This window comes from Schistocerca piceifrons, chromosome 1 (assembly GCF_021461385.2).
Source record: "Schistocerca piceifrons isolate TAMUIC-IGC-003096 chromosome 1, iqSchPice1.1, whole genome shotgun sequence".
Classification (NCBI taxonomy): Eukaryota; Metazoa; Arthropoda; class Insecta; order Orthoptera; family Acrididae; genus Schistocerca; species Schistocerca piceifrons.
In genome coordinates this window covers 1,056,758,373-1,056,830,461 of record NC_060138.1, presented here as the reverse complement: position 1 = coordinate 1,056,830,461, position 72,089 = coordinate 1,056,758,373, and the positions used below count along the sequence as shown (strand labels likewise).

At 44.5% G+C, this 72,089-nt stretch overlaps 1 protein-coding gene across 1 annotated transcript; it reads left to right on the top strand.

The window, feature by feature from the left end:
- Nucleotides 1–44,004: 44,004 nt before the first annotated feature.
- Nucleotides 44,005–56,177, top strand: LOC124777499 (homeobox protein Hox-D9-like). Its single transcript, XM_047252945.1, has 2 exons — nucleotides 44,005–44,222; nucleotides 56,009–56,177. The coding sequence occupies exons 1-2, from the start codon at nucleotides 44,005–44,007 to the stop codon at nucleotides 56,175–56,177; spliced, it is 387 nt and encodes a 128-aa protein (XP_047108901.1).
- Nucleotides 56,178–72,089: the final 15,912 nt, after the last annotated feature.

The window sequence follows — 72,089 nt, the reverse complement described above, 5'->3', positions numbered from 1 at the left end:
CACGATATTTACATTTCCCACTCATGCTGTAGTGTCCGTGGAATGACCCGATGCCGTGCTGCGGTTCTTCCTAAGCTCTTCCAGTCTCTTCATTTCTTCGCACGCACTTTACCCAACAACCATAATATTAGACAGGGTGTTACAAAAAGGTACGGGCAACTCTCAGGAAACATTCCTCACACACAAATAAAGAAAAGATGTTATGTGGACATGTGTCCGGAAACGCTTAATTTCCATGTTAGAGCTCATTTTAGTTTCGTCAGTATGTACTGTACTTCCGCGATTCACCGCCAGTTGGCCCAATTGAAGAAAGGTACATCTACATCTACATTTATACTCCGCAAGCCACCCAACGGTGTGTGGCGGAGGGCACTTTACGTGCCACTGTCATTACCTCCCTTTCCTGTTCCAGTCGCGTATGGTTCGCGGGAAGAACGACTGTCTGAAAGCCTCCGTGCGCGCTCTAATCTCTCTAATTTTACATTCGTGATCTCCTCGAGAGGTATAAGTAGGGGGAAGCAATATATTCGATACCTCATCCAGAAACGCACCTTCTCGAAACCTGGCGAGCAATCTACACCGCGATGCAGAGCGCCTCTCTTGCAGAGTCTGCCACTTGAGTTTATTAAACATCTCCGTAACGCTATCACGGTTACCAAATAACCCTGTGACGAAACGCGCCGCTCTTCTTTGGATCTTCTCTATCTCCTCCGTCAAACCGATCTGGTACGGATCCCACACTGATGAGCAATACTCAAGTATAGGTCGAACGAGTGTTTTGTAAGCCACCTCCTTTGTTGATGGACTACATTTTCTAAGCACTCTCCCAATGAATCGCAACCTGGTACCCGCCTTACCAACAATTAATTTTATATGAACATTCCACTTCAAATCGTTCCGCACGCATACTCCCAGATATTTTACAGAAGTAACTGCTACCAGTGTTTGTTCCGCTATCATATAATCATACAATAAAGGATCCTTCTTTCTATGTATTCGCAATACATTACATTTGTCTATGTTAAGGGACAGTTGCCACTCCCTGCACCAAGTGCCTATCCGCTGCAGATCTTCCTGCATTTCGATGCAATTTTCTAATGCTGCAACTTCTCTGTATACACAGCATCATCCGCGAAAAGCCGCATGGAACTTCCGACACTATCTACTAGGTCATATATATATATATTGTGAAAAGCAATGGCCGGCCGAAGTGGCCGTGCGGTTAAAGGCGCTGCAGTCTGGAACCGCAGGACCGCTACGGTCGCAGGTTCGAATCCTGCCTCGGGCATGGGTGTTTGTGATGTCCTTAGGTTAGTTAGGTTTAACTAGTTCTAAGTTCTAGGGGACTAATGACCTCAGCAATTGAGTCCCATAGTGCTCAGAGCCATTTGAACCATTTTTGAAAAGCAATGGTCCCATAACACTCCCCTGTGGCACGCCAGAGGTTACTTTAACGTCTGTAGACGTCTCTCCATTGATAACAACATGCTGTGTTCTGTTTGCTAAAAACTCTTCAATCCAGCCACACAGCTGGTCTGATATTCCGTAGGCTCTTACTTTGTTTATCAGGCGACAGTGAGGAACTGTATCGAACGCCTTCCGGAAGTCAAGAAAAATAGCATCTACCTGGGAGCCTGTGTCTAATATTTTCTGGGTCTCATGAACAAATAAAGCGAGTTGGGTCTCACACGATCGCTGTTTCCGGAATCCATGTTGAGTCCTACATAGTAGATTCTGGGTTTCCAAAAACGACATGATACTCGAGCAAAAAGCATGTTCTAAAATTCTACAACAGATCGACGTCAGATATATAGGTCTATAGTTTTGCGCATCTGCTCGACGACCCTTCTTGAAGACTGGGACTACCTGTGCTCTTTTCCAATCATTTGAAACCCTCCGTTCCTCTAGAGACTTGCGGTACACGGCTGTTAGAAGGGGAGCAAGTTCTTTCGCGTACTCTGTGTAGAATCGAATTGGTATCCCGTCAGGTCCAGTGGACTATCCTCTATTGATTGATTCCAGTTGCTTTTCTATTCCTTGGACACTTATTTCGATGTCAGCCATTTTTTCGTTTGTGCGAGGATTTAGAGAAGTAACTGCAGTGCGGTCTTCCTCTGTGAAACAGCTTTGGAAAAACGTGTCATCCTCTGTTTCAATGCCATCATCATCCCGGAGTGTCTGGATATGCTGTTTCAAGCCACTTACTGATTTAACGTAAGACCAGAACTTCCTAGGATTTTCTGTCAAGTCGGTACATAGAATTTTACTTTCGAATTCACTGAACGCTTCACGCATAGCCCGCCTTACGCTAACTTTGACATCGTTTAGCTTCTGTTTGTCTGAGAGGTTTTGGCTGCGTTTGAACTTGGAGTGAAGCTCTCTTTGCTTTCGCAGTAGTTTCCTAACTTTGTTGTTGTACCACGGTGGGTTTTTCCCGCCCCTCACAGTTTTACTCGGCACGTACCTGTCTAAAACGCATTTTACGATTGCCTTGAACTTTTTCCATAAACACTCAACATTGTCAGTGCCGGAACAGAAATTTTCGTTTTGATCTGTTAGGTAGTCTGAAATCTGCCTTCTATTACTCTTGCTAAACAGATAAACCTTCCTCCCTTTTTTTATACTCCTATTAACTTCCATATTCAGGGATGCTGCAACGGCCTTATGATCACTGATTCCCTGTTCTGCACTTAAAGAGTCGAAAAGTTCGGGTCTGTTTGTTATCAGTAGGTCTAAGGTGTTATCTCCACGAGTCGGTTCTCTGTTTAATTGCTCGAGGTAATTTTCGGATAGTGCATTCAGTGTAATGTCACTCGATGCTCTGTCCCTACCACCCGTCCTAAACATCTGAGTGTCCCAGTCTATATCTGGTAAATTGAAATCTCCACCTAAGACTATAACATGCTGAGAAAATTTATGTGAAATGTATTCCAAATTTTCTCTCAGTTGTTCTGCCACTAATGCTGCTGAGTCGGGAGGTCGGTAAAAGGAGCCAATTATTAACCTAGCTCGGTTGTTGAGTGTAACTTCCACCCATAATAATTCACAGGAACTATCCACTTCTACTTCACTACAGGATAAACTACTACACTCCACCACCGGTTGCATGCAATCTATCCTTTCTAAACACCGTCTGTACCTTTGAAAAAATTTCCGCAGAATTTATCTCTGGCTTAAGCCAGCTTTCTGTACCAATAACGATTTCAGCTTCGGTGCTTTCTATCAGCGCTTGAAGTTCTGGTACTTTACCAACGCAGCTTCGACAGTTGACAATTACAATACCGATTGCTGCTTGGCAGAGTTGGCGGATGCCCATTTGATGTATGGATTAGCACGGGGCAATAGCCGTGGCGCGATACGTTTGTATCGAGACATATTACCAGAACGAAGGTGTCCCGACAGGAAGATGTTCGAAGCAATTGATCGGCGTCTTAGGGAGCACGGAACATTCCAGCCTATGAGTCGCGACTGGGGAAGACCTAGAACGACGAGGACATCTGCAATGGACGAGGCAATTCTTCGTGCAGTTGACGATAACCCTAATGTCAGCGTCAGAGACGTTGCTGCTGTACAAGGTAACGTTGACCACGTCACTGTATGGAGAGTCCTACGGGAGAACCAGTTGTTTCCGTACCATGTACAGCGTGTGCAGGCACTATCAGCAGCTGATTCGCCTTCACGGGTACACTTCTGCGAATGGTTCATCCAACAATGTGTCAATCCTCATTTCAGTGCAAATGTTCTCTTTACGGATGAGGACTTCATTCCAACGTGATCAAATTGTAAATTTCCACAATCAACATGTGTGGGCTGACGAGAATCCGCACGCAATTGTGCAATCACGTCATCAACACAGATTTTCTGTGAACGTTTGGGCAGGCATTGTTGGTGATGTCTTGATTGGGCCCCATATTCTTCCACCTACGCTCAGTGGAGCACGTTATCATGATTTCATACGGGATACTCTACCTGTGCTGCTAGAACACGTGCCTTTACAAGTACGACACAACATGTGGTTCATGCACGATGGAGCTCCTGCACATTTCAGTCGAAGTGTTCGTACGCTTCTCAACAACAGATTCGGTGACCGATGGATTGGTAGAGGCGGACCAATTCCATGGCCTCCACGCTCTCCTGACCTCAACCCTCTTGACTTTCATTTATGGGGTATTTGAAAGCTCTTGTCTACGCAACCCCGGTACCAAATGTGGAGACTCTTCGTGCTCTTATTGTGGACGACTGTGATACAATACGCCATTCTCCAGGGCTGCATCAGCGCATCAGGGATTCCATCCGACGTAGGGTGGATGCATGTATCCTCGCTAACGGAGGACATTTTGAACATTTTCTGTAACAATGTGTTTGAAGTCACGCTTGTACGTTCTGTTTCTGTGTGTTTCCATTCCATGATTAATGTGATTTGAAGAGAAGTAATAAAATGAGCTCTAACATGGAAAGTAAGCGTTTCCGGACACATGTCCACATAACATCTTTTCTTTCTTTGTGTGTGAGGAATGTTTCCTGAAAGTTTGGCCGTACCTTTTTGTAACACCCTGTATAAATAGTGTCTTATGATGGTTGCAAGAACCCCTCGCTTCTAAACTGATACTGTTATTACTCAGCTTAGCCGCGAGTCCGTAGAGGGTGGTATATGTGACGTACAGTATGACTGGTCAGCATTTCCAGCCGGAATTTGCGAGTGTAAGTCGGACCTTCCTTGATCCGCCTTGGTGGGTCGGATTTCCTCCTACCTGTGCGCGGTGCAGCTCTCGTAAATGTCGTCCCGTGCAGATCCTTCATTGGAGCATTGGATGTCTCTGTCGGTGGAAGCTAATTATCTGAAATCGCTGTCGGTCAACTTTGGTGTATCTATTTACTCGAAATTAACATCCAGAATGCCGTAATATCACTTTCATTCCTATTAGATCAATAATGAAACACTCATGTCACAAACTACTCGCAACCGAGAGCATGGCTATCATCGAACAAGACAGGAAGAGCTCTTAACGCCGACTGCCGACTTCGGCGCGCAGTCCGTATCTCTTACTAGTTTCGTCATAGTTCGTGGATTTCCTATCAAGTTCGTACTTTCTAAGATAAGCATTTGTTAATGAACGGGTGTGAATTTTAAAGAGGTAAAACTATGACAAATAGTTTTAAACATCCAGAGGCTCCTCCTAGTATTCATGTTGTCATAAATGACTTTAATTATTAAATATATGTAGACAAAACCGGTGACTTTGGCGCCAAGATGGCGGTACTTCCCGTCATGTTTATTTCCCAGGCTGACGCTTGTTGCTACGGTCCAGCGCCAAGCCCCACCCCACTACGCGCGACATATGGTCGCTTCGTCACCTAACCAGCCAGCGTGGGAAATGCTCTCCGATTCATGGCCGGCTACGGACTACAGCTCTTCCTAACTATCGTGAATACGTCAATGAGAGACAATAATTTATTAAAACTGGTAAAAATGTCTTCCTCACGTAAGAGGCACCTTACATAGTGAAACTCTGACGATTTCCCATATGCAAAACTTGGTCCATTACCGCTTAATGCATTTACAAGTAAAGGATCTGGTCGATAAAGTCGAAAGAAGCATGAGGCTTTTCGTGAATGATGCTGTCGTATACTAAGAGGTTTCAATGCTAGAAAATTTTACCGAAATTCTGGACGACCTGCAGAGGAATGATGCTTTGCGCAATGATTGGCAGTTGACACTCAGCGTAAACACAACTACCGCACTGCGTGTAAACAGATAAAAATCCCATTGTTGTATAATTACACTTTTGCCGAAGAGACACTTTAAACAGTCAACGCTATTAAATACTAGGGTTATGTGTACGGAGAGAGATAAAGGGGAATGACCACACAAAATTATCACAGGTAAGACGGTTGTCAGACTGAAAATTCTCACTAAGTGTAGGCCATCCATGAAGAAGTAACTCTCCAAACCCTCGTTCTACCAATACTTGAATATTCGTCTTAGTCTCGGATTCGAACCTGATAGGACTGACAGAAGAAATAGAGACGATCCGAAGAAGAGCAGCACTTTTTGGCACATGTTCTCTTAGTAAGGGTGACGGCGTCACGAAGATACTCAACCAACTTTGGTGGCTGACACTGCAAGAGATGTGGTGACGCTTACTGTTAAAGTTTTTAGAGTGCACTTCCTAGGAAAGTCAGCCGATGTATTGTTTCCCCTACGTATATCTTGCAAGAAGGCTATGAACGTAGAATTAGAGAGATTCGATCCCATACGGAAGCTTACCAACAATTTTTCTACCAGCGGACCATTCGTGACTGGAACAGGAAATGAGAGAACGGGGGGAAATGACTGTTATACAAAGCACGCTCCGCCACACACTATAAAGTGGCTGGCAGATGTAGGTGCAAGGTGTCCTGCACAATTAAGGCCAATATCAGTGAGACGATAGAGGAATCCTGACGAAGTATTTTGAGATAATGGGTCAATAGTCGTAAACCAACGTAATCTTCATGCGAGAAAGGTGTTGGTAAGTTATTTCTGATTCGTAACAAACACCTTGGTAGGCCCAACTTGAAAAAACGTCCATTTGTCTGTGATATGCACACTGTGTTTACCGATGTTTCCAGATTTTGACTGACCGTCAAATACGGACCATTAATCACGATGGAAAAGACCAGACTTGCACGTAACGTATGGTATAGAAGGGTTTAGTAAAACGAAAAACTGAAAGACCGAACAGAAAAAAGCTTCACTACAGGCTTTACACTCAGAAAAAGAAATTTGTCGCTGTGGGTAGTCTGACTGTCCCCACCTTCTTGTTGCCCAAAACGATTTATTAATGTTTGGAATAAGCTAGTAACTTGCCACGCTGAGATAGTGACACACTGCAGCGAGTGACATCGACAGACGAATTTAAATAATCAGTTCTGTTAATGATAAAATACTCATCTGTTTTGTTGCTTTTATTTCTTTTATATTGATGGCTCGTTCTGCTCTTTGCTTTCTATTGTTTATCTTTTAATAATCGTCTTGAGGATGATAGGGTTGATGTTTTAATAATAATATAATATGAATTATGGTGGACTTTTTGCAGGATTACGCATATATTTTCAGTCATTTCACTACACAATACATATCAATATAACACTTCAAACTCGTACAACCAACGACACAAAAGAACAAAGACGTATCTCTTATAACACGTAGCAACGAAATTACTATCAAATAGAGATCTATTTATGCAAAACAAACTTCGGAACATACATTTCATAAATAAAATACAATTAAATGTCTATCTTTTTTGAGAATGGCAGAATCGTCATCGTAATAACATTAAGTATTTATAATCGATGACATTTAAACATTTTCGCACAGCTATGTGGTGCTGTGTTTTTGGTTTTTGTCTTCGGTTAGCCAGCCGGAGTGGCCGTGCGGTTCTAGGCGCTACAGCCTGGAACCGAGCGACCTCTACGGTCGCAGGTTCGAATCCTGCCTCGGGCATGGATGTGTGTGATGTCCTTAGGTTAGTTAGGTTTAATTAGTTCTAAGTTCTAGGCGACTCATGACGTCTGCAGTTAAGTCGCATAGTGCCCAGAGCCATTTGAACCATTTGTCTTCGGTGCGGTATCGTTCACTTCATATGATCCAACGTCGGTATTCTCACCATAACTAGTTGTACTACAATAGGAATCTACGAGAATCTGGGTCGTTCAGGACACTGACTGCTGCCCGGGAGAGAGAAATTATGCCCTATCACAGACACGTATCAAATTACTTTAGACGAACACTGTAGACTTGCCAACGATTTATGTTATAAAGCAGAAATTGATACCGGCAGTCGTCACTTTGAACAGTTGCTGCAAGCTAATTTGTGTCCACAAAAATTGGACATTCAGTGCTGACTGTCGGTTACGTAGGTCAATATATACAGTTCAGGATCGTCTACAATCAGTGCAGTTTTGATATAAGGTTTGGACCACCGCGTATAGTGTTTCTTGTAGCGTTCCAACTTCAGTTAGCCGCAGTTTGGAAGAGACTATCTCCCCTGTTTGTGAGAATACTATCCTTGGCTTGGTGAGCTAGTTACCATCCCTTTCGGTTGACGACATTCAGTGTTTTAAACAACCATTTTTTATGTTTTCTGTCACTCCTTAGTTGCTTCTATGTTATTATTTTTGTTGCTGTTAATATTATCATCTTCTAGGAGATGCGTACTGCCTACGCAACTAAATAAGAGGCTATTTTTTATGTTACATATGTTTCGCTTCTTTTATTTACGAGGCATCCTCCTTAGCCTGTAATACATGAAAAAACTGTAATATATTAATATTTCTGGAACAACAGACAACAGATTTATTATACGAATGCAAAAAACATGTATTACAGACCACTGACTATCCTTGGTAAATAAAAGAAAGAGAAATTAATGTATAGCATAAAGAGAAATAGCTTTTCATTTTGTTATATAGAGGGACCACGTCTCCAAGAAGATAATAATAATTGAGTTCGCGTAGTCATGTGACCATATTTCCTGAATAAGACATCACGAGTGTTACAGTCCATGGTAAATGTTATTCAGAAGGTCTTAGCATGTTGTATTAACCACAACTGTTGATCAGAGTACGTACGAAAGAGATATTCACGTTTGAAAATTAAAAGAAAACAAAACAATCGGAAAAGCCTTTTTACAACAACGAAACAGCCGATTGGGCTGTTAATGCTAGATACCACGAAGACTGGGGAGAGACATGGTGTGGTCTATCTCTCTGTGCCATGGTTCAAATACTGTATTGACTGGAAGATCTTACGCATTAGGAAGAGCTGAGCAGAGGATTCAAAACGTTCTAAGTGGCGGCTAGTTGGCGACTGTTTGTCTTTACAAAACATCCCAAACATGATACACAAAATTCAGACCCGCAAGCCTCGCGGAACTACCATCTCGTAGATTCAGTCTCTTCCGAGGAGTCCTTTCATGAGAGCAGAGTTTTGAAGACAGGGATTCCAATTTGTGAAAAAATCTTGGTCAGCTGAAGATATTATTCAACTTCTTTCTTTATAGTTGCCGTTTCCCGTTATTTCCGCTAATATAGTTTGTTCATCAGTGAGGAACCAATAAGTTACTACTTATTTCCAGTTTTCGGCCTGTTTATGTGTTTAAGCACTCCTTCTCGCACACTTCTCATTTTTATCATTTCATTTTGTTTACTAGTATCACTGTATTTTGAGTTATTTAAGCAATTTTTAGGTCAAATGTTTATGTTCATTCGAACTTGGCCGCTAACGAACCATGCTGTCAAGCGTCCTAAATACGAACAACAAAATGCTCCGACGCCAAACAACTGAATACACTAAGGCTATATAACGGGGACAAATCCATGCAATTGAGCAGGAGTGTCCAAGTCACTTAAAATGTGTAACATACTCAAGACAAGATTTAACATGCGCCTTCATGTGGTGGTTCATTTTTTTCCGTCTTGCCGTTTCTGTAACTAATCATCAGTCCAAAAAGTTTCGAGACTAGATTAATTATAAAATAGACAGAATTTAAAATGGTGTTTCACTTCTTCAGGTAATAGTCTTCCCCGCCCCTAACTTGAACACTACGCACAGGATGTTTATATAACGACGTGAAACTGTCAGAAAAGTCCTTATTTGGGAAGCTGTTCAATTCGCGCGTCATGTTTATGGTAATATCCTCATGTGTGAGAACAATTTCAATTTCTGAATTTAATATGTCGGCTTTATGCCCGTTGTCTTCAGTTTCAAAAGCAACCTGAACCACCAGAGACTGGATGGAAAAATTTGGTTTCGTTTATAGCCTTTACATAAATGTACGAGAATTTTCTGGAATTTTCCGATGGATCTGTCAACAGGATCTGTCTGTGAAAATTGTTGTTGGCTTGTTACGGATCCACAAATTTTTTCCACGAGTTTTTTCTACCATTATCCATGTATTCGGTTTTGTAGTGAGAATGTTGTGATCTTTTTTTCTTGCAACATATTCCGAATAATGTCATTACACCAAAGTGAGGCTTGACTGCTTTTAATTATCTTATTGGGTCTGTATTTAAGAAGACCGCGCTATATGACATCTTTCAACTTTAGCCGCAATCCTGAGTTTGTCGGGTTTAAGTTAAATGATCGAAGTTCGTCTTTTAAGTAGGTTGGTAGCGATTGCCTGTTAGTTCAGTACACACATACTCTCCTAGTTCTGTTCATTATCTTTTGGTGTTTGGTGATCATTGTTCCTACAACCTTACCATAGTCGCTAATCCCTCTTTCATCGAAGACACACACGAAAAAATCGCATGTATTTGTGGCTAGGGGGCCTAAAATGTTTCTTTCCCTTGTGTGCTGTCAGACTAGTTGTTCTGACTGTTCTCAGAACTGCTCGTGATTGCCACCAAAGCGTATGCATAGGCAAATTGGTTAACCTGCTATTACCGCTTCCGTATGCTCGGAATATTTGAGCGCGATCGAGTTTGGGTTGTCTTTGTCTAACTCTCCGACCAATATGTTTTAATCTGGTGACTGATCGTACGATATCGATTAGTCTGGTTTATCGACCACGGGATCTCTTGTGCCTGCGAGTTCGTGGTTTAATAATCCATTCTAAACCTCATTAGACGTAATGTTTCTTTTTGCTACTATAGCCGCTTAAGCTCGTAGGTAATCTACCGTCTTTCCGACACACGCTCCACGCTTTGTCGAAAATGGTTCTACTCTTTAGACCGAGTACGAACTCCCTCTTGGTTCCGAATCTGATGTGAAGACGTGAGTTTTCAGTTTCTGAGGCAAAAAAAGTTTTGATGTCATCTGTTATGATGTGTTTCTCGAAACTTCACTCCTTTTCTGTCGTCTTCCGGAAACGGAGAGACATATTTACATATTTGTGCCAAATGACAGGAAACAGTAACTACCGCAAAATACCTAGGAGCAGTCATCCAGAGCGACCTTAACCGGACTGGCCACATAAAACAAACAATACGATAAACAGGGGCCACGCTGATATTCATTGGGAGAATCTCGTGCAAATATAATTCACACACGAAAGAAGTGGCTAACGAAATAGGTGTTCGATCTATTCTTGAGTATCGCTCGTCAATCAGAGATAATTACCAAGCAAGTTTGTAGAGAAGATACTAAGAAGATCTGCATGTTTCTTCGCGAGATCGTTTGGTAAGCCTGAGAGTCTTCGCGGAGGTGCTCAAACGCTGCAAGAGAGGTGTTATGAATCACGGAGAGGTTTTTGTTGGTATTACGAGAGCATATATTTCAAAAAGAATTGGAAAACACACTGCTTCCTCCCACATAGTTTCGCGAAATGACCACGACGAGAAAATTAGAGAGATTAGATCTTACATGGAGTTTTACCGACAGTCATTCTCCTCACGTGCCAAATGGAACAGGGTAGAGGGGGTTTGTTACTGGTACCAGAAGTACACTCCGCCACACACGATTAGATGGCTTGCGTAGTATTGGTGTGTATGTAGATACAAAGTTACGTATGAAAAGAAGGGTTTAGGATTGTTAAGACAGCAGTCCAAGGTACAGTGACTGAGGACCGGAATCCACAGGGAACGCCGTAAAGGATTACGGTTCACTATCGCCGCCACATCTTACCAGACTCCTTCGTGCCTCAGCGAGATCTTCTGTTGCCGTGCCGTGAATCTCCACACGTCGTTTCAGGTTCTCTGACGACATTAACTAAAAACGCCGAATGACTTATTTCGCGGGATCCTTCCCAATAGTGATGGACGAGATTGGGAGAGAAACAAGAGACGCTATAGAAATTAAGTTCCTTACTCGTCCCTTTATTTATAGTCGGCCCAGCAGACAGTTAAACAAAACATTATAGGTCATAAATTACTACTTGGAAATAATTAATATCGTTACAATAGTAGTAAATCAAAGTCTCTGAAATAGCCTCGTCGCAAGTTCGTACACAATTTATTCGACTCGTAAATTCTCAAGATCGTTGGATGCCGGGGAATTTCCATCACTCACGCTTGTGACAGCTATTCCGTGTAGCCTTCGTTATACGACTCTGGATATATTCTTCACTGCTCATCCAGGAAATGCGTTAACCGTGCATCGCAAGTGTCGCGTGCTTAACAACACTGAAAATCATCTCTGAAGATTTATTTCCTGTTGATACAGATGTTTCTGAAGGTCGTTGCGTATCTTTTACCGCTCCCCTGATTGCTTTGCATAATTCTTATTAAATGACACATAATAGTCAGTAATACTTACCCTACATGACGGTGAAATACTGAGTCCTAAAACATCGTCTGAATGAAATAAACACTACTTGTGACTGACTCTCTGTAGAGACTTCCATTACTTTTGTTAGTTTCAGTCATGTTCTTTCATAATCGGAATTTGATATGAGTTTTTTAAATAAATTATTATTATTATTATTTTCGAATGAGCCCATTAGGAATACACAAAGTACTTACAGTTAGGAATTGGCTTCCTTTATGACCATACTTCTTTAAAAATATTAAATGGCTCTGAGCACTATGGGACTCAACATCTGAGGTCATCAGTCCCCTAGAACTTAGAACTACTTAAACCTAACTAACCTAAGGACATCACACACATCCATGCCCGAGGCAGGATTTGAACCTGCGACCGTAGCGGTCGCGCGGTTCCGGACTGTAGCGCCTAGAACCGCTCGGCCACAACGGCCGGCACCATACTTCTTTCATTCTCTTCTTTTTTTTCCCCTCTCGGTCAACTTGACATTTGTAAATTTTGAACCTGAAGATTTCTCTGTCTTGTACATCGTTTCATACGATCCTGCCAATATCATATCAGATTGACCTCGTCAATCAGTTTCATCGTGTCCGTATTGTCTTTACTCCTGTCGTCACACAATTAGACTGTTTGTTTCGGTGCTGTTTCGACTACGGTGTAGAAGTTCCGCTGGGAAGCCCTCCTGCATGCCCCAAACAGTAACGGTCTCTCCCACGCCACTTCCATATTTTTGAAGCCCGTAAGAAAAACATTCGTGGCCGGCGATTAGCCTGGGGCGAAGAGAAGCACCCTTTAATACAATCACGGTTGCACAATCAACCGCAAACATTTTTCCATGGAGACATTGACCGTCTTGTCTCACAGTGGTATAAATGGTTCAAATGGCTCTGAGCACTATGGGACTTAACTTCTGAGGTCATCAGTCCCCTAAAACTTAGAACTACTTAAACCTAAGTAACCTAAGGGCATCACACACATCCATGCCCGAGGCAGGATTCAAACCTGCGACCGTAGCGGTCGCGCGGTTCCAGACTGTAGCGCCTAGAGCCGCTCGGCCACACCGGCCGGCTCACAGTGGTATAAATGTATTAAAATTTATTACGATTAATTTTAAAATTATTAACTGTTTACCTATTTTTTCCACCTGTCTTGGTTTCATTTGACTGTCCTTTATACTTCTGACGAAATCATACCACAACCATTATTACGATAGATATGACCAATATGTTTCGAATTTAGGACGCACTTTGAATGAGGAGCTTTATCGGCCTAATTGTGGCGATGTGAGTTTCTTCCATCACGTGGATTCGTATTGTTTATTTGTGGATCGGAAACCAAGTCATTGTGATCTTGCTCAGAGAGCCAAGTAGGCAAATTACAAAGTTCATTAATGTTAAGCACTTACAAGCAATAACGTGCTCTAAATATAATATTTCTAGTACAGTACACTAACAAAAGTTTTGAAGTATCGTGAAGGTCAGAGAAACAATACTATAGATACACATGTCCTTAGATATTACCTACCTGAAGACATAGTAGACCCCTAATTCAGTAAAGTGTCCGCCTTTAAAAAGAATTTCTGTTTTCGGGATGATATTTCTGTGAATATTTGATGCATCACTCATCTTTGTACCCTCACGAAAGCCACCCCATGTCTTCAGTGATAGATAAGATTTCGTTATCCAGTTCAAAAATTTTTGGAACTACAGCCCCATGTAAAATTTAGAAAACTTTCTGGTTATTTTCATTCGGCACGCTCTGCTTACTTATTGAAACAAGAGTCGGCAACAGGCTCTCTGCGTCACCGTTGTGTGTTAAATTTTGCCCTACAAACACTCAGGCGTGGGGCACATCGCAGCATCACAGACCGCTACAGCAGTGTCCTCAAAGGAGCGACTATTATAACTTACACTCGTCCCTTTTCCCCGGGCCTTAAGCAGCCTCTATATTCGTATGATCTACGCGTCAGATTTCCAGGAAATCTATTTTGCTGTCCCACACCCAACAGAATCTTATCCTGGTCGGAGCATTTTATAACGTTTTTCACATATATATTTCTCTCTCGAGTATACCCTTCAATTAGATGGAGGCAGGCGATAGGAAGAATGGCTCGCTTTTACCGGTAGGTCTCCCGGGGCGACGTCTCAAACTGGCTGCATCTATCTGCACTGTCGATCACCAGCTCGGATTCTAGCCGAAAATTGTTCCAGGCTGCGGGCGGCCGGACACCAGGCAATAAAATCCATCTCCACACTAACATTTTCTGATTGGTCCAGCGTCAAATACAGCGCGAAAGAACGTATGGAAGGGAGCCGGAGCGAAGACGGTCGAATCGTCTGTGGGTTAATTGCTTTATTGTTTTATAATTACGTGGCGTAATATCCTAAATTAGTCTATTCAAATTCAGTGTATATCTATTCAGAGAAATAACAAATGTGACCAATTCTACATCTACATCAAAATTCACAGCTAGAGGGATCATCGAACCACTTTCACGCTATTTCTCCACCGTTCCACTCAAACCGCTGGCGAGAAAAACAAACACTTAAATCTTGCGATGTGAGCTCTGATTTCTGTTATTTTATTACAACGATCATTTCTCTCTTTGTAGGTGGGTGTCAGAAAAATATTCTCACATTCGGAGGAGAATATTGGAGATTGAAATTTCGAGAATATGGTATCCGTGATACTCTTCCCCCCCTCCCCCCCCGTACTTCACGACAATACAAAACGAGCTGTTTCAACGTTTTCGATGTCCTATGCCAACCCTGTCTGGTAAGACTCCAGTACTGCACAGGAATACTCTAGCAGAAGACGAACACGCGTAGTGTAAGCACTCTCTTTAGCAGACAGGTTGCTATGTACAGCATCCATACGTATGTATTAGTGACTACAATGGGTCTGAAGATTTTCAGTTAAGAATGAAACCGGTTATCAACGTCAAACTGACTGGAACAAAAGGAAATGCACTCTCGAGAAAGAAGTCCTCTGACCCGAAGTGCACTCGCGCGTATTTGTGTAGAAATTTTCCTAAGACTAGTACAACGTTCTTTGTTGACACATTGGACATTCCGCGTTGATACACCAACAAATAGGACAACTTCGTTCATGTTGTGGTCATAGGCACGTCAAAACACGATAGCTGCTTTCTGTCATTCTTTCACGCCTTTATGCCGATCGGTGTTACTGCGCTGATTACATACATCAGACTAGCTCATTACACCACCTCACTTGCCATGAACTACGTCAGCAGTGAAGAGTGACCCCTTGGCACCACTTCCAACTTCCACTGAATCTGCACGGCTCATTACCAACACGTGTGTTCGTTGGGGCGCGGGGGGGGGGGGGGGGGGTCTGGGGGAGGGTGTAGGGGGGGAGGGGGTGCGACTACTATTGTAACAAGTGCCTACAACAGTGCACTTAACTAAGACGGAACAGATACATCTACTTTAATGTATACATTTAGTGATTTTCATGTTTAGAAAATTTCATTAGTGCATTTACCTACTTTTTTTGAATACTTAGCTGTCTGACACACAGAGCTCAGTGACAAACACATCACAGTTTAACACTTTCATAATTAGATTTTTACATCATTCCAAACAGTGGGGTCTACAAAATAACCTGCACTGCCAGCAATAAACTGTACATTGGTCAAACAGGCCCGGCCATATCAACAAGGCTGACTGAACATGAACGCAGCTGGAGATTAAATAAATCAGACTCCACCTTTGCTGAACATGTGCTCAAACAACAAATGGTTAACACACACATAAGTGCTACATATAGGCAACAAAGGCAGAAAACTCAGCCCACTAGAATAGGGTGACCAAACGTCCCGGAAAACCGTGATTGTCCCGGTTTTCATCCCTGTGTTCCGGTGTCCCGAAAATTTCTTTCGGGACGCTCAAAAGTCCCGGAATTCAGTTTTTAAATACATTTCGTGAAACTTCCTCAAATTTTTGGGATTTCGCTATATTAAAGGAAATACAAGAAATTAATATATTTTAGCTTATTTGTCTAAAACCTCCATTGTCCCATACTAGTAATCACAGTATCAGTATTGATACACTCAGGCAATAATTTACTTTGAGCGGTACTTTCGCCAGCAAGTAGTAAGTTGTATTATTGTAACAGAGCTATGAAACCATCCGATTGTCGCGCCACGTACTCACACACTCATTGACAGAACAGTGTAGTAGTTGATGTTTTGTCAGGCAAACTGCAATAGTCTTTTCTCATATCAGTGGTATTATTACTGCAGTACTGTGAAACGCAATGCCGAAACGTGCCTGCAAGTTCAGTGACTGTTATTCCAAGGAATGGAATTTCATTAAGAAAGGTCGTTTTTATTACGAAGCAGAGTGTTCCGCATGTAACTGTTTTATTAGTATAAATCATGGTGGACGTTCCGACATAGTTATTCACATCAGGTCAAAGAAACACATTAACAGATACAGTGTACCGAGCTGCAGTAAAACTCTACAAAATTATTTTGTGAAACATCAGTCAAGTGAAGAGTCGAGCAGCCGAGCTTACACTAGCCTACCACACGGTAAAACATCACCAAACTTATAGATCTAGTGATTGTACTAATAAGCTTAACAGCATTATGTTTGATGATTCTTCCATTGCAAAAAAGTTTAGTTCAGCAAGAACTGAAGTGTCAGCCTTAGTGAAAGGAGTTATTGCTCCCCATAGTGTAAAGGAAAGCCATGAATACATGAAAAAGTCTTCTTTCTACGGGATATCCACTGATGCCAGCAATCATAAGGCCACTAAGATATCTCCGTTTGTTGTTCAGTTTTTCGATATTAATCAGGGAATTCAGACCAAACTTTTGAAGGTGAGTTCCCTACCTAATGAACCATCTGACGAAATTTCAAGATTTTGTATGAATACTATCGAATGTTTGATCTTGAGAAAAATAAATGTGTGGCATTTTGTGGAGACAACACCAACACAAACTTTGGTGGGTTAAAAAGACAAGGCAAATGCAACGTATTTACCAAATTAAAGGCAATATTGCAAGAAAACATTGAAGGTACACTCACACTTTTACATATATACTGTTAGAACAGAGAGGCTTAAGGAGTTCTGTGATTATGTGGGAATTGAATATATGAATGTAATGTGTCACTCGAAAACTCGCTGGTTATCACTGTTTCCAGCAGTTGAAAGAGTAATCCGCCTGTTTGAACCGTTAAAAGATTTTTTCCTAAATGAAGACAAAGCCCCCAAAATATTGGTTCAATTTTTCAGTAACCCTTTAAGTGAAGCCTGCTTATGGTTCATTCAGCGTCAGCTTAGCACTTTGCAGCGTGGGATTAGGGAAATTGAGGGAAGCACGAAAAGTGTAATAGAGGTAAATGATGCTTTGAAAAATACTCTGGAAACTGTTACTAAGAGGAGAGAACAGCGGTTCATTTCTTTTGATGTTAAATCTGTCCTTAAAAGAGCAAAAGTATCAGAAGCAGCGGAATGGAGTTTTAGAGAAGAAGTTAACAAGTTTTATGACACTTGTGTAGAATATCTCAGCAAGTGGAGTGCATCATATTTACCCTCATCGCCGGTGTTTGATTGGATGTTACTGAAGAGAGTGCCAAAATGGAAAAGTGCTGAAGAGGCAGCTTCTTATTTGAATAGTAAAGCGATTGAAATCGATGATTCCATTCTCTTTGATCAGTTCGGCATACTGACAAATTTTGTTGAAGAAAGTCTTCACAAGTGGAATGAAGAAAAAAACAACACCATTGGAATGTCATGAGAAGTGGGTGAGTTTTTTTAAAAGCTGTGACTGTCTTCAGCATTACTCTGAGTTGGTAATAATTGCAAGGTATTTATTTGCAATCCCAGCCCATAATTCCAATGTGGAAAGAATATTTTCGTTCACGAATATCCTGTCGACTGATGAAAGAAACAGAATGGAGGAGGACTCTCTTGAAGCAATCATGCAGATCCTGTACAACTACAAAATGGATTGTGCCGAGTTTTATCACTGTGTCCCAAAGAACAAAGACATGATCAAGAAGGCTGGAGGCAGTGAAAAATATCCTTTTCTCCAAGGACAGTCAATTCCATCTACAAGTGCTCAGTAATATTAAAGCTCATATTAATATTAATTGATTAAAAGTCGAATGGCTCTAAAATTTTATAAAATCGTAATACATTTCTTTATTACTGTATACGTTTATTAAATGTCATTAATTATACAGATAATCTAGATTATATCAATCTTTTGTATCCTCCATTTAGTTATAATTATCGGATTAACAAAATGTATCAACAAAACATTAATATATAAAATTAAGAAACCAGGGTACATGTGGAATGAGGTGTCCATTGGCACCCAGGTGAATGTGTCCCGGTTTTCACCGAAAATAATTTGGTCACCCTACACTAGAAGCACTTGAAATGAACGAACACTTAGCCCTAAATCCCCAGCTGATTCTAAATGACCAATTACAGCTGAGCACATGACCACTCTTAAACTTTACTCAATAAAGTAAACCTGCTACTATCCACAAAGTGTCCCAACAGTAAACAAATTCACACCCCAATATAATGTAATATCCCTTATGTGTTTACATTCCTAAATGTAATTCAACTGTAACAATGTAATATTTGGTATATACTAATGTACAATTTTCTAATAACAAAATGTAACCCCAAAGAAAACATCGCTGTTGTACAACCAACAATTAATGTCCAGTACAACTGTTCACAACAAATACCAAAAAATTGTAATTTCGTAATAATGTGTATTCTAAATAATTCTAATTGTTGTCATACATGGTACTCACAAACCATAAAATGTGATTTATTATGTTAAAGAACAGTTTTACAGAACAAAAAGTCAAAAGATCCTTTTGACAATTCTAAAGACAATACCACAACTAAAGATCGAATGTAAGTGCGTTGTATCTCAGTCCAGAATGTTTGGTTCGTAGGAAAGCAAGCTTCTTGTAAACAATAGCCAGTAGTTATCTGAAGATGGCCTAATAAGCCAAAACTAGTTCATACAAATAAAAATCAGTAAAACAAAAAACCGCTTAAGTGTCATTCAACCGTCATTCCGAACAGTCTTAACTGCTAAGATAAACTAGTTTCAATTGTTGAGATAGTAATACACAGTGAAGATGAAAGTTTTCTGTCTAGAAGCATTTATGGCATGGAAAGTATTACATAATATAGTTACATGGTAAAGAGAAATTTTATCGTTAAAGACAGTATTTTCACTGAAACAAGCAATGAGGAAATTTTTGAAGAAATTAATCTGCTACTTTCTGATTTACCCTTTAGTAATATGTTACCATGTACTGCTCCGTGGATGAAAATTTCTAATTCTTCATATGAGTCCATTTGGTGTCCCTTGTCCATTTTATGCAATATTTGAACATCGTTTACGATTTAGAGTAATAGATGGATACTGTCCTTCATGTGGGCGGCTATTGCTGATTAATTACACTTTAACAGAAAAAAGGATGCCCCACGAAGGAGTTACCCGGTCGGGACGGAAATCGGTAAATATCATGTACATATCTATGGAAACAAATGGTTACAATTTCAGAAAGACTGGCTGATTTATTGAAGAGAAAGAGATTCAGCAACTGAGGAAGTCAACAACGCGTTGGTCCACCTCTGGACCGTAAGCATGTAGTTATTCGGGTTGATATTGTTTGAAACAGTTGTTGGATGTTCCCCTAAGGTATATAGTGCCAAATTCTGTCCAACTGGAGAACTGGAGCATTGGATCGTCAAAATTCTGAGCTGGTTGGAGGGCCCCGCCAATAATTTTACAAACGTTTTCAACTGGGAAGAGATGGGGTGACCTTACTCTTCAAGGCAGGGTTCAGCAGGCACGATGACAAACAGTGAAACTCTCGCCATAGGCGGGAGGGCACTATCTTGCTGAAATGCAAGCCCATGACAGCTCACCATGAAGGATAACAAACCGAAACGGAGAGTATCGTCGACGTATCGCGTAAGGGTTCAAATGGCTCTAAGCACTATGGGACTTAACATCTGATGTGATCAGTCCCCTAGAACTTAGAACTACTTAAACCTAACTAACCTAAGGAAACCACACACATCCATGCCCGAAGCAGGATTCGAACCTGCGACCGTAGCAGCAGCGCGGTTCCGGACTGAAACGCCTAGAACCGCTCGGCCACAGCGGCCGGCTGCTGTTAGGGTGCCACGGATGACATCTAAAGGGATTCTGCTATAAAATAAGTGGCACCCCAGACCATCGCATCTTGTTGGGGGGCCATATGGCGGGCGACAGTCTGGTTAGTATCCCACTGCTGTTTGGGGCGTCTCCAGACGTCTTTGCTTGTCATAGGGGCTCAGTTCGAAGCGAGACTCTTCTCTGAAGACATTTCTACGCCACTTAATGAGATTACAGGCCGAAGACGTCTCTGAAGACACCCTGGACAGCGTGGGATGCGAACCTGACTGTCGCCCGCCATACGGCTCGTCAACCACGATGATGAATGATGGTCGTGGCTGCCATTTCATTTCCCAGCAGGCCCCATTGGTTGTCATCTGCGGCACCCTTGTAGCACAGTGGTACATCGACGATATTCCATTACCCATATTGTTATCCTTCATGGCTAGCCATCGTGGGCTTATATAAGCGTCATACTGGTAAAATGTGGAAAATATGTCAGTCGCAATATTACCTAACGATGAAATTATCTTTTCCGTCTTCCACATCTTTCCGAAGTAGTGCAGCCTTGGAGTGTACTTGTAGCTACTTTCTATTCGCTTTATTGTGCGACTGTAATAGCTATTGGTTTCTGCACCTGTAAATCATAGTTTTTAATCAGATTTTTGTCTTCCTCGTTTCTCTTCCATCAAAAGTTTAATGGCATTGTACATAATCGCACTTGTCAGATAATGAAGTTTTCTGCACATACGGTAAGCAAAGACTGCAGTACCATGCCACATATTACCACTGTGTACCAGAATAATATTCTGGGAGACATTAAAAAATTGCTAAAATTGATCCCTGGCAATGCCAGATGCAGAAAAGAATGGGTCGACAGCCAGACACATTGCCAGCGGGGAGAAACGCTGATGAAGTGGCAACAAACACATAAGCTATTGCATCATCTGAATAGGCTGAGCACTGAAGGAAGCAATGTAGCAAAATGGCATCATGTCAGCAGAGGGATATGGTCGTGATAGCGATGCCCAACCTGTCTCAAGAAAGCTCAGATCGAACGCAAGAGTATCTCTTCAGTTACTGACAGGGCGGAAAAAAGCGTCTAAAAAGCGAAGATGCGATATCTTGAAGCAGCCAAAAGCTGTGACAAGCTCAGAAAACTATGGCACATTTGGTCATCCCTGCACAAGGACGGTGTCATCAATGTAGCCTGGCAAATACTTCTGCAGATTAGTTCTCAGTTGTAGCTGAGTGTTCCAGCTAAACGGTACTGAGAAGGAATCTGTGAGACTCTATCCATGGCCTGCTGAGATGATTACAACCGGTGATGCCGCTGCCAACTAGATCTGATGGACTCTGCTACTACCAAGAACTCCTGCTGCCTCATTCTCGCCTTCACTGACGGACCGGCTTCGGCACCTTCCAACATCAGGCTTCTGCATGTTTCACTGATCGTCCTTGGCGAGCAGATCAATCACCATCGTTCTGCCTCCTGATTCGCAGCTACAGTCGTGGACAAAACGAACGAGACCCCTCGCCTTTTCGTTATGCTGATCCGCACAGCTTTAAAGTCTGCTACACAGCATAAGAGGCAAGGCGACGAAGTGCTACCAACATACTACGCAAGTTCGCTCACTGGAGAAACTCGCGCTTCGAAGACGCCACAGCATCGTCTGCCACCACTTCGTGGGAAACGAAATACCTGAAGTGTAAGTCAATGTGTTGTATTCGCATATCTGTGACTATGACTTTCATCTAAAGTGTGGTTATGGATAGCATGTATGCTCAGATTGCGAATCTAACATCATGAATAAAGAGAAGGGGAAATGAATTAGGCGTCCTTCCTCTTCCGTAGTATCAAATATATTTTAGTTATTCTTTCTTAAATGGACTGCACAGAAAATCATTCACCAGAAGTGAATAACTTTTTAGTAACACCAGATGATATAAACAGTTTGCCGGCGCGGGTTAGCCGTGCGCTCAATGGCGTCCTATGGCTGACCGCGCGGCTCCTTGCGCCGTCAGTTCGAATCCTTCCCGGGCATAGATGTGTGTCAGGTTAGGTAGGTTGATGTAGTTCTAGATCTAGGGGACTGATGACCTAAACAGTTTGGTGGCATTGTTCTTAGAGCCATTTTTGACCTTTCGCGTAAATTGTCTTTACATAAACGGCCGTATCTTTAGATTGCATGGACATAGCTCACTTTTTTACACCACCAAGGGACCGTATACCGCAGAAAGTGCGATACATTTCCGCTTATTATGTCCACCCGTACTCGAGGTAAACGGGTTTTAAGGGTTGGGTATACAGATAGACGGTCAAGAAAGTGAGACTAGTAGGGTTCCATTTTTACCGATTTACGTTTCGAAACCCTAACAACGAAAATAGTTACCACAGTTACTCGAGATGAGGGCCGCATGATAATTTCCCCTACTCTTTATTCGAAATGTTCCAGTTGCAGTCGATACATCAGCATATTAATCGATGCTACGCTTTCGATCCAAATCACGTTTTCAGGAATGCAAATAAAATCCATTTGCCTATATACGTGGTAATTCAGATCCCACTATTAATGCCACCGCGTTTTAGATGTGCGAGCATTCCCATTGCTAGCTACCTTAAGGAACCCTTTGGCTAATGAACGTTTTCTGGCTGTGGCACGTCTAATAGCGCCCTTTGGATGTCGATATGAAACTCTTGTAGAATTTCATACTTGTTACTGCCTACTTTTCCGCTTCTGTCAATAATTGAATTGACTTAAGTATGGCACTGAATGATTTTTAACTGAATTTCGTTATGAATCTTCTCGCATTGCTAAATTTGCACACTTTCATGGTAGGTCAGCAACGGTAATCCAGTATGATTGGTCTGAACGTTGACACAGACCATTTCGCGGCCGAATGCGCACAATATTTTGCTAATTCGTAACGATCTGGGGTACTTTGTGTAACTAAAACAGTTATGTAATCTCTATAAGCTGAAATTCATTTTTATTAGTACAGTTCATAGTAATCGGCGTTTCTTCTTTCATTTATATCTTATATTTAGGCGTTGTGGTTAGCACACCAATCAGCCTTAATGAAGTCTTACACACGATTGAAAACAGTCTGACAAATTTCGGATAGTTTTTCAATTTCAAGCCTGTGTATAGTATGTTGGCAGCACTTCGTCGCCTTGCCTGTTATGCTGTGTAGCAGACTTTAAAGCTGTGCGAATCAGCATAACGAAAAGACGAGGTGTCTCGCTCGTTTTGTCTAAGACCGTACAAACAAACCGACGCTATTGGCCAGTACTCTCAGAGAGACTGTGATGTAATCCTCCATGGCTACGAGTCCTACGAGAAAGACAGGCCATGGTGGATATGTCAAAGCACATAACACTGCAGGTCTTACGAGTTCCAGCAGCCATCTCCAGCAGGGAGTGTGTAAGAGTTTCAGACAAATTCAATAACTCTTGACTGCACATTTAAATACATGCAAGCTCTCGATAGCACACGACAAAGAACTTTAGTAGGTACCATTTCAGTTATATATTGATTTCCCGTGGTCCCTGCACGGGGCAGAGCATTTACGAAGTGTGGCAGACAAGGCGACTAGTGTGACGTCACAAGATCGCTGGGGGATCTGCATTTCTAGTGGGCCCCGCTACGACTACAGCCATCTCGTGCAGAACTGTTGGCTGCCTTTGTAAGAGCGTCTTGGTAATCTGGTGGCCATGCTGTTGACTGTCGAGATATTGCAGGTAACAGCGTCTGTGCTGGGGCTAGCTAGCCATGACGTCACGAGCTGGTGAGCGCGCGCCTCCCTCGCCATGACAGCTGAGACTGTGAGATGCGCTGGTGTCAGCCCTTACCAACCTTCTGCCTGCTGCACTGCTGGCAGCCACGAAGGCAGGCGACTGCGCACTTCTGAAAAAAAAAAAAAATGGCTCAAATGGCTCTGAGCACTATGCGACTTAACTTCTGAGGTCATCAGTCGCCTAGAACTTAGAACTAATTAAACCTAACTAACCTAAGGACATCATACACATCCATGCCCGAGGCAGGATTCGAACCTACAACCGTAGCGGTCGCTCGGTTGCAGACTGCAGCGCCTCACGGCCATTCCGGCCGGCGCGGACTTCTGATCAATAATTGTGTGTTCTGATAACAATGTCTATTTAGCGCCTTCGGGAGTTCGACATTTACTTATCGTCACTATTACGACAACTGTGCAGGCCAAGGTCGTGGCTCTATAGCAGGACTCTTTAGGAGATGGCTAAGCGAGTGCAAGAGCTCATGCATGTACTGGGTCTGTTCAAAGTTCAATGACTGTGAATTAGCTTTAAATCATTTATTAACGCCAGTGAAAATTTGATTAGCAGCTAATTCTAAATGTTTACGTGATTTGATACTTATTGCAATGTTTGTACCATCTGCAAACAAAACAGACTTATCATCTGGCAATGTAACAGACAAGAGGTCATTAATGTACAGAAGTCAAAGCAACGGACCTAAGAAGGAACCTTGAGGAACACCACATGTAATTTATTTCAAATGAGATGATGACTGGCTGATTACTGCGTAGGTATTTCGCAACGGTATCTTGTGTTCCCTGTTAGTTAGATAAGACTCAAACCACTTTGCAGCATTACCGGTGACACCATAATATTCTAATTCACTTAAGAGAATGCTGTGATTCGCACAGTCAAAGGCTTTTGACAGGTCACGGCCAGTAGCGTGGTCTACAGTACAGAGACAGCAGCGAGAAAGTTCATAGTCTGTTCAAACCGTCGCCCCTTCGGGAGATCGAGAAGGAATCGACCAGAGCTGAGGACGAATATGCGTTTCCGCGCCGGCGTGACGTTATTTGGCGTGAACCCCGTCTCGGCGACAGTGGGGCCGGCGTTGGCCAGAGAGAGCGGCCGGGCCGGCAAGTGCAGGCGGTGTGCTGTGCCGACAGCCGGCGGTGACGGCCGGTCGGAGGCATGCGGCGCGGGCGCGGGCGCGGGCGCAGCCCGTTTAACACGCTGACACATCTGCTAGATAGCCGCCATCCATCACGGCGCGCCTGCCGATCAGATAGCGCGCGAGTAATTGGGGCCCGCGGCGGACGCCGGACCTTCCCCCGCCGCTGTCCCGGCCGTCCCCCTGGCACCCCCTCTTCCTCCACCAGTTGTGGCTCCAGCGCCGGTCCAGCCAGGGGAGCGTTTAGCGGCGCCACGGCCGGACCGTTGACCACTGACCGCTGACCGCGTACCCCTGCCTCGTCTACAATTTACGTCCTTTGTACGACTCTCGGACCATTATATGTAATCTGGCAGCGGCCGCTGGTCCGGCGCCGCTTTATCCCCCCGCGGCCGTCAGCGGTGCACGCAGCTTTTCACAGAGAGTGCGTCCACCGTGCCGCCGTAAATCGAGCCATGCCGTATTACCTTGAGGCGACAGAATTCATGAAATAGAGATTTGCACATATTCAGATGATGTAGTATCGCGCATACGAAGTATAAAAGCGCAATGCATCGGAGGAGCTGTCGTACTCAGGTGTTTCATGTGAGAAGTTGCCCGAAGTGATTAGGGCCGCAAGACGGGAATTAACAGACATTGAACGCGGAGTGGTATTTCGAGATAGAGACGTAGAACTTCCACATCGAAAATCATTAGTAAGGTCAATATTCCGAAATCCACATTCACGAGGGTGTGCCGAAAGAACTTGCCCCCCTTCTAACAGCCGTGTACCGCAAGTCTCTAGAGGAACGGAAGGTTCCAAATGCTTGGAAAAGAGCACAGGTAGTTTCGCTTTTCAAGAAGGGTCGTCGAGCAGATGCGCAAAACTATAGGCCTACATCTCTGACATCGATCTCTTACACAATTTTAGAACACGTTTTTTGCTCGCGTATCATTTCATTTCTGGAAACCCAGAATCTACTCTGTAGGAATCAACATGGATTCCGGAAACAGCGATCGCGTGAGACCCAACTCACTTTATTTGTTCATGAGACCCAGAAAATGTTAGACACAGGCTCCCAGGAAGATGCCATTTTCCTTGACTTCCGGAAGGCGTTCGATACAGTTCCGCACTGTCGCCTGATAAACAAAGTAAGAACCTACGGAATAACAGACCAGCTGGATTGAAGAGTTTTTAGCAAACAGAACACAGCATGTTGTTCTGAATGGAGAGACGTCTACAGACGTTAAAGTAACCTCTGGCGTCCCACAGGGGAGTGTTATGGGACCAATGCTTTTCACAATATGTACACTCCTGGAAATGGAAAAAAGAGCACATTGACACCGGTGTGTCAGACCCACCATACTTGCTCCGGACACTGCGAGAGGGCTGTACAAGCAATGATCACACGCACGGCACAGCGGACACAACAGGAACCGCGGTGTTGGCCGTCGAATGGCGCTAGCTGCGCAGCATTTGTGCACCGCCGCCGTCAGTGTCAGCCAGTTTGCCGTGGCATACGGAGCTCCATCGCAGTCTTTAACACTGGTAGCATGCCGCGACAGCGTGGACGTGAACCGTATGTGCAGTTGACGGACTTTGAGCGAGGGCGTATAGTGGGCATGCGGGAGGCCGGGTGGACGTACCGCCGAATTGCTCAACACGTGGGGAGTGAGGTCTCCACAGTACATCGATGTTGTCGCCAGTGGTCGGCGGAAGGTGCACGTGCCCGTCGACCTGGGACCGGACCGCAGCGACGCACGGATGCACGCCAAGACCGTAGGATCCTACGCAGTGCCGTAGGGGACCGCACCGCCACTTCCCAGCAAATTAGGGACACTGTTGCTCCTGGGGTATCGGCGAGGACCATTCGCAACCGTCTCCATGAAGCTGGGCTACGGTCCCGCACACCGTTAGGCCGTCTTCCGCTCACGCCCCAACATCGTGCAGCCCGCCTCCAGTGGTGTCGCGACAGTCGTGAATGGAGGGACGAATGGAGACGTGTCGTCTTCAGCGATGAGAGTCGCTTCTGCCTTGGTGCCAATGATGGTCGTATGCGTGTTTGGCGCCGTGCAGGTGAGCGCCACAATCAGGACTGCATACGACCGAGGCACACAGGGCCAACACCCGGCATCATGGTGTGGGGAGCGATCTCCTACACTGGCCGTACACCACTGGTGATCGTCGAGGGGACACTGAATAGTGCACGGTACATCCAAACCGTCATCGAACCCATCGTTCTACCATTCCTAGACCGGCAAGGGAACTTGCTGTTCCAACAGGACAATGCATGTCCGCCTGCATCCCGTGCCACCCAACGTGCTCTAGAAGGTGTAAGTCAACTACCCTGGCCAGCAAGATCTCCGGATCTGTCCCCCATTGAGCATGTTTGGGACTGGATGAAGCGTCATCTCACGCGGTCTGCACGTCCAGCACGAACGCTGGTCCAACTGAGGCGCCAGGTGGAAATGGCATGGCAAGCCGTTCCACAGGACTACATCCAGCATCTCTACGATCGTCTCCATGGGAGAATAGCAGCCTGCATTGCTGCGAAAGGTGGATATACACTGTACTAGTGCCGACATTGTGCATGCTCTGTTGCCTGTGTCTATGTGCCTGTGGTTCTGTCAGTGTGATCATGTGATGTATCTGACCCCAGGAATGTGTCAATAAAGTTTCCCCTTCCTGGGACAATGAATTCACGGTGTTCTTATTTCAATTTCCAGGAGTGTATAAATGACCTAGTTGATGGTGTCGGAAGTTCCATGCGGCTTTTCGCGGATGATGCTGTAGTATACAGAGAAGTTGCAGCATTAGAAAATTACAGCGAAATGCAGGAAGATCTGCAGCGGATCCGCACTTGGTGCAGGGAGTGGCATCTGACCCTCAACATAGACAAATGTATTGTATTGCGAATACATTGAAAGAAGGATCCTTTACTGTATGATTATATGATAGCGGAACAAACACTGGTAGCAGTTACTTCTGCAACTTCTTGGAGTGTGCGTACGGAACGATTTAAAGTGGAATGATCATATAAAATTAAGTGTTGGTAAGGCGGGTGCCAGGTTGAGATTCATTGGGAGAGTCCTTAGAAAGTGTAGTCCATCAACAAGGGAGGTGACTTACAAAATACTCGTTCTACCTATTCTTGAGTATTGCTCATCAGTGTGGGATCCGTACCAGGTCGGACTGACACAGGAAATAGAGAAGATCCAAAGAAGAGCGGCGCGTTTCGTCACAGGGTTATTTGGTAAGCATGACAGCGTTACGGAGATGTTTAGCAAACTCAAGTGGCAGACTCTGCAAGAGCGGCGCTCTGCATCGCGGTGTAGCCTGCTGTCCAGGTTTCGAGAGGGTGCGTTTCTGGATGAGGTATCGAATATATTTCTTCCCCCTACTTATACCTCCCGAGGAGATCACGACTGTAAAATTAGAGAGATTCGAGCGCGCAAGGAGGATTTCGAGCAGTCGTTCTTCCCGCGAACCATACTCGACTGGGACAGGAAAGGGAGGTAATGACATTGGCATGTAAAGTGCCCTCCGCCACACACCGTTGGGTGGCTTACGGAGTATAAATGTAGATGTAGAATACCAAATTTCAAGTAGTACCTCTCAGCACAACGAAGTGACCGACGGTGTTCACTTAACGACCCAGAGCAACGGCATTTGTATAGAGTAGGCAGTGGTGAATCAGTGTGGGACTACGACTAACGTATCTTTTAGGAGAGCGCGGCGAAATTTGGCGTTAATGGACTACGGCAGCAGACGACCGATGCGAGTGGCTTTGCTAACAGCACGACATCACCTGCAGCGCCTCTCTTCGGCTCGTGACCGTATCGGTTGGACCCTAGACGACTGGGAAACGGTGGCCTGGTCAGATGAGTCCCGATTTCAGTTGCTAGTGGTTCAGATGGTAGGGTTCGAAGGTGGTGCATACCGCACGAAGCCATGGACCCAATTTGTCAGCAAGGCACTGTGCAAGCCGGTGGTGGCTCCACAGTGGTGTGGGCTGCATTTACATGGAATAGAATGGGTTCCCTGGTCCAACTGTACTAATCATTGACCGTAAATGCTATGTTCAGTTACTTGGAGACCAGTGGCTGCCATCCGTGGACTTCAGATTCGCAAATAACGATGGATGACAATGCGCCGTGTCACCAGCGCACAACTGTTCGCGATTGGTTTGGACAACATTCTGGTCAGTTCGAGCGAATGATTTGGCCATTGCGATCGCCTGACATGAATCCACATCGAACATTTGAAGTACGTAATTGAGAGGTCATTATGAGAACAGAATCCTGCGCCGACAACGCTTTCACAATTACGGGCGACTGCAGAGGCAGCATGGCTGAGTACTTCTGCAGGGAACTTCTGCGACATGTTCAGACCACGCCACGTCAAGCTGCTGCTCTACGTCTGGCAAAAGGAGATCCAACACGATATTACGAGGTATCCCACGTCTTCTGTCATCTCAGTGTATATTGGATCCACGCCGCGCGGGATTAGCCGAGCGGTCTAGGGCGCTGCAGTCATGGACTGTACGGCTGGTCCCGGCGGACGTTCTAGTCCTCTCTCCAGACGTCGCTTCTTTCCTCCAGAAAGCAGGAACCACTGCCTCTGATTCCGTTACGAGGAATGTTACTCGGCCTGCTTTTACATTTATTTATTTCATTTTGCATCCAACATTCAGATAAATTATATTTTCATGATAAAGCAAGACAATGTCAATGCAACTGTAAATTATAGATGTACCAGAATGATTAAACAACATCCAGAAAGTGTTAAAGAAAGTTGTTAGCAACAATCAGAAAGCCTAAACACACCCCTGATTCTTCAAAGAATCGACCTCCCCGTGTAAAACTTAATGTTTGATTTACGAAATTATGCATTAAATTGCAGAGAACCATCGAAGTTGCAATATTAATTTTACTTATTACTTGGTGACTACTTTCTGGTCTAAGCTCATTAACAAATTGTCTCATAAAACAGGAACCAAGTAGTAAGCACTTTGTATATCACAAAACTGTCACACAGTACAAACATAATAGGTGACAACTGGTACATACCAGTAAGCTAAGCAATAACATACATTACGCCACCCAAATGACTGTTCATTTTTGTTGGACGCTTGTTGTAAACGGGTACAGGGCTGAACTTCACTCACCTGAGACACCGAAGCGAGGAAGGTATTAGGAAGACCAGGACAGGGAGTGCTTATCTGAGCTGCGCCGTCTAGCAGCAACTTTATTTTACATAAATATTTCTCTTTTTTCAATTTTTTACCAAGCGATTGCCCGCAAATGTGGTAACGTGACTAGGGCCTTCCGTCGGGTAAACCGTTCGCCGGGTGCAAGTCTTTCTATTTGACGCCACTTCGGCGGGTTGCTCGTCGATGGGGATGAAATGATGATGATTGGGACAACAAAAACCCACTCCTTGAGCGCAAAAAATCTCCGACCCATCCGGGAATCGAACCCGGGCCCTTAGGACTGACATTCTGTCGCACTGACCACTTTTCTTTATTTTATTTTTTTATTTTTTTTTAAATTTTTTTGTAACTTAAAAGAAAACAAATAAAAACTTCTTGTGTATGAAAATAAAAGACGACGTTCTTCATAAAATTACACAATATCCTTTGAAAACGGAAAACATAAAAGGTAGCTATATTTCCGCAACGGCCTGCTTTTTTTATTCTTTTTTATTTTTATTATTTTTATTTTTTTTTTTGTTAACAGAAATGAGTATACAGTCTCATCGTCAGCAGCAACTTTCTTTTTTTTGTTTTTTTTGTTTGTTTGGGAGCACAGGAGAAAGAAAACAAATAGGCTGCAGATAGAGAGCTATGTGTGAAAAGGATAAACATGTGTAAGGAGAAAAAAGACTTAGAAAAGGTGGAAAAAAGAGAAGTGAAATAAAATAGGAATACTTTCCGCGCCATGCTCCACTTTGGCGCGCCATCAGAACAAAATGCATTCTATCATTGACCATTGAAGGGGAACGTGGGATCGTCCAGTCTTGGCTGGCACGGTTCGTTGGGATTCCAGCTTTGAGGCGGTTTGCTGAAAATACTCTGTAAATAGTTCGCGAAAGTGGCCCGATAGTGTCGATGTCGGCGAAGGGTGTGGTGATGTACTGGGAGGCGTGTCCAAAAGTCCGCCGGATCGACGATGTCGTCCCGGAAAAGGTAGCTGACAGCCATGCCACTGATCCATGTGATGGCGTGTCACTTAGCCGATGGAAAGTAGGTCGTGTCGGGATATATCATCATGGTAGGAGAAACGTGATGTGGTGGTACCCGGTGGTAGAAAGATATAATCTTCTGTACGAGGGTCCAGATAGCTGCTGCTGGCCCACACTCAAAACGATGTAAATCTGTATCTTCGACATTGCACTTGAGGCACAGAGGTGAGTCCACCAGTGCGATGCGATGCAGTTTCTGTCTTGTAGTATACTTGCCATTGACGATAAGATACCACATAGAGGTGCTGTCAGTGGTGTGATATGGTTGGTGGATCGTTTTCCAAACTGTAGGCCATGAAACCTGGGGGTGACGTGTTTCGACGGGGTTGCGGGGTGGAGACTTTCGGAGAAGGTGGTAGATGTCGCGGGTGGTCGTCTTCCTGGTCCTGGGGAGCTCGGTGCATATGTAGCTGTACTCCAAAAAGAAACGGCCGATATGTGACATCGGAGGTGGGATGTGTGCCAAAGACGTCGGTGGGCGTCTCGAAACAGGTGCGAGCTCGGTGGTCAACATTCCAGTAAAACTAGCATTTTGGCTTTTCCATAACCGGAGCATAGTCTTGGTGTAAAGTGCCGTAGTCCTGGCTCTCACATTAACCAGATCGAGGCCACCATCCCGCTTCGGTAAGGTGAGAGCTTCATACTGGACTTTGAAGATGTGTCCAGAACAAATGAAATAGCCGTTGTCGCAGTGATGGGCAGAATCTGCGCTATATGGGGTATCCGGGCTGCCAGATGGGTATTGACGAAGGTGACTCTCTGGCACATAGTCAGCGGGCGTAGTATGTGATTTTGTATGTTGGCCCGGATGCGTTGCAGCAGCGCCCGAAAATTGATCGCCGAGGTGCGGCGAATGTCTAGCGTGTACACCAACCCGAGACAACGAAGGGTGTCCACCAGTTGAAATGGGACTACGCTGTCTGCGGGAAGGCCACGGCCGATCTTCATGGCGCATGATTTTGCCACGTTCATAGCGCTCCCTGCACCTGCACTGTAACGGGTAATCCACTGCATCGCAGCTTGTACGTCGGCCGCTGAACGTACGACGAGGGCCAAGTCGTCCGCGTAAGCTCGGCAGCGGAACATATGATCCCGGAGTGGAGTACCTGTCAAACGTCGCCGTAATCCGCAAATGACTGGCTCCGTCGCAGTGGCATAAAGCACCGTCGACAAAGGGCAACCCTGCCGCACTGAGCGTTCAATCCGTATAGGTTCTGTAAGTCTGCCGTTGACGAGAAGTCTGGACGTTGCTCCACGAAGGAGCCGCATAATCACTTGCGTGAACGTCGGGAGAATTGCCATTCGGTCCATCACTGCTTTGAGGAATGCATTATTGACGCGGTCAAACGCTTGTTTGAAGCCGATGGAGATTAAAGCGCCTGGCAGTCGCGAGTGTTTTGCCACAGCGATCACATCTCGATATTCACTGAGGGCTGTCTGTATATTACGATCGCCGGCTAATGATGTTTGTTCGTGGGAAACAATGTCTCGTAAGACATGTTTGAATCTCACTGCTAGAAGGCGTGTGAAAATCTTGAAGTCGGAATTGGGTATCGTGATCGGCCGATAACTGTCGAGTCGTGTTCCTCCTGCGGGTTTCGGGACTGGTATAAGTAAGCCTTCCATGAAGATTGGTGGCGGGTTCGCCGCGCCGGACAAAAGTTCCCAGTACATGTCCCTCCATCGTGGCATCATCAAATCTTGGAAGGTTCTGTAAAATTCGAGAGGTAAACCATCCGGGCCGGGAGATCGATTCAGAGACCCTTTGGCCACAGCGCCTTGGACGTCGTCGGTGGTCACTTCAGAAGTTAGGAGGGTTGCAGCTGCTGCGTTTAGAGTACCAAGTGTCTCCTGGGCAACCTCAGCAATGGTCTCTGCACCGGCAGGTACTTCTTGATTGGAAAGTCTACAGAGCGTTGTGAATGCATCCGCAATGGTAGCTTGCGAAGTCAGCCGTCGTCCATCAGGTAAGTCTAAAGTTATCATTAAAGCCTGTCGGCGTCGACGAACATTTTGAATAATATGATGCATAGAAGGTTCTTAACCGTTAATCCTATCTTGGCTGCGTGCTCGTACAATAGCTCACTCTAGACGGCTAGAGATGTATATTCTATCAAGTCGGCTGGCGGAGTGGCTCGTGATGTGTGTATACCCCGGGCGGTGGCCGTGTACCACTCGCCAAGTGTCGAGGAGACGAAGGCGGCGGACGAGGAAGCGAAGTTCCGGACATGTGGTGAAATGGTGGTATTGATCTGTGCGCTCGAGAACACAGTTTAAATCTCCACCTACGATGAGATGATCGTATCGGCGGAGGAATAAAGACGTGATATCTTCTGCGTAGAACAGGGAGCGATCCCTCCACGTATCAGTGCCCGATGGGGCGTAGAGATTTATGATTTTGAGTCCTTCAACTGTTATGGCCACCCCTCGCGCTGTTGGGAGGTATGCAACATCGAAAACTGCAATCCCTTCTCGGAGGAGGATGGCTGCGCCTGTGTGTTCCATAGCTGCAGGGGCGGCGTACTTCTCATATCCATAACACCCAGTCCAAGTTGCTGTCCTCAGTTCTTGTAACAGGGCGATGTCGATGTCCGCTGCTCTTAGCGTGTCACGGAGCAGTTGAAGTTTAGCGTGGGAGCCGATATTATTAATATTGATAGTAGCTATTCGGTACGGAGATCCGTGCTGCCGATAGGTTCGTAGCTGGTGAAGATTGTTGTGGTGGATGCTGGAAGTCCATAGAAATGCCAGGAGTCGCCGTAGAAACTTCCCCCATTTTAGTGTTGGTCTAAAGGAGGAACAGATCTCATTTCCGCATCAGATGGAGGTGAGAAATCCGTGTCATCCGCCCATGAAAAGTGTCCGACAGGTTTGACATCGGCGAGAGGTGGCAGCGCTGGCCGAGTCGGCTCAATTGCGTCGGTGACAACAGGCGTGCTATGTTCCATGGCTTCTGGGCGCGGGGCTTGCGCACGATCTCTGTTGGACGGTTCACCGTCTTGTGGAAGACGCGTCTCCGTGGCAGAGGAGAAAGTGTTATCGTGTTCTCCGTCAGAGGGATGTGCCATCTCTTCGTCCTGCGGAGTGGGCTCAATGGTCGATTCTGATGTCTTGCGGCGTTTTTTTTCGTCGTTTGGGCGACTTCTGCTTTCGGCAATGAGTTTCGGTGTCTGAGGAAGGCAGAGATTCACGTCGTTCCGGTACAAAAGCCGCGGGTGCTATGATGCGGTCGTCATTCTCCAGAACACTCTCATTGGTATCCTTGTGATCTTCTAGCGTGGGTGTGTCCGGCTGTTGGACATGTTCACGGGCGGCATCGCCGGTGTCAAGGTGCTGGGACGCCTCCGGGTGTATCGGACCAGAGAGACGGTCATGAACGGCGTCTTGTGTGGGCTGGACGTGCAGTGTCGCCGCATAGGTGACTGGAGGGGTGGTCGTGGTTCTGTCGGTGTTCGTATCGTCGGGCCTTAGTTGTGTGATGCGGCGTTGCAGGCATTCATTACGGACGTGGCCTTCTTTGCCGCAACCGGAACATGTTCGAGGTTGTCCGTCGAAAATGACCACCACACGGCAGCCGTCGATAGAAATGTACGATGAAACGTGCCGTTTGAGATCGATTCGGACTTGTCTCACACCATTAAACACCGGATACGTCGTAAACTGTGCCCATGTCTCGGCTACGTGGCTCTGGACTTTTCCGAACGGGCTTAGCGCCGCGATGACTCCACCTTCATTCACCTCGAAAGGCAGTTCGAATACACGGATCGTCCGAAGGCCAAGTCCTGCATGGTCGACATCCACCGGCCCGACGTTTCCGTCGGAGTACCGAAATTTTAGTCCATGTCGCGTCCTTCGAATAATCTCGTTGCAGGCAGCGTCGGAAGTCATCTTAACATAAACGACGCTGGTAATGATCGATAGGTGTATGCCGATGAGTTCGTCACGGGGGATCTTCACGTCTTCGCGTAGGAAGCGTTCGACGGCCAGTGCTTTGGGTCGTGCGTATTCGTTTGAGAAGGTGAACTTAAGAGTATTCTTCCTGTAAGAGTTGGCCATTACAGCTTGTTCGACTGAGAAGCGCTGTACGAGGAAGTAAACAAAACACTCCGCGCGCGCAGCGGCGTGGACGGCCGAGCGCGGTGCACACTGCTGCCCTGCCGAACGCAGACTGCCACTCAGCTACCGGAGGCGGACAAACGGAAGCAAAAAGGCGTTCTATACTTAATAAAAATCTGGAAAAAGAGAAAAATATATGTAAAATAAGTTGCTGCTAGACGGTGCAGTTCCGATACGCGCTCCCTGTCCTAGTCTTCCTAATATCTTCCTCACTTCAGTGTCTCAGTTAGGTGAGTGAAGTTCAGCCCTGTACTGCTTTACAACAAGCGTCCAACTAGAATGAACAGTCATGTGGCTGTCGTAACGTATGTTATTGCTTAGCTTATTGGTACATACCAGTTGTTATCAGTTATCTTTGTACTATGACACAGATTTGTAAAGTACACAGCCCTTACTATAGGGTTCTGTTTTTCAGAATGATTTGATATTGAGATTAGACTCGAAAGTAGTCATCAAGCAATAAAGGAAATTAATATTGCAACTTCGACGGTTCTCTACAATTTATTGCATATTTGGCAAACGGTACAATTGATGACGTCATGCCTCTCGGAATGCTAGAGTTAGTAAAAATTAATATCCGGTGATGAAGTTTTACCGCAAGAACAACGAACATTCAATAACCGGTAAACGGTTGCTCTTTCATTATTTTGGCCGCGCGCTATTAGCCGAGCCGTCTAGGGCGCTGCAGTCATAGACTGCGGCTGGTCCCGGCGGAGGTTCGAGTTCTCCCTCGGGCATGGGTGTGTGTGTTTGTCCTTCGGATAATTTAGGTTAAGTAGTGTGTAAGCTTAGGGACTGGATGACCTTAGCACTTAAGTCCCATAAGATTTCACACACATTTGAACATTTTTTCATTATTTTTTGGGAATGCAGGCAAGAAAATGTTTAGAGAATGTTTGAAATTATGTTTAAGGTTTTCTGGAAGTCGCTAAGATCTCTAATTTTAAAATACTGGATAAATGCTGTCTGGTGTGAATAATTTGACCACTGTGGGTTACTCTGCCTTAAGACATATACGAAGTTTGTAATTTTTATTAATTGCCTTAATGTGTTAAATATTTTTTGTAAGATTGTGCTTCTTACTGAGTACATTGCGAGAGCATTTTAAATTTTTAAGTTCGGTCAATAATTATATGAAATACTGCAATTGAAATGTTTCTTGCCCCTAGATGCCGGTAGCTAGGCAACCCATAATAGGAGCGGGCGATTGTAGCATTTTAGGAACAGAGACAGTAAATAAACATCTAAGCGTTCGGTATTAATATGCGAAAACCTATTCAATTTTTTCCAGTCGAGAAATTTGTAAGTTCGACAGCATTGTCTGTGGCGAAACTAAGATCTTCCAGTGTACATCTTGTCAGAAACAAAATAGCAAGAGAACAAGTGTTGCATAGTTTGTGGCCCTCTGCCTCTCTAAAGACTCACGGGTCAATTTGGTCTCCAGGGACGTTCCATCTTGCCATACATACTTTTGTTCTTTCTTTCCTTTTACTCCACTCCTTAATCTAGAGGGTTTTCCAATTTTCGAATCCTGATTTTTACCAGATACTACAGTTTCTTTAAGACAGCCCATTTTCTGTAGGTTGTTGAGTCTAGCACGCCATACCCAGAGTCTATAAGCATTATATATTGTATGCAAATTATATTTACATCTCAGGAAGATTTCTCTTAGCTCCAGTCTCTGTGTAGGCGGTTATGTCCGTACAGATGGTGAAGTCTGTTACGCTCTGTCTTATATCTTTATGCCTTTTCCGCCACTTCACTCTATGTGGTGTGGTTTAAGCGAGGATATAAACTTTCAGTGGCTGTACGCTTTAGGCGATTCATCTTCTCTGATATTGTTAGTAGGAACATTTTAAATAAAAACGAATATTTAACGTAAAATAAAACTTAAAGTACACACAAATCTCTTAAGTTTGCTATTTTCATTGACTTAAGTTTGGCTTCATCAATCTGCGTTTGCTCAGTCCCTCGTTGGCATTTTCAAAGCATTGTATGTGCTTTCATGGCTCCCGTAGCGGCCATGGGGCCTTCGAAGTACCCATCGTGCTTCACCTCACACAATAGTCTCCTGCTTCTCAACATGATGTCATAAGATAAGGTTAAGACAGTTCTGCATCCTATTTCCGTTTTGTTACAAGCCATATTCATCATGTTACCAAATGTTTTCTTATGACCCTTAATATATTTAAGTTTGTAATACTCGTGTTCGATGTATAACTTGAAATCGATGAAACTGAACTTTTCATAATGATTAACTATATAAGATGCATACTGCCCGATCAGCCACATTATTGTGATGTTCTTGTCCTTTGTAAAAAAACAATTTGTGAGGCAAAAGTACTTCAGATGACTGTGTCTGGGTTTCAGATATTCGTCTTAGGAGTGCTGTCCTCCTCATTCATATCCAATTTTCCACATGACATCCAGACCTGAATCCGTGAATTGCAGTATCGTTTAATAAACGTCTGTGTCATTTGTCTGTTCCACTGGGTCCAATCCGATCAAGTCTCTCTTCTTTTTTGTTACGTTATTTACAGCCTTGTAACAAGATATTGTACTTTGCTTGAATGTATCTGGAGATTCGTATTTTCCCAAACTTTTTTCCATGCTATATTTGGGAACTTGTTGTCAACCTCACTCTTCATTTCATTCTCCTGCAAAATTTTAATCATCCCCTGCAGCGCAATGTATTTAGTTGTATACGCCAAACATCAACACCATAACGGATGTCTGCCGAGAGACTGAAATATGCTATTGCCAGAACCCTTTACAAGAAAGATAATAAGAGCGATATCTTTATTTGAACAAGTGATGCTTGGCATCTGGAGCATCGTCAACATGACAGAGTGTCATTCTGTTAAATGCTGAGGAGTGAATCTGAGATTGCCATGTTTCTCTCACGTACAGCTTTGTTAACTGATAACGAACAGGTTCATCCAAGAATGTATTCAGTTTGCGCATGAAAAAGGAAACTAAAAATGCTTATAGTCAATTTCTGCGGGTACTATTACAATGAATTTGTCACAAAAATATTGTTTTACATTTCATACTTTGCGCCCATACCTTCATCCATGTAAATGAAATTACTTTGATATTGCACTATAGATGAATTTGATTAGTTTTCCTGTTTAGTAAGAGATTGGAATAAGTTGGAAACAGTACCGAAAAAATATGTTTGTGAAATCTTATAGGACTTAACTGCCAAGGTCATCAGTCCATAAGCTTACACACTACTTAACCTAAATTATCCTAAGGATAAACACACACATCCATGCCAGAGGGAGGACTCGAACCTCCGCCGGGACCAGCCGCTAGAAACAGAACACCTACGGGTAATGTATGACTAACTTGTTTATCTGGATACCGAGTACTGCTCTTGTAACGAGCACTCGAGATGTCTACCTGGTGAAGCCTATCTGATTATTGTTTCCCACGATTCTTCTGAACCGTTACAGCCAAATGATCGAGTAGTTCTTAATGCTGTCAATGGCATTCCCCTTTCACTTTTCCTGGGCGTTATTATTGGTCGGAGTCAATATCGTAAAATATTGTACAACCAAACCACTGTTCTAATTATTTTTTTCAATATTTCTTATCATTATTCATTTATCTACGAGACAATCTCGTTTATCGTTTGTCTAGGTAACAACGGCCCTATGGAATAAAACATAAAACAAATAAAAAAGACTGTATGCCATCTTAATATGTTTTATTACGATAAATTTGCTACAGAAAAAATACCGATACAGAAGTGATTTCATAATGGCACTACAATGCCTTTTAAGTTATTTGGCTTAAGTTAGATACACCTACCTCATGCTGACAGCGCGATATAAATGTTATTCTCTCAGTCCACCATTATAATCCATATTTCGTTTTTCTTTGGACACTTGACACTTAGCGGTTGCAACTATCTTCACGTGGTTATAATTTTTTTCGTCCGAAGGATGTGCTGTGATAGCCAACTTCACATTAAATGACTTCGCTTGGTAAGAATGTGAGGACTATCGAAATGAAACCCATTAGCGTTACGCGCGTGCGTCGTCGGGCACTTTCACTCAATTTCAGCAGACTTAAAGAGCTTCATTAAGCGATCCTAATGCTTTAACGATCGCTATAAAGCCGCGGGACATTTATGTAGCTGTCTTTCCTGACATGGTTGCCGCGGCCAAGCGCCGCTTCATAGCGGGAGCCTTCTAATTTATGACGACATCAACTGTCGTGCACGCGGGCCGACCATACGCACAGTTCCATAGACAACGCTTTCGCAGAACATCTCTGTAGCAGTCCTTCGCCATCTTCCTCCTTGGCCTGACTGGATCTGTTACGTCAGTTTACTTCCATAAACCCATTATTTTGTTCAACAAGAGAACAGCAGTGTACCAGATCCTGATAGAATTGAGTTTTCTTGCCTGCATGAATCTGTAGCGCCTCAGTATAATAGTCTTTAAATACGATGTTTTATGAAAGACAATAAATAGTGTCTCTGGTATGGTAACGTACGTCTGCTACGGCAGAGATGCAGCGCAATTAATTTGAATCTCTTATAGATCCACTTGCTGACTCTAACGGCGTAAAGAAAGAAAAATTAATTATCATTTCTCGTAATTTACATTGATCAATGTTAAATCTTCATTGATAGAAAAGTTCTAAGGTTTTTTTCACGTCAGAGTTGACTACGTATTCAGGCACTGGGAGCTGGTAAAAAAGGATAGAAATATTAGAGGTGGTCTGACCTTAGCTACCTGTCAGGCGGCCTTATCTAAAATTTTGAAATGAGTTTCCATATTAGTCTTTCGACATTTTATCTTTCGCAGTTTGAAACTCGGCACCACTAAAATAAATTTGCGCCATGATTTAGATTCCATGTTTAGCTATCCGTTTAGTGCATGAGGCACGTACCTTTTCAATAATAGATAGGGCATAATGCCCCCGAAAACGAACAAATAGTAGTCCTTAACGTCCCATCTACATTGCAGCCATTAGGTACGCAGCACAAGCTTGATTTTGACAAACATGGCCGAGGAAATCAGCCGTAACCTTCTGGATTGAATAATTGACACAGGCGTTAATTGATTTAAAGAACAATGAAAAACGCGACCACAAAATAACACTACTGCCTTTGAATTTTACTGTTGGCACTACACACGCTGGCAGATGACGTTCCCCAGGCATTCGCCATACCCACACCCTGCAATCGGATCGCCACACTGTGTACCGTGATTAGTCACTCCAAACAACGTTTTTCCACTGTACAATCATCCAATGTTTATACTCCTTGCACCACGCGAGGAGTCGTTTGGCATTTGCCGGTGTGATGTGTGGCTTATGAGCAGCCGCTCGACCATGAAATCCAAGTTTTCTCACCTCCCGCCTAACTGTCATAGTACGTGCAGTGGATCATGATGCAGTTTGGAATTCCTGTGTGACGATCTGGATAGATGTCTGCCTATTAAACATTACGACCCTCTTCAACTGTCGGCGGTCTCTGTCAGTCAACAGACGAGGTCGGTCTGTACGCTTTTGTGCTGTACGTGTCCCTTCACATTTCCACTTCACTATCACATCGGAAACAGTGGACCTAGGGACGTTAGGGGAGTGGATTCCTCCCGTACAGACGTATGAAGCAAGTGACACCAAATCACCTGACCACGTTCGAAGTCAGTGAGTTCCGCAGAGCGCCCCATTCTGCTCTCACACGATGTATAACGCCTACTAAGGTCGTTTATATTGAGCACCTGGCAGCGGGTGGGAGCACAATGCACCTAACATGAAAAACGCATGTTTTTGGGGGTGTCCGGATACTTTTGACCACATAGTGTATGTTTTGGCTTATCAGTATATGTGGATACTATCTGCGAAATATGTTGCGAATAGAATTAGTAACAACGAAGTAATAAACTTAACGTCTTGTATGTGTAGTAGTTTCTCTCGCATTCAATTTTATGACGTCATATCCCCTTACCTAATTGCCACACAGTAATGTAATTTTCCTGGTTCATACTGTCTGCAAAGCGTATCACGAATACAGTTAGTAGTAAAAAAGTAGTAAATTAAAAGGTCATGCTTCATGTGGGAGCTTTAGTGCGTAAACAGCGAAAATATAATAAGCGACAACTTTTCTCCTTTTATCATTTCGAGGTGGACATCAGCGAGAAAAATATTCGTAAAAACTTAAAATTATTTGTAAAGTTTGTTGCAAGTCTCTTACTGCAAGTCTCTGACGACTCTCATTCTCGGATACTGAATAACTAACGTAAGGGTATTCTCAAGTCGTGAGATATACTGCTTTTTCACCCCCACGGCCATTTTCCGTACGGCATTCAGCAGGCTCCTAAGTGTTTGAACGTTGATTTCTCGGAAACGCATGGTACTAGAGCAGCGTTTATTATACTAGGTATGTATCAAATACGTAAGAAATAAGAATAAAATCAAAGATTCGTTACAGTGTACGCTTCCCTCCTGAGGCACAAACTCGGCAACACCACCGTGTGAGTACTCCAGTCTAACTGGCTAATCCGATGGACAGTGCAGGCTGCTAGTTGCAGGTTGCCTATCTAATAGCTTCGAGGGGTAGTAAAATTTTGATTTTCAATATTTCACGTAATCACCGGCCAGTTTAAAAATTTAAAATGATATCTCAATCTACTCATTACGAGGTGTAATTCCGCGTTTAACGTTTAATAATATGAATCAACTACTATAGTTAGAAACTGTGCATATTTCTTGAGCCAGTTCAATTCACAGCGAGAAAATTAACGAGTCTCTATCCATCCAGTATTTGAGAACAAGACACTTAAGGCCTTCTGGTAAACTTTACACATAATTTCAAACATTTATAAAACTTTTTCTTCTTGACGTATAGTAATTAGCTTCTGTGTTATAATGTGTTAAATAGGGAAACTTTAATTATAACCGCCGGCCGAAGTGGCCGAGCGGTTCTAGGCGCTTCAGTCCGGAACCGCGCGACTGCTACGGTCGCAGGTTCGAATCCTGCCTCGGGCATGGATGTGTATGATGTCCTTAGGTTAGTTAGGTTTAAATAGTTCTAAGTTCTAGGGGACTGATGACCTCAGATGTTAAGTCCCATAGTGCTCAGAGCCATTTTTTTAAATTATAACCACACGTTATATAAAGGAAATTGACCGTCAACGTAAATCAATGCAACGTATTGCGAATACATAAACAGAAAAACCCTTTAATGTATTATTGGCGATGTGAAATGGAACTACCTTATAAAATTAATCGCGAGTAAGGGAGATGACAAACTGAAATTCATTGAAGGAATCCTCAGGTAATGCAGTTCGTCAACAAAGGAAGTAGCTTAAAAAAATGGTTCAAATGGCTCTGAGGTCATCAGTCCCCTAGAACTTAGAACTACTTAAACTCAACTAACCTAAGGACATCACACACGTCCATGCCCGAGACAGGATTCGAACTTGCGACTGTAGCGGTCCCGTGGTTCCAGACTGTAGCGCCTAGAACCGCTCGGCCACTCCGGCCGGCGAGTAGCTTACAAAACACTCGTTCGACCAATATGTGAATATTGCTCGTCGGTATGGGACTGGACCAGATAGGTGTGATGGAGACCTAGAGATAAGATCCAAAGAAGAACAGCATGTTTCTTTACAGATTTAAAGTAAGCGCGAGCGCGTCAAAGAAATGCTCAGCCAACTACAGTGGCAGATAATTCAAGAGAGGCGTTCTGCATCATGTTATGGTCTACCATCAAAGTTCCGATAGGGTGCGTTCATAGAAGAGTCAAGCAATACACTGATTGATCCTGCGTATATCTAGCGATAAGAACACCAAGATAAAATTAGAGAGATTCGAGCTACATGCAGGCTTACCAGCAAGCGTTCTTCGTGAGAACTATGAGCGGCTGCAGCAGGAATAAGTCACCTGACGTTGGTACCCTTCGCGACACAGCGTAAGGTGGTTTGTGGTGCGTAGATGTAGGCGTTTGAAGCTATTTATTTTACGTGTAAGTTCGATTTTTCAGAGAATCGGGGGTGAGGGTTAACTGGTAGAAGCGAACAAACACTTAATAGTCTGAACTGAGTGGGACGGGAACCCTTCTACTCGTCGGAGCGCGCGCGCTCGGTGAGTGGGCGATTTGCCTGCGTGCCGCCCCGGGCCTCGGGATGGCCAGGCCCGGCTGCCGTGACCGGCACTGCCTCCCCCTCCTCCTCCACCCCCTTCCCGGCGCCTCGGGAGACGCAGGAGAACAGCGCTCGGACTGTGGCCGGCACGTCGCTGTCTTCACGGGCGGCCGTGATTTATCCCCGAGCTGGAGGTGAACATGAATCAGGACGGCCGCCGCGGCCGCAACTCATCCCCGGCGACGGGCACAAAGGAAAACTTTATTACCGGCGCGGCCGCCGCTATTCACTCCGCAGCCTCAATGGGCACCGCCCCCCCTCCCCTCCCCCGCTACCCACCCACACCTCCACCCCCACTGAAGCCTCCTTCCACGGCCGTCCTCTCACCGCATCTCTCTGATCCTCCGCTGAGCGTCCTGTCAGCTTAACACTTGTGGTCGTGGCGTCAGGGCGCCCGCTCGATAGAGGCCAGTTGTTGACACAGCCTTTTGCGCTTCAGCTGGTACTTGTTCTCTTCTGACGTCTGCTCGGTGTCGACAACACCAAGTGGTGCACATGTCGTTTCGCATCTAGACCACATTCTCGTAGACAGCATTCGATGTAGACGGCTTAACTATTTCGATTCTTGAAATTTTCCCGGCGTAAAGAGTATTCAATGAAGTTTCGGGACTGCAGCCACGATATTTCGGCTGCCAACCATTAACCATCTCCAGGAGGGTGTTTGTCACTGAAGACTGTTAATTAACATCGCTAACTTTATACCAAAAACTGGCGTGGAGACGCTTGCGCAAAGGCAGCCGGTATATGAGCGACCTATGACAAGTTTATGCTATCTTCGAATATTGCTCCATCTACGCTGCGCAGGCGCATCCATAATACTATCTGTCGGAATGCGCACTCGTGGAGTTAAAATTCGCATGTCAATGTTAATAACATTATCTGTCGTTAGCCCGCATCTCGTGGTCGTGCGGTAGCGTTCTCGCTTTCCACGCCCGGGTTCCCGGGTTCGATTCCCGGCGGGGTCAGGGATTTTCTCTGCCTCGTGATCGCTGGGTGTTGTGTGATGTCCTTAGGTTAGTTAGGTTTAAGTAGTTCTAAGTTCTAGGGGACTGATGACCATAGATGTTAAGTCCCATAGTGCTCAGAGCCATTTGAACCATTTGAACCATCTGTCGTTAGACCTGTCATCAGTCATAAGATGTTTGCTTTCTCAATAAATTTAAGAAAATCAACAGGACCCATGCCTTATACAGTTGAATAGCCGCCAACGCGATTAATAAAATCTTCCGCCAATCATATTTCCACTCAATCCAGCAGCATCTCGACGATGCCAAAATTTCCGTGGCTGAATAATTCATGGAATGTCCTGTAGAGAGACATTGCTCGGCTATGGCTAACTTTTCAGCTGCGAAAGGCGAATGTGGCGCTCATGTACGATGCTTAGGTTCCAGTCCTCTGTAATCCCAAATCATCCTTTGCCAAACCGAGAAGAGCGCAAGTCTTTGTAGGTGGACAGAAGATTACTTTGACATAATGCATTTTTTCTCCACAGGACATTCCAGGCATTGTCTCGACAAGATGGAAGCCAAGGTTGCTACAGGTCCGGACGTGGCAGAGGTCGGTATGTCGGTGCTAGACACTGCAGGCTTGCACGCGTCGACGGCTACTGCTGAACAAAGACGAGGAAGCATTACTTATGGACCAAGACGCAAAAACAACCAATAATAATAATAATAATAATAATAATAATGCTAACCACAGACAAAGATGTGTAAAGGTGTACTTATCTTTCCGTTTCTTCCTGATCTGCAGGGCTGTGTTGGATTGCGACTGCTGTTGACGCTTCATGGTTCTTCTTCTCCTGTTGCTACTGATGGTTGACTGAGTGAGACTGAGGTCCCAGAGCTGCTGAGCCTGCCCTATACGCCCTTCCAATGATTTTACCAGATACTGTCATTCTACTGGCTGAAGTCTAACATATGACTGAATTAAGGGTTACTATTGGTCCCTGTCATTTTTCCCGCAGACCGCCATCTTGGAAGCGACGACAATTCCCTCTAGTAGTGCTGCTGTGTACTAGGTCAGTTGGACTCCAGACCTCATGGTGAACACACTGGATGGAGCTACTGTGTATGACAACTCCCATTGTTGAAATTAATACAGCATGCAAAATAAAGACTTACACCCATCCTGTCCAGCAGCCGAGCACAGGCTGAGTCCTTTTCCACCAATTCCAATGAAGAGGTGGCAGTCGGATGAGTTAGGTTAGTGGAGGTAGCCCAAGTGAACTTTTTTCCCGCCATTTTCTTAGGTTAGTGGAGGCAGCCCAAGTGTCCTTTCTTTCCCACCAAAATCTGAGCTTTCCGCCATTTTCTTGAGGAGGGGGGAGGGGAGGGGGTTAGGTTAGTAGAGGTAGCCAAGTTGACCCATTTTCTCGCCAAAATTTGAACTTCTCGAAATGATGTCATTGCGACGTTGCCTTATCTATAGCCACCATCTTGGATCCGCCATCGTGAATAAATTTGGGAACATTGCAATGTGGGGAGGTGGCGGCTTTGTCCTACTACTCTAACGTACTATTTGCGTTTTTGTAAACTTTTTTTACATGTAATTGTGAGAAAAAACAACCATGCACTCTATTCGTCTATAGAAAAACGAGTTTGGTCTGTTGGTAATATCCATTGTACGCGTAGTCATGCACTACTGAATTAACAGCCATTGTTGGCAGCGTTTCATCAATGTGGAATACAACGATAAGATTTTCGCGTTATCAAGCTACATATTCACATTTCATTAGACAAAGATATAAATGTAATGAAATTGTGGCAATAGTTAAGTACAACTTTTTATTCCAGAACAATTGGCGACTAGAACACTGATACCAAATTTGTTACGTTTCCCTGAAATTAGGTTGACATTAGCACAAGAAAAGCTGGAAGTGCATCAGTAATATCTTCAACAGTGAAACCGGCAACTTATCTGGAACAAGGACGGCAAAATCTGACATTAGTCGGAAGCGTATGAAACCAAAGGATTTTAAACGGCTTGTGTCTGTGATATGTTTTCCGTTACATAAAACGTACTGGTATCTGTTTAGAATGAACTGTTTCATAGGTCATTACCGTAAACAACTATTTTGAGGTAATAGTTCGATTACGGCAGGAGTTGTGAAACGTAATTATTTGTTGTTGAGTGCGTCCTCAGTATCTTTCTTCGTATGTTGCAATTTATGTCCTCTTCTGCTATAAAATTACCAGTATCCGCCTGTCAACACTATATTTATACTCTGCAAACCACTGTGAAGCTGCACGGATTCGTTTACTTTCCACTTTGTTACCATTCCATTCATATACGAAGCGTGGTAAGAGTGACTTCTCAGATGCCTCTGTGAGTGCTATAATCAGTCAAATCTTCTGTACACAGTCCTTGTGGGGGCGATAGGTAGGATGTTGTAGTATATACCTAGATTCCTCAATACTGATTAGATTATGTCAAATAGAATTGTTTCTTTTCGTTTCACATTCGTCGCTATGATGCCTGTACGTCATTTCATGGGCTTTTAACTTGTTACCCTCTAGCCTCCATTGTACCACTCTCAAGAAAATCATCTTCTACTTCGTGCACCCTTAATCAATCGACTCTCAGAATAAGGCTGGTACATAGAGGTGGTACAACTATATAATTTGCCTCACACTCATATTGTTGCGTTGTGAATCTCTGCAGTTTCTGACCCAGCAGTGGTTGATTTGTTGCGTGCTGTACTTCATATTATCACCCCAAGTACTGAAGACATTAGTAATTAGGCCATTCTACTTGGTTTTGAAACATACCAGCACATACTGTGCTAATACTTCTGGCGCTGTGTGCTTGCGAAAATCCCCATTCTAAAAATCTCAACCATGCAAGGCCTGGTGAAAACATTAACCACGAACAGTACTACTGTATTCTGATCTCTGTTCTGTCTTTCACAAAGAAGTGCAACTTTAATCACTGACATACGCCGATGGCGTGTATGTGTACGAAGTTATATTGGGGCATCCAACCATACATCAGCCAGAAAATTATGACCACCGAACAAGTTTCGATTTAAACCCGCCCAGGTGATAGCAGCGTCACCTGACGCGGAATGACTGCTAGTCAGACACACGCACGGGCGTATAGTATCAATGAGCATTCTGCCCGTGTGTAGATTGGGCAAGGCGCGCGATCTATCTGAGTTTGAACGAGGGCAGATTGTGATGGGCTGGGAGCTCGGCATGAGCATTTCGGAAACCGCACGTATTCCTGGTGTTGGAGGAGTGCTGTGGTGCGTGTCTTCAACACGTGGCGAAACCATGGTGAAACCAAGTACAGACTTCGTGCGATTGGGCGTTTAATGAAATTAAATAAAAAAATATTTACCCTTTTTTAAATTGTTTTTTGTTATTTTTATCTTTCTTTCAGTCAGTACGAACTTTGTTGTAGAACCTCTTATTTACGTGTGGTAATAAAAATTCATTTAGACAGAATTAAGTACATTTAAAATTACGTGAACTTAGTCAACTCTCTCATGCTGATAAATCATATTAACTGATTAAGATTATTTAGTTGAGAATTAAATCTTTTACATAATTCGGCCTTGGCACACATTTTCTAAATGCAGTGGTTTTTTTTAAAAAAAAATATTTACTGAATTCTTTCCCGGCGTTAGCTATTGAACACAAGACCGTCTCTATTAGCAGAAAATGGTTAAATATTGCCAAGCCGACGTTTAATTATCATTGATAAAACACACTTCACTATACATTTAAGTTATTTGAAAGAACCAACAAACTGTTAAATTTCAACGCCTATGAATGCACAAATGTGAAACTAGTAATAAATTCCGTCAGTCTCAGGATCGCTGTAAAAGAAAAACATTTTCTTAATTCACTGCTAATTTTTATCTGCTCCCGATTTACGGGTTTGGTTAATTTTTCTTAGCGGAACAATTTTTTAAATGTGCCGCCGCTGCAAATCGTTCGGTCGCGGCACAGCCCAGCAACACCAGCGATAATTGCTAAAAATGCTGAAAATTCTTTAAAGAAATATTATAGATGACATGGGCAAGCTAATTTACATTAGTGATACGCACTTTTGATAAATTATAATGTATTTAGACCACAACAATAATTCAACTTACATTAGTTTGTAATTTCTCCTCTAATGGCGGCTAAATCTAGATACAGACAGATGAAGTATACCCATTCATAAAATGCTACGTCACAGGTTCCTCTCTCTCTCAGATATCGAGGAAGAAGACAAAGAATGCACACTATGTATTCCTATTTATATCACTATCAACCGTTAATGTCTCTTTGCAATCTGCGGCTGTATTTTACATTTTTGTTATCGCAGATATTGACACATTTCGTAATTACATTATGAGTATAGAAATATTACAATCATAAATAAATCGAGAATATTACTACAGAAAATATTACAATAATAACGAATGTCCTTTACACAAAATTAAATAATATTTTTTGTTAAATAATTACAGTATATACAAATTGCTTCATAGCGGCGTATATAGTACAATTAAATTTTAGTTTATTAATAGTGTGTGTGCTGCCAGGAAACGTTACATGCGGCAACACCTCATTACAGATGTCGGGCGCCGAAGGCTGGGCAGATTGGTAAAATAGGATAGACGGTGAAATATAGCGAAACTAACATCAAACCCCCCCCCCCCCCATGAACCATGGACCTTGCCGTTGGTGGGGAGGCTTGCGTGCCTCAGCGATACAGATAGCCGTACCGTAGGTGCAACCACAACGGAGGGGTGTCTGTTGAGAGGCCAGACAAACGTGTGGTTCCTGAAGAGGGGCAGCAGCCTTTTCAGTAGTTGCAAGGGCAACAGTCTGGATGATTGACTGATCTGGCCTTGTAACAATAACCAAAACGGCCTTGCTGTGCTGGTACTGCGAACGGCTGAAAGCAAGGGGAAACTACAGCCGTAATTTTTCCCGAGGGCATGCAGCTTTACTGTATGATTGCATGATGATGGCGTCCTCTTGGGTAAAATATTCCGGAGGTAAAATAGTCCCCCATTCGGATCTCCGGGCGGGGACTACTCAAGAGGATGTCGTTATCAGGAGAAAGAAAACTGGCGTTCTACGGATCGGAGCGTGGAATGTCAGATCCCTTAATCGGGCAGGTAGGTTAGAAAATTTAAAAAGGGAAATGGATAGGTTGAAGTTAGATATAGTGGGAATTAGTGAAGTTCGGTGGCAGGAGGAACAAGACTTCTGGTCAGGTGAATACAGGGTTATAAACACAAAATCAAATAGGGGTAATGCAGGAGTAGGTTTAATAATGAATAGGAAAATAGGAATGCGGGTAAGCTACTACAAACAGCATAGTGAACGCATTATTGTGGCCAAGATGGATACGAAGACCACACCTACTACAGTAGTACAAGTTTATATGCCAACTAGCTCTGCAGATGACGAAGAAATTGAAGAAATGTATGATGAAATAAAAGAAATTATTCAGATTGTGAACGGAGACGAAAATTTAATAGTCATGGGTGACTGGAATTCGAGTGTAGGAAAAGGGAGAGAAGGAAACATAGTAGGTGAATATGGACTGGGGGACAGAAATGAAAGAGGAAGCCGCCTGGTAGAATTTTGCACAGAGCACAACATAATCATAACTAACACTTGGTTTAAGAATCATGAATGAAGGTTGTATACATGGAAGAACCCTGGAGATACTAAAAGGTATCAGATAGATTATATAATGGTAAGACAGAGATTTAGGAACCAGGTTTTAAATTGTAAGACATTTCCAGGGGCAGATGTGGACTCTGACCACAATCTATTGGTTATGACCTGTAGATTAAAACTGAAGAAACTGCAAAAAGGTGGGAATTTAAGGAGATGGGACCTGGACAAACTAAAAGAACCAGAGGTTGTACAGAGATTCAGGGAGAGCATAAGGGAGCAATTGACAGGAATGGGGGAAATAAATACAGTAGAAGAAGAATGGGTAGCTTTGAGGGATGAAGTAGTGAAGGCAGCAGAGGATCAAGTAGGTAAAAAGACGAGGGCTAGTAGAAATCCTTGGGTAACAGAAGAAATATTGAATTTAATTGATGAAAGGAGAAAATATAAAAATGCAGTAAGTGAAACAGGCAAAAAGGAATACAAACGTCTCAAAAATGAGATCGACAGGAAGTGCAAAATGGCTAAGCAGGGATGGCTAGAGGACAAATGTAAGGATGTAGAGGCCTATCTCACTAGAGGTAAGATAGATACCGCCTACAGGAAAATTAAAGAGACCTTTGGAGATAAGAGAACGACTTGTATGAATATCAAGAGCTCAGATGGAAACCCGGTTCTAAGCAAAGAAGGGAAAGCAGAAAGGTGGAAGGAGTATATAGAGGGTCTATACAAGGGCGATGTACTTGAGGACAATATTATGGAAATGGAAGAGGATGTAGATGAAGACGAAATGGGAGATAAGATACTGCGTGAAGAGTTTGACAGAGCACTGAAAGACCTGAGTCGAAACAAGGCCCCCGGAGTAGACAATATTCCATTGGAACTACTGACGGCCGTGGGAGAGCCAGTCCTGACAAAACTCTACCATTTGGTGAGCAAGATGTATGAAACAGGCGAAATACCCTCAGACTTCAAGAAGAATATAATAATTCCAATCCCAAAGAAAGCAGGTGTTGACAGATGTGAAAATTACCGAACTGTCAGTTTAATAAGTCACAGCTGCAAAATACTAACACGAATTCTTTACAGACGAATGGAAAAACTAGTAGAAGCCAACCTCGGGGAAGATCAGTTTGGATTCCGTAGAAACACTGGAACACGGGAGGCAATACTGACCTTACGACTTATCTTAGAAGAAAGATTAAGGAAAGGCAAACCTACGTTTCTAGCATTTGTAGACTTAGAGAAAGCTTTTGACAATGTTGACTGGAATACTCTCTTTCAAACTCTAAAGGTGGCAGGGGTAAAATACAGGGAGCGAAAGGCTATTTACAATTTGTACAGAAACCAGATGGCAGTTATAAGAGTCGAGGGACATGAAAGGGAAGCAGTGGTTGGGAAGGGAGTAAGACAGGGTTGTAGCCTCTCCCCGATGTTGTTCAATCTGTATATTGAGCAAGCAGTAAAGGAAACAAAAGAAAAATTCGGAGTAGGTATTAAAATTCATGGAGAAGAAATAAAAACTTTGAGGTTCGCTGATGACATTGTAATTCTGTCAGAGACAGCAAAGGACTTGGAAGAGCAGTTGAATGGAATGGACAGTGTCTTGAAAGGAGGATATAAGATGAACATCAACAAAAGCAAAACAAGGATAATGGAATGTAGTCTAATTAAGTCGGGTGATGCTGAGGGAATTAGATTAGGAAATGAGACACTTAAAGTAGTAAAGGAATTTTGCTATTTGGGGAGCAAAATAACTGATGATGGTCGAAGTAGAGAGGATATAAAATGTAGACTGGCAATGGCAAGGAAAGCGTTTCTGAAGAAGAGAAATTTGTTAACATCGAGTATAGATTTAAGTGTCAGGAAGTCCTTTCTGAAAGTATTTGTATGGAGTGTAGCCATGTATGGAAGTGAAACATGGACGATAAATAGTTTGGACAAGAAGAGAATAGAAGCTTTCGAAATGTGGTGCTACAGAAGAATGCTGAAGATTAGATGGGTAGATCACATAACTAATGAGGAAGTATTGAATAGGATTGGGGAGAAGAGAAGTTTGTGGCACAATTTGACCAGAAGAAGGGATCGGTTGGTAGGACATGTTCTGAGGCATCAAGGGATCACCAATTTAGTATTGGAGTGCAGCGTGGAGGGTAAAAATCGTAGAGGGAGACCAAGAGATGAATACACTAAGCAGGTTCAGAAGGATGTAGGTTGCAGTAGGTACTGGGAGATGAAAAAGCTTGCACAGGATAGAGTAGCATGGAGAGCTGCATCAAACCAGTCTCAGGACTGAAGACCACAACAACAACAACAACATCAAACATCAATGCTGGGAGGATCACATGTGTGTCTGAATACACAGTGCATCGAACACTTCCAACGATGCGCCTCCACAGCCGACGACCCATGAGTGTGTCAATATTAACACGACATCGGCAACTACGACTGAAATGCGCACGTCACCATCGGCACTGAACGCTGGTGGGAGGGCACGAATCCGTTCCAGGGGAACCGCTTGTTGACACCTGTACCGCGGGACGGAGGCAAGCTGGCGGCGACTCCATTATGCTGTGGGGAACATTCACGTGGCCATCCATGCGTCCAGCGAACCGCGTACAACCCACCATGACGGCCAAAGCGATTAGTTGCAGACCATGTTCACCCCTTCATGAGGATCAGGTTCCCTTACTGCAGAGGCATTTTTCAGCAACGTAATGCGCCGTGTCACAATGGAGCGTTTTGATGAACACAGAGACGAGTTCCAGTTGATACACTGGCCCCCAAACCTGCCAGATCTGAACCCGATAGAATACATCTGGGATGTAATTGAATGTGGCTTTAAAGTCCATCTCTCCCCTCCCCGGAATTTACGAGAATTAGGTAACCTGGGTGAGCAGATGCGGTCCCAGTTTCCTCCAGCGACCGGCTATCAGGTAGGTGGTCGTAATATTCTGGATGATCAGTGTAACTTCTCGGTACTTCACTTTATCTACCAAACAGTGCATGTATCGTGGTCTGAATCTAGCAGTATTTACCACTGTGATTTGAAGTCTACTGAACAAATTTCGATTAACTCACTACTCTTCTCTGGATCGTCTTAATACAGTTTACGGTCTCAGTGACTTTCAATAAAATCGTCGATCTTGGCGTCTCTTCCCGTACACGGGGCTAGTATAAGCAGTGAATACTTCTCGGTCATATGAAGATTGTTTGGGCAATATTTTTGTGTAAAAATGGTTCCTCCAAATCGCTGTAATTTTTATAACTTTCTAAAGCCTTGCCATCCACGCAACACGTTTCGCTTAATGTATCAAACGGGGAAATATATTACCATGCTTTAGTTTTATTGCTTTGGAAATACGTTCCAGAAGTGACTGGCGAATATAACTGAATGTACGCTTCTTGTTGAAACTGGCACACACTACAATGATTGTCTAATTTCAGTATCTTTCTTACTTCAAATACTGCACTTACATAGCCACGTAATTTTTTCATGACGTCTTATTTCATTGAGTATTTCTCCCATTACCTCGCCATGTCTCGTACTTCAGAGATCTTCCCGTCCAAAATGCTGCATTGGTTTTCTTTTGAATGTAATTAGTGTCTCGTACATGTCTTTTTAACATCTTTCCACGGTCTCACTTTCACTTCTCTGGTCTAATACGCAGCTATCCTTGACTCTTTTGCATAATTCATAATGACATGTGACAGCTATTTTGCTTTTCTTAGTTTGTGGTTACTTTTGCATGAATGATTCATGCCATGCATTTCTAAATTCATGGATGCTTTTCACGAGTTCTGCATCTACATCTACATGGATACTCTGCAAAGCACATTTAAGTGCCTGGCACAGGGTTCATCGAACCACCTTCACAATTCTCTATTATCCCAATCTCGTATAGCGCGCGGAAAAAACGAACACATATATCTTTCCGTACGAGCTCTTATTTCCGTTATTTTATCTTGGTGATCGTTCCCCCCCTATGTAAGTCGGTGTCAACAAAATATTTTTGATTCGGAGGAGAAAGTTGGTGATTGGAATTTCGTGAGAAGATTCCGTCGCAACGAAAAATGCCTTTCTTTTAATGATTTCCAGCCCAAAAAGTCTGTATCATTTCTGTGACACTCTCTCCCATATTTCGCGATAATACAAAACGTTCTGCATTTCTTTGAAATTTTTCGATGTACTCCGTCAGTTCTATCTTGTAAGGATCCCACACCGCGCAGCAATATTCTGAAAGAGGACGGACAACCGTAGAGTAGGCAGTCTCCTTAGTAGGCCTGTTACATTTTCTAAATGTCCTGCCAATAAAACGCAGTTGTTAATACGCAGTCCGTTCTCATTATTTATTCTTTCCTAATACACACTGGCAGTACAAGATTTTTAATTGTTGTCTGGGACAAAGGACAACATCGCCACGTCATTTTGCATACGTCCATCACTTAGGATGCATGATTGAAGATACTCTGTACCCTTGCTAGTCATTCCCTTTCGTGTTCCAATCGCAACTGAGGTGAGGGGGGAAACGACTGTCTGGAGGAATATGCTTCCGCACTATCCCTGATTTGTCTTAGCTTGTCCTTGCGGTATGTTTGTGGTAGTACGATCCTAGTGAAGTCTGTCGAAAATGCGGGTTGTCTACACTTTCTGAAGAGTATTTGAGTTCTTGCAGCATTTCCGTAACACTCGCGTGTCGATCTAACCTACTAGTAATAAACCTAGCAACGGGCCTCCGAGTTGATTCAGGGTCTTTCTTTTTTACCCAACCTGTGGGGTTCCCAGACATTCAAGTAGTGCCCAAAGAAAGGGTCACATAAGTGTTCTGTGCGTGGTCTCGCTTATAAATGAACTGCACGTTCCTAGAATTCTCCCACCAAACTGAAGTCGACCGTTCGCCTTCCCTATAACTCGTCCTATTTCACCTCTCCTAGATGTTAAATCGAACTGGCTGTGTCAAGCAGCCCACCACTAACACTTACTCGAATATAACATGGCTGTTCTTCCTCTTCATGAGCATGAAGATACATGTGTGCGCCGTGCGGGGTAGCCGAGCGGTCTGGGGCGTTTTCTCAAGGTCCGCGCAGCTTCCCCGTCGGAGGTTCGAGTCCTCCCTCGGGCATGGGTGTGTGTGTGTATGTGTGTGTGTGTGTGTGTGTGTGTCGTCCTTAGCGTAAGTTAGTTTAAGTAGTGTGTAAGCTTAGGGACCGATGACCTCAGCAGTTCGGTCCCATAAGACTTTACCACAGATTTCCATTTTACGTGTGTGCTCGTGAAACCACGTCGCTCGGCTTAAGAGCAACTTGGACCCGCACACAGGCGCGTGCGGTTGGTGATGCGACCTGACGTTTCTCGACTGTTGATGCAGCCTGCGTTTACCTGCGAGCGGACGGGAGGTAACCCGCGGCGGGAATCCGCTGCGGACGGCATGGGAGGGACACACGCCGGCCGAATATGGAGTTGCGACCAATCGGGCTGGCAGTTTGGCGTTAGTTTAACGACGTGCTGTTGGTTTAGGAGAATTACCCCGGGTCGTTACCTGGCGGGCGCCCGCGGCCTATCCATATGCATGAGCGCTGGCGGCGGCGGCGGCGGCGGTGGCGCTGGCCACGTGATTCATGCGGACCCGCTGGCACTCCCTGGCGCGGCGGGCGCCGGCGCCGATCCTGGACCCCCTCCTCTCTAGCGGAAGACACATCTTACTAGAAACCCGTCCGCGGCCGCTTTGCGAAAGAAGCGGCGACACTTCCCGCGCAACCCACCCATCATTTTGCACAACAATGGGCGGGCATACAGCGCAAGCTGTGGCTGCTCTGTTCGGGCGATGGGACTGGGAAGTACTGTACCATCCACCATACTCCACGGACTTAAGTTCACAATGGCTCTGAGCACTATGGGACTTAACTTCTGAGGTCATCAGTCCCCTAAAACTTAGAACTACTTAAACCTAACTAACCTAAAGATATCACACACATCCATGCCCGAGGCAGGGTTCGAACCCGGACTTACGTCCTTGTGACTTTGATGTGATTCGGAATAAGAAGGAAAATCCTATGTCGCTTCAGAGCTGTTCCAGAGATTCGACAGGCAGTAGACCGCTCCATTCGCACCATCAACAGATTAAGCTTTGCTACCGGTATACTACGCCTTCCACATAGCAATTACGGGTTCTACACATCGCTGGTGACTACTTTGAAGGACAGTAACAAGTGCAAACATGTAACTCTTTTGCGTCGGTTGTGAATAAATAGTTGCCACTATTTAAGTTCCAACCCTCATATCTAGGAGTAACCTTGCTAAGCGCTACGAAATGAAACGAGCACATACGGCCAGTAGTAGGTAAGGCGAATGGTCGATTTCAGTTTTTTGAGAGAGAAAATTGTGTTTTGTTTTGTTTTCTAGTAGGGCGGAAAAACTACTAGGGTCATACGCGCCCATGTCAGGACTGTAGAACACGAAGACAAAAAGAGGAGTTAAAATCGACAACACGTTAATCCCAGTCAACGGAAGAGAAGACAGCTGAAAACAAGGACGTGGAGAAAGGTCTATAAAATACGCCATAGAGAAACGGAGGTTCAAAAATTGTTCAAATGCCTCTGAGCACTGTGGGACTTAACATCTGAGGTCATCAGTCCACTAGAACTTAGAACTACTTAAACCTAACTAACCTAAGGACATCACACACATACATGCCCGAGGCAGGATTCGAATCTGCGACGTAGCGGTCGCGCGGTTCCGGACTGAAGCGCCTAGAACCGCTCGGTCACAACGGCCTACTAAAAAGTAAAACGCTGTCGACAGGCTGCTAATCGTTCGCTAAAATGGCCGGTAACTCAGACGGCAAACACAAAGCAGAACGTAAGTGGTTGGAAGAAAGGACACTCCATCAGGAAATGGTGGACCGTCAAACGTTAAGGGCAATGAGCACAAAGTGGTGGAGGAGCACCGCTTAATAAATGGCGATGGCTAAAAGGAAGAGTACCGATATGCAAACTAGCTAAAATGATCTCAAGGCGAGAGGGCCTAGAGCAGGTCGTCCAAGCCGCTGGGAGGGGCTTAATAGCTCGGAGCTTGTTCTCATGAAAGGAGGACCAGTGGTGATGCCAAAGTGGCACACCACCTGCTGACAGGCGGCAACACAGAGGTCATCGGAGGGAATGTAAGAACTAGCAAGCTGAGGTACGAGGACTGCAGCCCTGGCAGCAGCGTTAGCGGCCTCGTTTCATCTCAGACCGACGTGACCACGAACCCACATAAACATCACAATGACTCCATCAAGAATAAGCAAGTGAGAGCTTTCTTGAATGCGTTGCACTAAGGGATGGATGGTGTACAGTACACAGGGGCTTTGAAGGGCACTGAGAGAGTCGGAGTAGATGACGCAATTAAAAAGCCTATGTCGCCGGATGTACTGCGTGGCCTGATAGAGGACGAAGAACTCTGCTGTAAATATTCAGCAGCGTCCCGGAAGCCGGTTCCGAAAAACGTCGGTACCAATGACAAAGGCAAACTCGACAACACGGACTCTCCGAGAGCTATCAGTCTAAACAAAGTTACTGTCGCGAAGTTTCGTGCGAAAGTCGTGAAACTGCAGCCGACAGAGCGAGGCAGGAGTAGTGTCCTCAGCAAGCGAATGAAGGCCAAGGTGAACACAGGACGCTCAGGAAGCCAAGGTGGTGAAGGGTCACAGCCATCGGGAATGTGGCAGGTAGCGTGAAGTTAACAAGAGCCGAAAGCGAACTCGAGTAGGTAACAGAGTAGAGGGAAGAATGTGTAGCCCGTGAATAAAGGAGACGGTGTATAGAACACTAGTCCGACCCTTTCGCAAGTACTGTCCAAGCACTTGGGATCGCCAGCAGGTCGAATTAAAGGAAAACATCACAGAAATTCAGAGCGAGCTGCCATATTCATTACCGGCAGGTTGGAACAACACGTGAGCATCACAGAAACGCTTGGAACTCAAATGGTAATCTGTGGAGGGGAGACGACGTCCTTTTCTGGCAACTCAGTTGAGAACGTTTACAGAACCGACATTTGCGGTTATGTCGACATACATTTCGCATAAGGCCGTGAGGACAAGGTAATTAGGGCTCATACAGAGGCATACAGACAGTTGTTTTTCCTTCCCTCAGTTTTCATGTGAAGCAGGATATAAAATGACCAGTAGTGGTACAAGGTGCAGAAAAAGAGGGTTACGGACGGAAAAGATCCACCGTGGTTTAACAGCGCAATTCGGAGAATGCTCAGGAAGCAAAGGCAGTTGCACTCGCGGTACAAGAAACATCGGGAGAATGAGGACAGGCAAAAGTTAGTAGAGATTGGTGCAGCTGTAAAAAGAGCGATGCGCGAAGCATTCAACCACTACCACCGTCATACCTTAGCAAAAATTCTTGCTGAAAACCCAAGGAAATTCTGGTCTTACGTAAAATCGGTAAGCGGGACGAAGGCTTCCATCCAGTCACTCACTGATCAGTCTGGCCTGGCAACGGAAGACATCAAAAAGAAAGCTGAAATTTTAAATTTAGCATTTGAGAAATCTTTCAAGCAGGAGGATCGTACAAACATAGGGCCGTTTGAGTCTCGTACAGATTCCCGTACGGAGGACATAGTGATAGACATCCTTGCGGTTGTGAAGCAGCTGAATGGGTTGAAAATAAATAAATCGCCAGGTTCTGATGGGATTTCAATTCGGTTTTACAGAGAGTACTCTACTGCATTGGCTCCTTACTTAGCTTGCATTTATCGCGAATCTCTTGCCCAACGTAAGGTCCCGAGCGACTGGAAAATAGCGCAGGTGACGCTGTATATAAGAGGGGTAGAAGGACCGATCCTCAAAATTACAGACCAATATCCTTAACATCGGTTTGTTGCAGGATTCTCGAACATATTCTCAGTTCGAATATAATGAATTTCCTTGAGACAGATAAGTTGCTGTCCATGCATCAGCACGGCTTTAGAAAGCATTGCTCCTGCGAAACGCAACTAGCCCTTTTTTCACATGGTATCTTGCGAACCATGGATGAAGGGTATCACATGGATGCCATGTTCCTTGACTTCCGGAAAGCGTTTGACTCGATGCCCCACTGCAGACTCCTAACTAAGGTACGAACATATGTGATCGGTTCCCAAATATGTGAGTGGCTCGAACCTTCTTAAGTAATAGAACCCAGCAGGTTGTCCTCCATTAGTAGTGTAGCGCTTCACACAGTCACGTCGATTAAATATTTGGGCGTAACAATGCAGAGCGATATGAAGTGGGACAAGCATGTAATGGCAGTTGTGGGGAAGGCGGATAGTCGTCTTCGGTTCATTGGTAGAATTTTGGGAAGATGTGGTTCATCAGTAAAGGAAACCGCTAATAAAACACTAATACGACCTAATTTTGAGTACTGCTCGAGCGTTTGGGATCCCTATCAGGTCAGAGGGAGGACATAGAAGCAATTCAGACGCGGGCTGCTAGATTTGTTACTGGTAGGTTTGATCATCACGCGAGTGTTACGGAAATGCTTCAGGAACACGGGTGGGAGTGTCTGGAGGAAAGGAGGCGTTCTTTTCGTGAGTCGCTACTGAGGAAATTTAGAGAACCAGCATTTGAGGCTGACTGCAGTACAATTTTACTGCCGCCAACTTATATCTCGCGGAAAGACCACAAAGATAAGATAAGAGAGATTAGGGCTCGTACAGAGGCATATAGGCAGTCATTTTTCCCTCGTTCTGTTTGGGAGTGGAATAGGGAGAGAAGATGCTAGTTGTGGTACGAGGTACCCTCTGACACGCACCGTTTGGTGGATTGCGAAGTATGTATGTAGATGTACATGTAGAAGGTATCCTCCACCTGCACCATATGGTTGCCTGCAGAGTTTGCCTGCCGTTACTGTTGATGATGCATAGTGAAGTGTGTCCATCTATGGTTGGTTGGTTGGTTGATTTGAGGGCAGAGGACCAAACAGCTAGGTCATCGGTTCCACAGGATTAGGGAAGGTTGGGAAAGGAAGTCGGCCGTGCCCTGTCAAAGGAACCATCCCGGCATTTGGCTGAAGCGATTTAAGGAAATGACGGTTGGCCGCACGGGTCTTTGGACCGTCGTCCTCCCGAATGCGAGTCCAGGGTGCTAACCACCGCGCCACGTCGCTCGGTGTGTCCATCTATGGCTCATCTGTTAAAAAACTTACTGGCAAATTAAAACTGTGTGCCCGACCGAGACTCGAACTCGGGAGCTTTGTCTTTCGCGGGCAAGTGCTCTATCATCTGAACTACCCATGCACGACTCACGCCCCGTCCTCACAGCTTTACTTCTGCCAGTACCTCGTCTCCTACTTTCCAAACTTTACAGAAGCTCTCCTGCGAACCCTGCGGAGACGAGGTACTGGCAGAAGTAAAGCCGTGAGGACGGGGCGTGAGTCGTGCTTGGGTAGCTCAGCTGGTAGAGCACTTGCCCGCGAAAGGCAAAGCCCCCTAGTTCGAGTCTCGGTCCGGCACACAGTTTTAATCTGCCAGGAAGTTTCTTAACAGCGCACACTCCGCTGCAGAGTGAAAATCTCATTCTGCCTATGGCACATCTGTTACCGATGCTGGTGGTGGTGTAACACTCTGGCAGGACGGAGCTGACTAAATGTTTGTGTCGGTGTGAGCTTACTGTGTGTTTGTAGGACGGGTGCAGACGAGTTAACGGCGCCGCACTCCCACGCGGCCTTATCTCGCGGCGGCTGCGCCTCGGGCTACGCAGGTAGCAGCAGCGGGCAGCCGAGCTCAGCTCGCGCGGCTGTTGACACACGGCAGGCAGGCAGGCAGGCACAGTCACTGCTCAAATAAAGGCGGCACTGAGGCCGCGGTGGCGCCGCCGCGCTGAGGCGCGGGCCCCGGCCGCACCCACCACGGCGAGGACCGGACCGGACAGCAAGGCGAGGGGAGCGGCCCAGCGGGCGAGCGGCCGGCCCGGCCTCATCCACGGGCGCCGGCCGCAGAGCGCCTTTGTCTCGCCTCGCGGCGCCGCCTCCGGCCGGACCGACACGTGCGCAACAGAGTTAACGAACCGCCAGCCTGACCTTCAGCTACTGCCTCTAAGCGGCTGTGGCTCCAAAACAGCGGGTACCAGCAACAAAACTCACACACCAACTGCGAGGACACCACCATATTGACCGAGCGAAGTAGCTCAGTGGTTAGCACACTGGACTCGCATTCGGGAGGACGACGGTTCAATCCCGCGTCCGGCCATCCTGATTTAGATTTTCCGTGATTTCCCTAAATCGCTTCAGGCAAATGCCGGGATGGTTCCTTTGAAAGGGCACGGCCGACTTCCTTCCCCATCCTTGTCTAATCTGATGAGACCGATGATCTCGCAGTTTGCTCTCTTCCCCGAAATCAACCCCAACCCCACCACCATATTGGAATCTTGAGCTCAGTTACCGTGTTTTTTTCCTTTATCGAATTTCGATTCCCCCTAAGGGGGCGGGATGGCAGCAGCTTAGTACGCTGCTCTTCAGCCTACAGACTTTTTAAAACGTGAGAAGAAGATAAGAAACAATAAAAGCAGGCGATAAAACGGTGACTTAAATTGTAAAACGGCCGAAAATTGTAGGAAGTTAAAACATAAAACATAGGGTTGGCAATGCCAATAAAATACACAGGAAGCAGACAGGTAAAATATTGGGCAGACAATTAAAAAACATGGCGACAGTCTGGTTCCTGTTCGCAAGAGATATGAAAATCACATCCAGCGACAGTATGATTTCCGTTCACAACACTTCGGAAAAGACACAACACTGAACACTCACTGTCAACACTGCACTAAAATGTCGGCACAAAGATGACACACCATAGCCAAGGGCATTTTGGGGGGGGGGGGGGAGGGTGACCTGGACAGATGAGGGGGAAAACAAGGAGAGGAAAAACGAAAGGGGGAGGGGAACCAAAGGAGGTAGAGGACTCATAGAGGGGGGGGGGGGCAGGGCAGACGCGAGAGGGAATGGGAAAAGGCAGAGGAGGGAAATGCAAAAGCACTCGGTGGAGAGAAGGGGGGCAGAGAGATTGTAGGCGGAGAAAAAAGAGGATGGAAGGCTGGGGAGAGGGAGCCCAGGAAGGGACGGAAGAAAGGAGGGGGGGGGTGAGGATCAGAGTTGATAGAAGGGATAAATGAAGGGAAAGAGGGCATCATCCAGGAGGGGGAGTTGATGGAAGCCACCTTGGGAAAGTTGATGAAGGGTGTAGAGATGGAGGGTAGGTGGGACACAACAGTGAAGACGTGGCAGGGGGCGGGGATGGGAGAGGAGAGGAGCAACCAGAGGGTGAGGGGGATCAAGGCGGTGGGAGGTGTAGAGTATGCGGACATGTTCGATGAATAGGAGCAGATGGGGGAAAGGAATCAGGTCATAGAGGATCTGCGTGGGGGATGAGAGGCGTATACGGAAGGTGAGGCGGGGTGCATGAAGCTCAAGGATCTGGAGGGACTTACAGAACTTGGGGGGGGGGGGGCAGATATCCAGGAGGGACGCTCAGTTACCGTGTTTGCCGAAAATAACATGAATTAAGGATGGGGACATTTTCTTCCAAGTACACAATTTTGTTTTGTTTTAATACCCAAATATGTTTCACCAAAGTTGTGGCATCCTTACTGGGATTTTTCCTTATATTTTTCTGATTATAGAAGGTGCTCCATTAATCGTCACTGGGCCAAATATCTCACGAAATAAGCCTCAGTTATAAGACTGGAATCGTGATTTCCTGTCAGAGAGGTCACAGTTCGCAGTAACTGACGTAAAGTCATCGAGTAAAAGACAAGTGATTTCTGGCGTTCCCCAAGGTAGTGTTATAGGCCCTTTTCTGTTCCTTACCTTGTCCATTGATCGTGACCGGGCCAAATATCTATCGAAATAAGCGTCAAACGAAAAAACTGCAAAGAACGAAACTTGTCTAGCTTGAAGAGGGAAACCAGATAGCGCTATGGTTGGCCCGCTAGATGGCGCTGCCATAGGTCAAACGGATATCAACTGCGTTTTTTTAAAATGGGAACCCCCATTTTTTATTACACATTCGTGCAGTACGGAAAGAAATACGAATGTTTTAGTTGCACTACTTTTTTCGCTTTGTGATAGACGGCGTTGTAATAGTCACAAACATATGGCTCACAATTTTAGACGAACAGTTGGTAACAGGTAGGCTTTTCAAATCAAAATACAGAACGTAGGTACGTTTGAACAATTTATTTCGGTTGTTCCAATGTGATACATGTACCTTTGAGAACTTATCATTCCTGAGAACTCATGCTGTTACAGCGTGATTACCTGTAAATACCACATTAATGCAATAAATGCTCAAAATTATGTCCGTCAACCTCAATGCATTTGGCAATACCTGTAACGACATTCTTCTCAACAGCGAGTAGTTCGCCTTCGTAATGTTCGCACATGCATTGTCAATGCGCTGACGCATGTTGTCAGGCGTTGTCGGTGGATCACGATAGCAAATATCCTTCAACTTTCCCCACAGAAAGCAATCCGGGGAAATCAGATCCGGTGAACAAGCGGGCCATGGTACGGTGCTTCGACGAACAATCCACCTGTCATGAAATATGCTATTCAATACCGCTTCAACCGCACGCGAGCTATGTGCCGGACATCCATCATGTTGGAAGTACATCGCCATTCTGTCATGCAGTGAAACATCTTGTAGTAACATCAGTAGAACATTACGTAGAAAATCAGCATACATTTCACCATTTAGATTGCCATCGATAAAATGGAGGCCAATTATCCTTCCTCCCATAGTGCCGCACCATACATTAACCCGCCAAGGTCGCTGATGTTCCACTTGTTGCAGCCATCGTGGATTTTTCGTTGCCCAATACTGCATATTATGCCGGTTTACGTTACCACTGTTGGTGAATGACGCTTCGTTGCTAAATAGAACGCGTGCAAAAAATGTCATCGTCCCATACTTTCTCTTGTGCCCAGTGACAGAACTGTACACGACGTTAAAAGTCGTCGCCATGTAATTCCTGGTCCATAGAAATATGGTACGGGTGCAATCGATGTTGATGTAGCATTCTCAACACCGACATTTTTGAGGTTCCCGATCCTCGCGCAATTTGTCTGCTACTGATGTGAGGATTAGCCGCAACAGCAGGTAAAACACTTACTTGGGCATCATAATTTGTTGCAGGTCGTGGTTGACGTTAAACGTGTGGCTGAATACTTCCTGTTTCCTTAAATAACGTAACCATTCGGAGAACGGTCCCGACACTTGGATGATGTCGACCAGAATACAGAGCAGCATACATAGCACACACCCGGTGGGCATTTTGATCATAATAGCCATACATCAACACGATATCGACCTTTTCCGCAATTGGTAATCGGTCCACTGTAACAGGGGTAATGTATCACGAAGCAAATACCGTCCGCACTTGCGGAATGTTACGTGATACCATGTACTTATACGTTTGTGACAATTACAGCGCCATCTATCACAAAGCGAAAAAAGTGGTCCAACTAAAACATTCATATTTGTTTACGTACTACACGAATATGTAATAAAAAACAGGGGTTGCTATTTAAAAAAAAACGCAATTGATATCCGTTTGACCTATGGCAGCGCCATCTAGCGGGCTAACCATAACGCCATCTGGTTTGCTCCTTCAAGCTAGACGAGTTTCGTTCTTTGTAGTTCTTTCGTTTGATGCTTATTTCGTGAGATATTTGGTCCGGTCACGATCAATGGACCACCCTGTATATGTATATATATTGTATGAATGTATGTGTGTGTCTTAGAAGGTACGCTTCATCGGACACTGAAGAGTCAAAGGAACTGGGTCACATGCCTAATATAGTGTAGAGCCCTCACGAGCACGAAGAAGTGCGCAACACGACGTGGCATGAGGACGACTAATGTCTGAAATAGTGTTGGAGGGAAATGACACCATGAATCCTGCAGAACTGTTCATAAATCCGTAAGAGTACTAGGAGGTAGACATCTCTTCTGAACACCACGTTGCAAGGCATCCCAGATATGTCCTATAATGTTCGTGTCTGGGGACTTTGGTGGCCAGCGGAAGTGTTTAAGCTCAGAAGAGTGTTCCTGTAGCCACTCTGTAGCAAATCTGGACATGTAGGGGGTCTCATTGTTTTGCTGGAATGCACAATGGACATGAATGGATGCAGGTGATCAGACAGGATGCTTACGTACGTGTCACCTGTAGGACGTATCTAGACTATCACGGGTTCCATGTCACTCCAAGTGCACACGGTCCACACCATTACGGAGTCTCCACCAGCTTGAACAGTCCCCTGATGACATGCAGGGTACATGGATTCACGAAATTGTCATCATACGCGTGCACGTCCATTTGCTCAATACAATTTGAAACGCATTAGTCCGACCAGGCGACATGTTTCCAGTCATCAACAGTCCAATGTCGGTGCTGACGGGTCCAGGCGAAGCGTAAAGCTCTGTGTCGTGTAGACATCAAGGGTACACGAGTGCGCCTTCGCCTCCGAAAGCATATATCGATGATGTTTCGTTGAATGATTTCCACACACACTTACTGATGGCCCAGCATTGAAATCTGCAGCAATCTGCGGAAGGGCTGCACTTCTGTCACGTTTAACAGTTCTCTTCTGTCGTCGTTGGTCCCGTTCTTGCAAGATGTTTTTCAAGCCGTGGCGACATCGGAGATTTGATCTTTTACCGAACTCCTGATCGTCGCAGTACACTCGTGAATTGTCGTACGGGAAAATCAGGCAGGACGCTTACGTACGTGTCACCCGTCGGACGTATCTAGACTACCACGGATTCCATGTCACTCCAACTGCACACGCTCCACACCATTACAGAGTCTCCACCAGCTGGAACAGTCCCCTGATGACATGCACACGCTCCACACCATTACAGAGTCTCCACCAGCTTGAACAGTCGAATGGTTCTAATGGCTCTGAGCACTATGGGACTTAACATCTATGGTCATCAGTCCCCTAGAACTTAGAACTACTGAAACCTAACTAACCTAAGGAGAGCACACAACACCCAGTCATCACGAGGCAGAGAAAATCCCAGACCCCGCCGGGAATCGAACCCGGGAACCCGCGCGTGGGAAGCGAGAACGCTACCGCACGACCACGAGCTGCGGACTTGAACAGTCCCCTGATGACATGCAGGGTACATGGATTCATGAAATTGTCATCATACGCGTGCACGTCCATTTGCTCGATACAATTTGAAACTATCCCGGAGACGCTGTGTCCCCATTGCTCGTGCGCTGACTATAACACCTTGTTCAAACTCACTTAAACTCTATAACCTCCCATTGTAACAGCAGTAACCGATCTAACATCTGCGCCAGACACTTGTTGTCTTATATAGGCTTTGCCAACCTCAGCATTGTATTCTGCCTGTTTACATATCTCTGTAGTGCCAATTCGATTAAAATTCTCTTGTACGGCTGTCTCCATCATCGAAAACTGGAGAATTTTATTCGAGCTGATGTGGCTTCAAAAACGATAAGATTTTGTTCACTACATGATACGGTTTCTCCGTACTAAAGCTTTACAAAATTATCACCCATGTCCACAGGTCAGTCCAACTACACAAAGAAAACAAAAAACATGCAAATAAAAACCAGCCACAGCTTAAGGCAAGCCATATACAGCAATAGTAAGCCTAAAACGGGGCACACACCACGATTTTTCGGATTATATATTTTAAAGGATGGATTATAAACAAAAACTCAACGCAACTGATATCCTAAAATCGCATATGTTTGCAGATGACATGGAGTGCTATTTTAGGCTTGTGCTTTTTCGGTTGGCAGCCACAGGACACACACAATGTAAAATTAAAGGCAAAGTACATATTAAGAGCCCGTGGAAAAACGGGGAAAGTGAAACTTTATTTGTTTTTCGGTACTGGAAATTTAAACTTTCAAGACTACAGAAAAATGCTTATGACACTCCAGTCGAGTGTAAGCAATATAATTAAGATGCCAAATTTAATGAGTGTAGAAGAACTATAAGAGAAGAAACGACAACTGAAATTATATGAAGAAAAAGGTAAAACACGCGAAGGAGGCATATTATAACCACGAAAAGAATGTGGAAAAACTCATCACTTTTTGTTGCATTTTCGTACTAACCATCTTTCTGTCGTTTAGCTTTGGCGATATCTTTTGTTAGTCTTGGAATTTGGTACGTCATGTGGTAGACGGTAATAGAAATTTCTTGAGTCGTGACCACGAAACTGTTAAGTTCTTGAACATCTGCATTTTTTTCATAATATATTGGCAGGAACTCTGAAAATATACCCGAAGAATTAATTATTTACGAAACAGTCTTCGTTTAACTAACTTTGAAACAGATTTTTCCTCAAACCGAAGTCGAATTTATACTCAAATACACTACTGGCCATTAAAATTGCTATACCACGAAAATGACGTGCTACAGACGCGAAATTTAACTGACAGGAAGAAGATGCCGTGATACGCAAATGATTAGCTTTTCAGAGCATTCACACAAGGTTGGCGCCGGTGGCGACACCTACAACGTGCTGACATGAGGAACATTTCCAACCGATTTGTCATACACAAACAGCAGTTGGCCAGCGTTGCCTGGTGAAACGTTGTTGTGATGCCTCGTGTAAGGAGGAGAAATGCGTACCATCACGTTTCCGACTTTGTTAAAGGTCGGATTGTAGCCTATCGCGACTGCAGTTTATCGTATCGCGATATTACTGCTCGCGATGGTCGAGATCCAATGACTGTTATCAGAATATGGAATCGGTGGCTTCAGGAGCATAATACGGAACGCCGTGCTCGATCCCAACGGCATTGTATCACTAGCAGTCGAGATGACAGGCATCTTATCCGCATGGCTGTAACAGATCGTGCAGCCACGTCTCGATCCCTGAGTCAACAGATGGGGACGTTTGTAAGACAACAACCATCTGCACGAACAGTTCGACGACGTTTGCAGCAGCGTGGACTATCAGCTCGGAGACTATGGCCGCGGTTACCTTTGATGCTGCATCACTGACAGGAGCGCCTGCGATGGTGTACTGAACTACGAACCTGGGTGCACGCATGGCAAAACGTCATTTTTTCGGATGAATCCAGGTTCTGTTTACAGCATCATGATGGTCGCATCCGTGTCTGGCGACATAGCGGTGAACGCACATTGGAAGCGTGTATTCGTCATCGTCATACTGGCGTATCACCCGGCCTGATGGTAAGGGATGCCACTGGTTACACGTCTCGGTCACCTCTTGTTCGCATTGACGGCACTTTGAACAGTGGACGTTACATTTTAGATGTGTTACAACCCGTTGCTCTACCCTTCATTCGATCTCTGCGAAACCCTAAATTTCAGCAGGATAATGCACGACCGCATGTTTCCGGTCCTGTACGGGCCTTTCTGGATACAGAAAATGTTCAACTACTGCCCTGGCCAGCACATTCTCCAGATCTCTCACCAATTGAAAACGTCTGGTCAATGGTGGCCGAGCAACTCGCTCGTCACAATACGCCAGTCGCTACTCTTGATGGACTGTGGTATCGTGTTGAAGCTGCATGGGCAGCTGTACCTGTACACGTTATCCAAGCTCTGTTTGACTCAATGCCCAGGCGTATGAAGGCCGTTATTACGGCCAGAGGTTGTTATTCTGGGTACTGATTTCTTAGGATCTACGCACCCAAATTGCTTGAAAATGTAATCACATGTCAGTTCTAGTATAATATATTTGTTCAATGAATACCCGTTTATCATCTGCATTTCTTCTTGGTGTAGCAATTTTAATGGCTAGTAGTGTATTTTCTGTCATGTCTCATATGCAACAGGAAGTTGAGGTTGTTTCTCTTTATGCAGGGTGAGTCAGGAGGAAAGGTACATGCTTTGAGGGTATAGTATTAGTGATTCTGAACAAAAAACTTCATATGGACGTATGCCCTATTCCGAATGGTTCCCGAGGTAGAACACATTTAATATCTCTTTTGTAAGTTTTTCTTGAATAACTCGGAGACCGCACCCTCCAGTGAAAACGTGTCGCAGTACAAAATTAAACTATATTAAATTTCCTCCGAAAAAGGTGCTAGTCATTTTTTTCTCTAGAACTAATGGTTTGTGCGAAGAGTGCGCGAGAATACCGAAAAAATCGCTCGACGCGCATGCGCTGTAGCTTACGTAGTTTTTGTAGGCCAATCTGACGTAGTTCCCCGACTTGACAGACCACAAGTGACCGGTATAAAACTGTTCGTCTCAGCTTACTACCTGAAAATGGACTACAAAACCTACGTAAGCTACAGCGCATGCTCATGTAGCGAGATTTTCAACATTCTCGCGCAGTCTTCACACAAACCGTTAGTTCTACAGGAAAAAATGATTAGGACCTTTTTTTGTGAGAAATTTAATGTAGTTAGAAATTCTTCCAATCCATGTGTGGTATACAGCAAACAAGTGCTTAACAGTATTGGTTAAAAACAGTCTTGGTTGCAATTTTAGTTTTTTTATTTTTCAACGACGCGTTTCTCTTTATTTAGGCATCTTCATAGTTAAACTTTTCACTGTGACTCGTCTTCGCTGCAGTGTGCGATTTTCGAGTTATTCAAGAAAAATGTACAAAAGAGATTTTAATGTGTTCTATCTCGGAAACCATTCGCAATGGGGCATATGTCCATAGTAAATTTTTTGTTCAGAACTACTAATACTATCACCCCTCAAAGCATGTACCTTTTCTCCTGCCTCACCTTTTATAATTCATGGCATTTTGTTATCGATAATTCTTCTGGGAGGCAAAATTCCATCTGTCTTTCCCGTGCCTTAGCGTCTGTTTCTTCCCTTAAATTCATCTGTGTGGTTCATGACGGCTACCTTTCTTTCTTTGGATAGTTTCAAAGCCGGCCGCGGTGGCGCTTCAGTCCGGAGCCGCGCCACTGCTACGGTCGCAGGTTCGAATCCTGCCTCGGGCATGGATGTGTTGGATGTCCTTAGGTTAGTTAGGTTTAATTACCGGTAGTTCTGAGTTTTAGGCGACTGATGACCTCAGAAGTTAAGTCCCATAGTGCTCAGAGTCATTTGATTCTTACAGTGCATCGGAAAGAGCAATCTCTGCCAGTGGAATCGTCATACCTAGGCTTTCTACGAGCATGTAATATCACATAAATTAAGATGGTTATACAGGAGGATAGCTCATTCCAGTTACCTAACAAATTTAAATTCTTGATTGGCGGTTCCCTTTCGTGGGGTATGATTTATTTGAAAAACTCAAACAATGAATATTTGCAGTCACTGCCTAACTCATGAGACATTCTCCTAAGGTCCCTACAATCATTGCTCATTCTGCCACACCGATTTCTATTTTTAACTGACTGATTAACAGATGGCTTCTCACCTTTTTCTTACGATGACCCACACATTTTTAAGATCCTAAGAGGACCACACTATAATCGCACATCAATCTAAACAATTTTACTCTAAGGACACAACACAGAGTACGAAACTCAATCTATCACGTTAACAGTCGCAAACCAGCTAATCTGCCAGGTGTGATGGAAACAGCGGAAGCAAACCATCTGATCTACGAGGTGTAATGCAAACAGTGGAAGCAAACCTTGGACTTGCCCCGTTCTTTCCGTGAGAAAATCGAGTTAGAAATTTCTTTCCGTTGCCACTAAAAGTGTAGCCTTTTGTACCTCGATAACTTGGCACGGTATGTGAAAGCCATTTTATCTGCCTTTTAGTACCGACGGCTGGCCATAAGAATGTGCCATAAACTTATTTCCTGATTAAATGGACTAACCCTGTTTTTCCATTGGTGTTTTCATATTTAGTTTCTAAGCCAAGATCAAGAAAACCTGATGTGTCATATTTTCTAGCCTAAATATTATCTGTATGTATGAATTTCAGGAAAATAAAATAACTCACTGACGATGCCACAACTGTGGTGAAGCATGTTTGGGTATTAAAGCAAAATCGCAGTTCTGTATTTGCAAAAGAGTGGGCCCATCCTGGATTCATATTATGCAAATACGCTTCTCGGGTTTTCCGCCTGATAAATTTGTACTGAACTCACAACAGTTCATCGAAACATCTGGCCAACGTCTTCAAGTGGTGGCAACTGGTGCTGTCTGCTGCGAGCCGCGACTGGCGATAATCGAGCGGAGGGGTGGATATTTATTACGCTATGAGCAGGAATTAACGTGCACTGGAAGGCGCTTACGGTTGGATGAAAACGGCAGCCGATGGGAGGTGAGCCGCTCGTGCGCAGTTGCCACTCGTAGTGCCGCCGTACAGTCTTGTGTTTAAAAGCTGAATTTACCCTCTGCAATGGGCTGCGTCGGGTCATGAGTTGGAGGTTCTTATTTCTCCTGTTTTAATTTAATGGCAGCCAGTGCTGAATTGCAGGCAGAAATTAGTTCAAATCCCGCATCACTGTTGATAAGCTTATCTCTCGCAAGAACATGTATGGCTTGCCAAGAAACAATCCCGGAACGATGATGTTGCAGATAAAACTTGAGTCCTGTCGTAAAACATGTGTTATGCCGTGATCAGGCAATGCTCCGCTACCGGTGATTTATCAGGCTGGCCCAGGTGTGTATGTCCATGGTGCTCACCGTGGGACA

Bases quoted from the DNA above. Each gene is read 5' to 3' on its own strand.
- LOC124777499 (XM_047252945.1), top strand. From the start codon at position 44,005: ATGAATCAGGACGGCCGCCGCGGCCGCAACTCATCCCCGGCGACGGGC. The intron at 44,223-56,008 runs GTCAGCTTAACA...CTGTTGGTTTAG, and splicing joins GATCCTCCGCTGAGCGTCCT to GAGAATTACCCCGGGTCGTT.